Below are 72,089 nucleotides of genomic sequence, written 5' to 3'. Positions count from 1 at the left end.
CACACCAGTCAGAATGGCCATCATCAAAAAATCTAGAAACAATAAATGCTGGAGAGGGTGTGGAGAAAAGGGAACCCTCTTGCACTCTTGGTGGGAATGTAAATTGATACAGCCACTATGGAGAACAGTATGGAGGTTCCTTAAAAAACTACAAATAGAACTACCATATGACCCAGCAATCCCACTACTGGGCATATACCCTGAGAAAACCATAATTCAAAAAGAGTCATGTACCAAAATGTTCATTGCAGCTCTATTTACAATAGCCAGGACATGGAAGCAACCTAAGTGTCCATCAACAGATGAATGGATAAAGAAGGTGTGGCACATATATACAATGGAGTATTACTCAGCCATAAAAAGAAACAAAATTGAGTTATTTTTAGTGAGGTGGATGCACTTAGAGTCTGTCATACGGAGTGGAGTAAGTCAGAAAGAGAAAAACAAATACCGTATGCTAACACATATATATGGAATTTAAGGGAAAAAAAAAAGGTCATGAAGTACCTAGGGGTAAGACAGGAATAAAGACACAGACCTACTAGAGCGTGGACTTGAGGATATGGGGAGGGAGAAGGGTAAGCTGTGAAAAAGTGAGAGAGTTACATGGACATATACACACTACCAAACGTAAAATAGATAGCTAGTGGGAAGCAGCCACACAGCACAGGGAGATCAGCTAGGTGGTTTGTGACCAACTAGAGGGGTGGGATATGGAGGGTGGGAGGGAGGGAGATGCAAGAGGGAAGAGATATGGGAACATATGTATATTTATAACGGATTCACTTTGTTATAAAGCAGAAACTAACACGCCTTTGTAAAGCAATTATACTCCAATAAAGATGTTAAAAAAAAAAAAAAAGATGAACCCTGGTAATTTCCTCCCCCCAACAGCATATACAAGCAAAAAGAAGTCAGCTGCCCTTTATAGTTATCATTGTTGACAGATTTCCTCTGGTTGCATTTCCAGATGTGCATAACCATAAACCCAACTCCATTTGGCTAAAATGTTATTAGAGGGCACTTCTGACATGATACCTAACCTCAGCCAAAAGAACTGATTTGGGATACTTCCAGGGATTATCATGTTCTTTGAATATTGAGGAAGGAGAAGCTGGGTGACCCAAGACTCTGGAACTTCTTACTATCCTAGAGCTCATGATTTCAGAGCTTTTGGCTCAGAACCTCTGCCAGAGTGAGGTTGTGGTTCTCTGAAAGATGGGGTCATTGTTATTATTCTTCCAGTCTCCAAGGCAAAATACATTGTGTGACCAGCCATGTAGGTAATGCCAAAAACCACCTGGAAAAGACCCATAGTTGTCACAAGGCCACGTTGAAATGTGAATCACTGAAAGTGCTGACCACTACAAAACCATGACAATTTTGTTTTTTACCCTTTGCCAGATGATGGTTAAATAAAAGGACCAAAGAGAAGGCATTTAGAGATAGAATTCAAATTGTTGAAAGTGACATTTATTTTCTTCTGACTTACCATGGCCCACATGATGTTATTCTAACTGACTTATTTAGAAACATTTAAGAGTAATATAACAAGCAGTTGGTGGAGGATTGGCAATTTTCTTAAGCTGGTTCATGCGTCACTCTGCTTTTGTTTGTCCAGCTGCCAGTATAAATTATGATCTGTTGAAGTGGATCTTGCTTGGCACCCTCTAAAGTTGGCCTAAACATTTGGACAGTCACATGTATCTCTTTCTGAACAAGTGCATCATTCAATGGACTCATGTAGCTCAGATGATGCACAGATATTTTGTAAGCACAGAGGCAATCACTATGGTGGGAAAATGGAACAAGGGGAAAATCTGAAAGACATTTGAGTCCTGTTCTAGATGTTACTCAATGTACTAAGACAGTGTGACATCAAGACTTCACTGGTGTGTTCAGTCATCCAGGCTTTTCCCACACATTATAATGAATTGCATCACTGCCTGTTACTACCCCTGTGTCCTACACATCCCTGATTACTTTATCTCTATTAGTTCCATCTTCACCTTTCCCATCTCAACCTTCTTCAAGATTTGGCACATGCTTCTATGGCAGCTGGTTTGAACACCTCACTCTGAGGCTGAGAATGGCGCTTCTGAACAGCTGTGGGAGACTGCATCCCTCAGTTATTGTTGTTTCCTTTTAACCTTCTTTCCTCTCTCTTTCATTGCATTAAAATCATACTTTATATCTGCACACATTAAATTCAAATTCTAATTCTATTACTCTCTTTATGATTGTCTTCTCAACTCCATACCATTTGAAGAAAATTCAAAAATTGTAAGAAATGATTCCTTTTTCCTTTTATCAACAATTTGGGTATTCTCTTTCCTTTTCTCCCTTGCCTTCTCCACACACACATCCCTGCCCCTAACTCCCACAGTTTTTACCCTCTTCTCAGGGTCTTTGGGCAGAAGCAGAAATGCCCTAAACGTCCTATGTAATATATGTATATGTATGTGTATAAAATTGTCTGTTAAATGCTTTCCGTAGGTTTCTTTTCTTAATTCTCACAACAACCCTGTGAGGTACATTATTATTCCTCCTTTAAGGAGAAAAAAGTCTAGTCTTAGGAAAGATTAGGTAATTGGCTGACAATCCTAGAGGTGGGGAGTCGTGGAGCAAGATGTATGTTGGAGTGTGGCTGTGTATTTTCAGAGTACATGCTCTCAGCTGCCCTGCTATATTGTTTCATTTTTTTTCTCACAATATATGGAAAACTTGTAGTAAACGTGAGCCTTGTACTTGTATAAGCTTGAGTTTTTTAGAGCTAGAAAGAGATAAGAAGGAAGAAGCCTTACTGCATGTCTCACCGATCAATTCCCACCATTTTCTGGGAAAGTAAAATATAATTTTCTGTGTTATAGGACTTTTCAGCTTAGGGTACCACTTGTTACTTTTCAGATCTTCGAAAAGTTGGCTTGAAGATATGGCCCTGGGCCAAGAACACAAACTTGGAGGAGTTAAGAGATTACCCAGCTGACGTTAAACTGTAGTGAGAGTATGTACACATCAAAAAAACTGTTTAATAAACAATAGGAAATTACAGAAAAGTGGGTATTATGGGATGATTTTCCCACCACAATGTTGGGAAATTGTTCTTTTTGCTTTAGTCACTGTTAGAGATTGCACATAGTTGTTTGTGCAAGACAATTTCAAATATTAAAGGGCAGTCACTTTAAAAAAAAAGGTACCTTTTATTTAAATTTTTAAGGGTTTATATTAATCACAGTTCAAACCTTTTTATATAGTTCTTTCCCACTCATATTATGATCTGTACTTTTCATTAAGGTAAGATATGTTCTTCTTGACCTTTATTTGTCTAAACAGTTCAACAGCCAAAAAGTATTTGTTGAATCCATATTAAGTACAAATTATTTTTCTAGGTACTGTGGGGCTACAGATGATATAGTCCTTGTCCACAAGGAATTTATGATTGTGTGGTAGCTAGAAGACTAATGTACATTAGACACATAAGGAATAATAAAAGATATAATCTAATACAGAATAAAAATGGCATCAGTTATAGGTGAGGTAAGTGTTGGTTTGCACTTCTTCATCTTGTCTCCAAAAGGATTTGAGACAATTTGTTGAAGTATTCTAGAAAGCCTGTAGATAGGATTTGCAGAAGTAATGACGGAGTGAGTTTATGCCACTGGGGACACATTCTGAGCAAAGCTGGAATGAGCATAGGCATCATCTCATGTGGAGGCAACTGGCTTGACTAGCCTAATACTAATGGTAAATAGGAATAGACAGTATGATGGAGAAAGAAGGATTTACATTTCTGCAGTAAGAGACTTTTGCAATTTTAAATAGGGGAATAATAAGACAGGGGTGTTTATGAAATTAATAATAAAAAATAAGGATGTTTATAAAGTTCTGGTAAATAATGGGTTAGTTATATAAGCATTAGGGAAAACTGAAGTCTAGTAGTTAGTTAAGCATTTATTTGAGCATCCATTTCATGAATGCCTAAGATGGAGTAATCAAAGTTCAAATGGAGAGGTGAATCCATCTGTTCAGTCCATGTTTGTTATTGTACTGGGTAGTGTGCAGCCCAGTGGGAGTTCAGAGATGCACCAGAGACAGTCTTCTCCTTACCTCACTACCTTGTGAGGGAAATCAATATGAAATTAACTAGCAACTCTAACTATACAAATACCTACGATCTTCTTCTAAGTCAGTGGTTCTCATGCTTCCCCAACCAGCAGGATCACTATGATCTCAGAATATGTTAGAAAAGCAAAGTTTTGAGTCTACTCCAGTCCTACTAAGTCAGAGACTCTGGCCCAGCAATCTGTGGTTTAACGTGACCTCTGGATAATTCTAATAATGCTAAAATTGGAGAGCCTCTGTTCTGAGAGAATTAGGAAGATACGGTGAATTACAAGCTGGAGTTAGGATGAGGTGGGGTTTGGGATGTGCTTGAGGCAGACCATCTATGCCTTTCAAGGGTTATATAGCAAAATCAACTTATGATATGAGCGTGCTGATTGGAAAAGAGGTAAAAAGTTGCCTTAGATATCATAAATGCATGTTACCATTGGCCTATGGACACATTCACCTTGCAGTTGTTGCCTATTTTGTTAGCAACTCTAGTTTGGGTATTCTTATCAGAGAAAGGCCAGGAGGTTACACCACAGTAGGGAGTGGGGAGATTAAGTGATAAGTAGTCTTGAAATTTCTTCAAAATATATTATAATCAGTCACTATTTGTGCATGGAAATCCAGCCCTACACAATGACATCTTCAGATTAGTCAAGACCTTTATTTTCTATCATATTAGATTGTATAGCTTATATTTACCTATTTTTGTATATTTTTCTGTTTACCATCACTACCTTAAATAGGTAGTATACTTTCAAGGATTTCACTCGCATCTAGAATTTGAAGATTATATTTATTTCTAGTATTATAAGAATATTTTTGAAGGTGTAATGCTCTTTTTTATGATCATAGTCTACTAAGTCTCATGGGACTCAGTCTTTGTTTAGTTCCGCATGCACACACTCTTATCTAACCACCCACCTATAGCTAACAACATATAATAGGGCCTCACACCAGAGACTGTATATCTTGGTTTTGCTTTTTACCCCTAGATTTGTTTCCACTTCTTCTTTTCATTTATGTAGACTTCTCAAATCTATACCTGCTTCCTTGTCTGAACTAAGAAGATATGCTAAGTTACTTATTCACATATTAACTAATTCTCTAGTGTTGATTGGTTTCTGGACAGAACCTGACCTGCAGTATATTCTATGTCCTACTCCCATCTGTCCCAGTGTCATAAAGCCTGACAATTAACCAATTCCCAGTACTATGTCTCCAACTCCACAGCTTGATAGTTCCAATTGAATATCATTTCAAACTCAACACTTGCATAGTAAGCTTTTCATTTTACTCCCCAGATGGGATTTTCTTCCCAAATTCTTAGGCAAAGATATTTTTCCCAAGCTTTTAGGCTTAGAACTTTTGAGACATTTAAATTTTATTATTGATCTACTTATTAAACCCTATTCCTTGACTACATCTAATTCCTCTGTCCCACAAATGTGCTATCTTTTGTTTTTGTTTCTGTACCTAATTTCTATTTTTTTTTTATGTGGAAGTCTCTGTCTTTACCTACATCAGTTTATTCTTAGCCACCTTTATATTCAGCCTAATATTCATCTTTGATAAGAAATCCACAATTAATACTTGCAGATTTTCCTCCATTTAAAAATTTCCAGGGCTTCCCTGGTGGTGCAGTGGTTGAGAGTCCGCCTGCCGATGCAGGGGACACGGGTTCGTGCTCCGGTCCGGGAGGATCCCACATGCCACGGAGCAGCTGGCCACGGAGCAGCTGGCACCGTGAGCCATGGCCGCTGAGCCTGCGCGTCCGGAGCCTGTGCTCCGCAACGGGAGAGGCCACAACAGTGAGAGGCCCGCGTACCGCAAAAAAAAAAAAAAAAAAAAAAAAAAAAAAATTTCCAGATGGCTTTCTTCTACTACTTAGTATATGAATATATTTATTTATAAATTATCTTCTATAAATTTAGATAATTCAATACACATGTCTTATTTCTACAACTAACATATAAGACCCTTAAGAGCATAGGGTAATTGATTTTCTATGAGTATTTCTGTTGTTATCTTTAGTGTTCAATAGAGGATTGAAATTTGAGAAAGTTTCTAATAATTGTTTAATAATTGATAACTTTTTTTATATAAACCTCATTTTGTTCCAAAATGATGGTATACTATAGCGACTAAGAGATCACGCTTTGTCCTCAGAAAATATAGGTTTGTATCCCAGCCTCAGCATTTTCTAGCTTTGTGCTTGAGTAAATTGCCCAATCTAATTATACCTATTTTCTTTGCAGTAAAATAGAGATGTGTGGAAACTTTCTCACAGGTCATGATTTGTAGTGAGAATTAAATCTTATCTTAGAAAAGTTCCTATCATAGGAAGTCTCAATATATCAAAACTATTATTTTTATCATTATATGCTGTCATTCAAGAATATTGAGTGACATTTTAAAATGATTCAGAACAATATTAAAGGGAAAATCATAATTTAAAATCACGGCCAGCAAAAACTCAAATAGATCAGGAACATAAAATCAGATGAATATGTAGATATGTAAACCTACAGTCTATGTTGGACGCTAAAATTGACTATCTGGGTTCTGTTAACCAAAGCAGAAAAGGAAACACAACCAATTATAAGGTTTGAAATGGTCATAAAGGAAAAGCATACAAATTCTGCTAGAGAAATGAAGCTTTTCCTATTAGCTATAGGAAATAAGCTTTTCATGCTGAGACTTCTGTTGGAAACACTGAATGATGTGGCTGGCAACACCCTTAACAATATCCCTGGAATTACTGAGCTAGCACCATTTCCCTTTCCATTAGCACTTCTACATCTGAGGCACAGTACCGATGCACAAGTCAGTGAAAGCACTGTTGTAGCACTAAAAGAAATGTGCTCCAAAAGTGTGGCTCTCTGTTGACATTTAGCTTAATACAGAGATAACACCTAAGCAATCTAGATAGGTCCTCCAAACAATCCTACTTAAACATCTATAGTGTATTAGAAAGTTACACAGCACAATTCAGGATTGCTCCCAAAACATTTTAGCTCCTTTCTTTTCCTTAATCTTCCCCCAAGCCCTCACTCTGCTAGCTGGATTTGGAGGTAAACATATCCTTAAATTTGCCAAAAGAGGGAATCGCAACTCAATGTCTTCAGTAAATACTTGGTAATTCAGGATTTCTCCTTCATCCTCTTACTCAAGATGACACTAGAGAGTAGAGTAAATCTTGGATAATTTCATGAGGATAGAGATTTTAAATTCTGTGTCTGTCTTTATCTCCCCTGGAGGCTAATTTTCTTTAGTGTCAAAACTCTGTACTGTCTGGTAGTTGGGCATTATGTTAACATCTACTTTCGAAACTGTAGTGCTGAAACTTGAGTCTCTCACTTAGGACACTGAGAATCCAGTGGCCCTCCCTTGTAGACTTGCCCTCACTTCAGCTGTCAATGGCACTGCAGGGTTTCTGAATTTCAATCAGGTTGTTCTTCCCCACTCTTGCTTTGCGCTCTCCGGCTCCATCTGCAGCCTCAGTTAACAAAGTTACTTCACTCTTCATTACAGCCCTCTGTCCCCCAATCCTCTCCACCACTGGAGCATGCTGAAGATTGCTTTCTGTGATACCTGTGATCAGGAAGAGATTTGACATATACTACATCTGCTCTTTTCTCTGCTCAAATATGCCATGCTGCCAATGCCACCACACCATTCAGAGGTGGGAATGGCATGTTGGTATTGGGCACCCTGCAATGGTTCTCCTCCTAAAAGCCCCAATTAGATGTAAGTTCAAGCCTTCCTGTTTTTGGCTCTCTGCTTTGTATACATGAAGTATCTATCCTTTGTCATCCATGCTTCATTATCCAGGACTGTCACCGAGAATGTTGAGTTACAGTTATTGCATCTATCTTCCTGTTTCTTTTCTTTTCTCTGGAACAAGAAAGGCTTTCTTTTTCTTCCTCTTCTGTCTAGAAGGGACTTGTGCTATGTGATAGCATCCTTATCCTTGAGGTGTCAGTAACCCAATCCTTTCCTTGGGGCCACAGTGGCAGTCAGCCTTTGTGGGAACATGATTAATGGGAAGCATAATAATTATTTCAGTTTATTATTTTCAGAATATTAACCCACTAAGCAAAATTTTACTCAGCAGAATTTTTCATAACTGTTGATTACCAGATGGTCTGAGGTTGCTGTATAATGTCTGGAATGGTACACATTCAAGAGATTTTAATGTTCTTTCCATTCCCCTTCACAAGGGCCACATGATTGCACACCTTTAATCATGGTCATTGTGAATGACAAATGATGGACTTTGTGATATATAATCTACCCAATGACTCAAGGCATCCTAATACCACCATCTCCCATGTTCTTTTCTAAATTTTTACTGGGCAGCTAACGAGACTTTCCCACAAAGTTTATCCAAACCTTCTTCACTGTGAAAGGACCAAGCAGAATTGATGACTCTGGCCAGAATGCAGATGGCTTTTGGAGAGTGCAAGTTTTTTCTGGCTGTGTGCTAAGGTCCTGGATTAGAAAAGGGCCATACTGATATAGCATTTGTTTATTTATCAAATTTAACAAACATCTTTTGAATGCCAACTATAGGCAAAGTCTGAAATAATGCCATGAATAAGTGCATTAAAATCTGTCTACTTGGCCACAGCACAGACCTTTTGGCCTCTATTTTGATACACTCTTGGCACATGGAAAGAAATATCCTACCATTGGGTCACTGTGCTGTTCTTCTTTTCTAGAATCAACTTTATCCTAAAGATTAGGGAGAAAAAAATATGTATATATAGCATAGAAGTTTAGGGTTTTTCATCTCCATAAGGTAACATACAATTTCTGGATGATCCTAATATCCAAGTCCCTTTTCCCTTCATTAAGAAACCAATACTCATACTCTAATTCCAACCAACTCCCTCTAACATGTTTGGCTCTTTGTGTGTTTTACCAGATATAACCAACATTTCATACCAGAATTTACCACTATAACTTTCTCTCTTATCTGCTAATCATGAATGTGATTTTTATACCTTCTGAAGCCAGATAATTATAAATTCAGTTACACAATCTTTCAGATGCATTAAAGTGTCTTAGTGGAAAACAATACAGCTCTCCAACTGGCTATTTTTCTTACATCAACACAAACTCATTAGCTGTTTGAAGAGTCCCTTCATGTTTGTCCTCCTTCAGGGCTGGCAAAGTCTAAATTGATGAAGTGTAGCTAAGCTATGAGATTCTTCTTGATTCACCAGACACTTTGGTCTTAAGAGTCTTGAGATTTCTGAAGGATATCTAGAGGAAGTAGAGAAAAGTATGTACTCATTTTAAGGATTAATTAGAAAAGAGACGGTGTGCCTTCCTTTAATACTGATGCTAAAGAAACCGTGACTACAGTGTTCATACACTTCGTTTTAAAGCAACAACGTTTTAAAGTCCCTTAGATGAGAGTTATGGCTACCTCCTCTTTATCCAGGACCATGAAACATCCACAACAGCAACTGCTACATATATGTTCCTTCAGGGCCTCATTTTCTCCATTGAAACACAAAAGGATGAAAGCGTAGCCTCAAACTCAGACAAGGAAGGTAGACAAAGACCTATAGGACAGTTATTCTAGGAGTGAAGCTATTGAATTATTAAGATAAAATGGTCCAGTTAGTTAGAAGCTCCTGTAACATAATCAAATCCAATGAGAGAGAGACCAGGCAAACTCAGCTGTGGTTTCACTTTGATCTTCATCTCCAGTTTTGTCATCTGTTTATTTGCTCAGTAGACATACGTTATTCTGCACTTTTTACCAAATTAATTTGTATTAGTTGATTAATTTTTACTTTAACTAGGTTATAAATGTATATACTTTAAAAGTCTAATAATTCTATAAAGTTAAAATGAAAAAATACATTAGTCTCATGTCCCTCACTTCTACTACGTTTCTGCTCCCCAGAAACAGCCACTTTCACCTTTTTTCTTTTTTAATTTAATCTTTATTTTATATTGAGGTATAGTTGATTTACAATGTTGTGTTAGTTTCAGGTGTATGGCAAAATGGTTCAGTTATACCTATACATATATCCATTCTTTTTCAGATTCTTTTCCCACATAGGTTATTACAGAATACTGAGTAGAGTTCCCTGTGCTATACAGTAGATCCTTATTGGTTATCTATTTTATATATAGTAGTGTATATATGTTAAAACCAACCCCCTAATTTATCCCTCCTCCCCAACTTTCCCCTTTGGTTACCATGAGTTTGTTTTTGAAGGCTGTGAGTCAGTTTCTGTTTTGTAAATAAGTTCATTTGTATCATCTTTTTAGATTCTACATATAAGTGATATCATATGATATTTGCCTTTCTCTGACTTACTTCACTTAGTATGATAATCTCTAGGTCCATCCATGTTGCTAAAAATGGCATTATTTCATTATTTTCTATGGCTGAGTAATATTCCATTGTATATATGAACCACATCTTCTTTACTCATTCCTCTGTCAATGGACATTCAGATTGCTTCCCACTTTCACCTCTTTTAAATAGTTTTCCTTGATAGTTTACTCCATATTTTCAACTAATATACATATGTCTTGATTTTTTAAAAATTAGCTATTTTCCAAAAATTTCCTGTGGTAGCTAGTCTTCAAGACGACCCTCAGTAATTCTCACCTACTGTTTCATGGTATTGTACAGTCTCCTCCCTCCTTGAATAGGTCTGAGTGGCTCATGTAACCAGCAGGATGTAGTGGAAATGCTGGTGTGTGAGTTCCATAGGTAGGTCGTAAAACACACTGGATCTTCTACCTTGCTCACTCTTGGATCACTGACTATGGAGGAAGCCAGCTTCAATGCTGTGAGGACACTCAAGCAGCTCTATGGAGAGGTCCATGTGGTAAGGTCCATATGTGTTTGCCTCATGCCAACAGCACCAACCTTCCAGGCAAGTGAATGAGCCATCTTGGAAGTTAATCCTCCAGCCCTATTAAAGTCTCCCAGCCACATTTGACTACATTTAGTCCCAAGATTTTGACTGGAATGTTATGAGAAACCTTGAGCCAGAACACCAACTAAGCTACTCTCAAATTCCTGACCCACAGAAACTGTGTGAGATAATAAATGTTTACTGTTGTTTTAATCTCTAAGCTTCAGAATAATTTGCTTTGCAGTAGTTGATGTCATACATTTACTATAACAGAAGGTGAGTGTTTCAAAGAAGCTCTCTTTCAAGTCCCCCACCTCCTTCCCTGTTAACATACAAATTCACACTTCTTTCTTCATCCTTCTGACAGAGTAATTTCATCTCTTTGGGTTACAGCATTATTCATTGTTTATATTATACATATATAATTATTCATGGCAGAATCACATAGTACTCTGTGATTATATTTCCTTTCTCCTACATTATTTCACGAGTATATGCTCAACATGTTAAAAAGTATTATGAAATATATCAATTTCATTCTTTTCCCCTTCAGAAATACTCTATATTGGTGTTCTTTGTGCTGCTATTTCAACCGAGACTGGCTGGCCCCTAGGGTACCACAAGTTTTGCTTGAGAATTCCCTCCACCATTATCACAGGAATTTCCATCATTGAGGGAATCTCTTATTCTCATGTTATGGACCTATTTCTTGAATTCCACATCTATCTTCTTCTTGACTTATTTTGTTTTGTTGCAGCAAATTCTCCAATAGCTTTTCAAAAAAAGTACATGAATGATAAGATTTTAAAAGCTTGTACGAATATAAAACAATTTTATTCTACTTTTACATTAAATATTTCATTAAACTGTCATTCTTTATTACTTTGTATTATTTGTTTATTTTAGAAACAAGCTGTGTCAGGGACTTAAAAGGCTGCTTTGGAACCACGCTTTTCAACGGTTTTCAATGAGCTTTCTCATGCTTTTCAATGAGAAAGCTCAAGTTTGGTCACACAAAAGTGTAAATTTTTATGCTTTTTTATTGAAGAATACCTAAAAGTGTTTTTGGCTTTGTTTTTATTTGAGGAAAAATAAACACACAGAAGTTGGAATAATCACACAAATATCATAATGTGATATTTAGTTCCTAATCACTTTTGTAAGAAAGAGAAAAGGAAGAGATAATGGTGAGTTAATGTACAGATACCCTGAATCTGGTTTCATAATACTAGGTAATATAATAAAAGAAATCATAATTATGTGAAGATGGTAGTTCATATGTATCTTACATAATTTCTCAAATATTTCCCCAAATGCTGTACTTTGGTATTACATATCATAAATATATATATATTATATAATGTATAAAATTTATATAAGTATATAATATATAACCTATACATATTATATATTTATATATAGTATTAATTAGACAGAGGGCTAAAATTTGAAAATATTTTGTATGTTTATTCTGCATATTTTCTGAATTCAATAAATTCACAATCCTCTACATTACAAATTGAAATACACATTAGACATTGAAACATTTTACCATGCTAGCACCTTTCATCAAACTATCCCCTATATATGTTATAGTTTGATTAGTAGTTATTAACGGCTAAATATGGGGGAAAATGTTTGCAAAGCTCATTTAAACATCTGTAGATGTTGGGCACTCTACAATGCTATGTGAGACTTGTAATTAAGAAAATAATTTATTAAACAGAGGTCAATTCACAGCTAATGCAGTGCTATCTGTTTGTTAAGCTCTTTTTATAATAACATACATAATTATCTGTACTAATTATATTATTAAAGGCAAAAAGCCTGCCATCCTACCCAATGAATAAACACACATGGGCTTAACTTACTGAAGCCAACAGAAAAAAAGAGTGGTTAAGTGTAGTGGGGGCATAAAGTGTGGCCAGGGTACAGAAACAGAAACCATTGATTGAAGCAAATAAACCTTAAAAGGTAAATTGATTTATATTCTCAAGACCCTGGTCAGGCAGGTCAAGGCACTTGAACTTGATTCTATGGCAATGGATTTAGTAGTGGTCAGAGACTTTTTAAGATCATTGTATAAACCCTATTTGTTATTTAATACATATTAATTTATCACAAGGTGGTTAAGATATGTGACTGTTATTTTTTGTTTTATTTTTAAATTTTAATTTAATTTTTTATACAGCAGGTTCTTATTAGTCATCAATTTTATACACATCAGTGTATACATATCAACCCCAATCGCCCAATTCAGCACACCAACCCCACTACTCCCCCCATGGCTTTCCCCCCATACGTTTGTTCTCTACATCTGTGTCTCAATTTCTGCCCAGCAAACCACTTCATCTGTACCATTTTTCTAGGTTCCACATATATGCGTTAATATACGATATTTCTTTTTCTCTTTCTGACTTACTTCACTCTGGAAGACAGTCTCTAGATCCATCCACATCTCAACAAATGACCCAATTTCGTTCCTTTCTATGGCTGAGTAATATTCCATTGTATATATGTACCACATCTTTTTTATCCATTTGTCTGTCGATGGGCATTTAGGTTGCTTCCATGACCTGGCTATTGTAAACACTGCTGCAATGAACATTGGGATTCATGTGTCGTTTTGAATAATGGTTTTCTCTTGGTATATGCCCAGTAGTGGGATTGCTGGATTATATCGTAAATCTATTTTTAGTTTTTTAAGGAATGTCCATACTGTTCTCCATAGTGGCTGTATCAATTTACATTCTCACCAACAGTGCAAGAGGGTTCCCTTTTCTCCACACCCTCTCCAGCATTTCTTGTTTGCAGATTTTCTGATGATGCCTATTCTAACTGGTGTGAGGTGATACCTCATTGTCATTTTGATTTGCATTTCTCTAATAATTAGTGATGTTGAGCAGCTTTTCATGTGCTTCTTGGCCATCTGTATGTCTTCTTTGGAGAAGTTTCTATTTAGGTCTTCTGCACAATTTTGGATTGGGTTGTTTGTTTTTTTAATATTGAGCTGCATGAGCTGTTTATATATATTGGAGATTAATCATTTCTCCATTGATACATTTGCAAATACTTTCTCCCATTTTTAGGGTTGTCTTTTCTTCTTGTTTATGGTTTCCTTTGCTGTGCAAAAGCTTTGATGTTTCATTAAGTCCCATTTGTTTATTTTTGTTTTTATTTCCATTACTCTAGGAGGTGGATAAAGAAAGATCTTGCTGTGATTTATGTCAAAGAGTGTTCTTCCTGTGTTTTCCTCTAAGAGTTTTATAGTGTCCAGTCTTACATTTAGGTCTCTAATCATTTTGAGATTGTTTTTGTGTATGGTGTTAGGGAGTGTTCTAATTTCATTCTTTTACATGTAGCTGTCCAGTTTTCCCAGCACCACTTATTGAAGAGACTGTCTTTTTTCCATTGTATACCCTTGGCTCCTTTGTCATAGATTAGTTGACCATAGGTGCGTGGGTTTATCTCTGGGCTTTCTATCTTGTTCCATTGATCTATGGTTCTGTTTTTGTGCCAGTACCATATTGTTTTGATTACTGTAGCTTTCTAGTATACTCTGAAGTCAGGGAGTCTGATTCCTCCAGCTCCATTTTTTTCCCTCAAGACTGCTTTGGCTATTTGGGGTCTTTTTTGTCTCCATACAAATTTTAAGATGATTTGTCCTAGTTCTGTAAAAAATGCCATTGGTAATTTGATAGGGATTGCACTGAATCTGTAGATTGCTTTGGGTAGTATAGTCATTTTCACAATGTTGATTCTTCCAATGCAAGAACATGCTATATCTTTCCATCTGTTTATAACATCTTTGATTTCTTACATCAGTGTCTTGCAGTTTTTTGCATACAGGTCTTTTGTCTCCTTAGGTAGGTTTATTCCTACGTATTGTATTCTTTTTTTGTTGCAATGGTAAACAGGAGTGTTTCCTTAATTTCTCTATCAGATTTTTCATCATTAGTGTATAGGAATGCAAGAGATTTCTGTGCATTAATTTTGTATCCTGCAACTTTACCAAATTCATTGATTATCTCTATTAGTTTTCTGGTGGCATCTTTAGGATTCTCTATGTAAAGTATCATGTCATCTGCAAACCGTGACAGTATTACTTCTTCTTTACTAATTTGTATTCCTTTTATTTCTTTTTCTTCTCTGATTGCCATGACTAGGACTTCCAAAACTATGTTGAATAATAGTGGTGAGCATGGATATCCTTGTCTTGTTCCTGATCTTAGAGGAAATGCTTTCAGTTTTTCACCATTGAGAATGATGTTTGCTGTGGGTTTTTCGTATATGGCCTTTATTATGTTGAGGCAGGATTCCTCTATGCCCACTTTCTGGAGAGTTTTTATAATAAATGGGTGTTGAATTTTGTCAAAAGCTTTTTCTGCATCGATTGAGATGATCATATGGTTTTTCTCCTTCAATTTGTTAATATGGTGTATCACACAGATTGATTTGGGTATATTGGACAATCCTTGCATCCCTGGGATAAGTCCCACTTGATCGTGGTGTATGATCCTTTTAATGTGTTGTTGGATTCTGTTTGCTAGTATTTTTGAGGATTTCTGCATCTATATTCATCAGTGATATTGGTCTGTAATCTGTTTTTGTAGAATCTTTGTCTGGTTTTGGTATCAGGGTGATGGTGGCCTCATAGAACGAGTTTGGGAGTTTTCCTTCCTCTGCAGATTTCTGGAAGAATTTGAGAAGATTGGCTCTCCTCTAAATGTTTGATAGAATTCACCTGTGAAGCCACCTGGTCCTGGAATTTTGTTTGTTGGAAGATTTTTAATCACACTTTCAATTTCATTACTTGTGATTGGTCTGTTCATATTTTCTATTTCTTCCTGGTACAGTCTTCAAAGGTTATCCCTTTCTAAAAATTTGTCTGTTTCTTCCAGGTTGTCCATTTCATTGGCATAGAGTTGCTTGTAGTAGTCTCATAGGATGCTTTGTATTTCTGGGGTTTCTGTTGTAACTTCTCCTTCTTCATTTCTAATTTTATTGATTTGAGTCCTCTCCCCATTTTTCTTGATGAATCTGGCTAATGGTTTATCAATTTTGTTTATCTTCTCAAAGAACCAGCTTTTATTTTTATTGATCTTTGCTCGTGTTTTCTTTGTTTCTATTTCATTTATTTCTGCTCTGATCTTGATGATTTCTTTCCTTCTGCTAACTTTGGGGGTTTTTTGTTCTTCTTTCTCTAGTTCCTTTAGGTGTAAGGTTAGATGGTTTATTTGAGATTTTTCTCGTTTCTTGAGGTAGGCTTGTATAGCTATAAACTTCCCTCTTAGAACTGCTTTTGCTGCATCCCATAGGTTTTGGATCATCGTGTTTTCATTGTCATTTGTCTCTAGGTATTTTTTGATTTCCTCTTTGATGTCTTCAGTGATCTCTTGGGTATTTAGTAACGTATATTTTAGCCTTCATGTGTTTTCGTTTTTTACATTTTTTTCCCTGTAATTCATTTCTAATCTCATAGTGTTGTGGTCAAAAAAGATGCTTGGTATGATTTCAATTTTCTTAAATTTACTGAGGCTTGACTTGTGACCCAAAATGTGATCTATCCTGGAGAATGTTCCGTGCGCATTTGAGAAGAAAGTGTAATCTGCTGTTTTTGGATGGAATGTAGTAAAAATACCAATTAAATCTATCTGGTCTATTGTGTCATTCAAAGCTTCTGTTTCCCTATTTATTTTCATTTTGGATGATCTGTCCGTTGGTGTAAGTGAGGTGTTAATGTCCCCCACTATTGTTGTGTTACTATCAATTTCCTCTTTTACAGCTACTAGCAGTTGCCTTATGTATTGAGGTGCTCTATGTTGGGTGCATATATATTTATAATTGTTTTATCTTCTTCTTGGATTATCCCTTGATCATTATGTAGTGTTCTTCTTTGTCTCTTGTAACATTCTTTATTTTAAAGTCTATTTTATCTGATATGAGTCTTGCTACTCCAGGTTTCTTTTGATTTCCATTTGCATGGAATATCTTTTTCCATCCCCTCACTTTCAGTCTGCATGTGTCCCTAGGTCTGAAGTGGGTCTCTTGTAGACAGCATATATATAGGTCTCGTTTTTGTATCCATTCAGCAAGCCTGTGTCTTTTGGTTGGAGCATTTAATCCATTCACGTTTAAGGTAATTATCAATATGTATGTTCCTATGACCATTTCCTTAATTGTTTTGGGTTTGTTTCTGTACGTCCTTTTCTTCTCTTGTGTATACCACTTAGAGAAGTTCCTTTAGCATTTGTTGTAGAGCTGGTTTGGCGGTGCTGAATTCTCTTAGCTTTTGCTTGTCTGTAAAGCTTTTGATTTCTCCATCGAATCTGAAGGAGATCTTTGCCGGGTAGAGTAATCTTGGTTGTAGATTCTTCCTTTTCATCACTTTAAGTATATCATGCCACTCCCTTCTGGCTTGTAGAGTTTCTGCTGAGAAATCAGCTGTTAACCTTGTGGGAGTTCCCTTGTATGTTATTTGTTGTTTTTCCCTTGTTGCTTTCAATAATTTTTCTATGTCTTTAATTTTTGCCTATTTGATTACTATGTGTCTCAGCATGTTTCTCCTTTGGTTTATCCTGTATGGGACTCTCTGAGCTTCCTGGACTTCGGTGGCTATTTTCTTTCCCATGATAGGGAAGTTTTCGACTATAATCTCTTCAAATATTTTCTCAGGTCCTTTCTCTCTTCTCTTTCTGGGACCCCTATAACGTGAATGTTGTTGCATTTAATGTTGTCCCAGAGGTCTCTTAGGCTGTCTTCATTTCTTTTCATTCTTTTTTCTTTATTCTGTTCCACAGCAGTGAATTCCACCACTCTGTCTTCCAGGTCACTTATCTGTTCTTCTGCCTCGGTTCTTCTGCTATTGATTTCTTCTAGTGTAGTTTTCATTTCAGTTATTGTATTGTTCATCTCTGTTTGTTTGTTCTTGAATTCTTCTAGGTCTTTGTTAAACATTTCTTGCATCTTCTCGATGTTTGCCTCCATTCTTTTTCTGAGGTCCTGGATCATCTTCACTATCATTATTCTGAATTCTTTTTTCTGGAGGATTGCCTATCTCCACTTCATTTAGTTGTTTTTCTGGGGTTTTATCTTGTTCCTTCATCTGGTACATAGCCCTCTGCCTTTTCATCTTGTCTATCTTTCTGTGTATGTGGTTTCTGCTGAGCTCTTTGTTGGGGCCAATGGCAGACTCTGGGAGGGCTCACGCCAAGGAGTACTTCCCAGAACTTCTGCTGCCTGTGTCCTTGTCCTTACGGTGAGACACAGCCACCCCCGGCTTCTGCAGTAGACTCTCCAACACTAGCAGGTAGGTCTGGTTCAGTCTCCCATGGGGTCACTGTTCCTTCCTCTGGGTCCCAATGCGCACACTACTTTGTGTGTGCCCTCCAAGAGTGGAGTCTCTTTTTCCCCCAATCCTGTAGAAGTTCTGCAATCAAATCCCACTAGGCTTCAAAGTCTGATTCTCTAGCTATTCCTCCTCCCGTTTCCGGACCCACAGGTTGGGAAGCCTGACGTGGGCTCAGAAACTTCACTCCAGTGGGTGGACTTCTGTGGTATAAGTGTTCTCCAGTTTGTGAGTCACCCACCCAGCAGTTATGGGATTTGATTTTAGTGTGATTGTGCCCATCCTACCATCTCATTGTGGCTTCTCCTTTGTCTTTGGAGGTTGGGCATCTTTTTTGGTGAGTTCCAGTGTCTTCCTGTCAATGATTGTCCAGCAGATAGTTGTGATTCTGGTGTTCTCACAAGAGGGAGTGAGAGCACACTCTTCTACTCCACCATCTTGGTTCAGGTGGCTGAGTGTGTGTGACAGTGTTTTCTGTTGTGCCATATAAATAGAAATTATAACTTTCTTCTGTCATTTCCAGGACAGAAACCCAAATTATCCATTGCTTATTGTTTCTCACCTTACTTCATACATCCACAGCTTGGCCAAACCTGTGGATTTTTATGCCTGAAATGTCTTGCCAATTTCTCCCCTCTTTTAAACATTTTTATGACTGCTTAAAGTTAATTCCACAATCTTTTCCTAGTATTACTCTAGTGCCTCTCCTGTCATTCATTATCAACATTGCCTTTTGTTATTCCTAAAAAGTGAACTGAATCATTTCACTCATTTTCGTGTAACTCTTTCTTTGTTCTCCATTGATTAGAAATGTTTTAGACTAAAACCATATGTGTATCTGTATCCACACACAAACACTCACAGTACCTTTGCTTAAGCAGTTGTGCCATTCTGGGATACATAATATATCTGATTTCAATTTTAAAATCGCAACCATTTTCTCACAGGTTTCAAGGTATACAATAGTTGCTGCCAATTGTTTATATATTTCTTCTCAGTAATATAACTGCATTTCCTTTCTGTCCATGTTGGCAAGCATTCCCCTAAATGTTTCTATACACATCAATGTTCTTTTTCAAGAAGAGATCTCATAAAGAACCACCTCATTGTTAGTTGTTCATTAGTAGTTCTTTTACTGACAACTTGGATGTATGCCTCTTAATTTTGTAAGTATTTTAAAATTAAAATGACTTCCAAAGCATTTAAAATACTTCTTCTGGCAATAATGTCTGCTTGGAAGCAGAATTCTTAACTCTCCTCCCACAGGTCTTTTCTTTTATGATTCCATACCCTTGGGGGTTTTCCTAATAGTCTGAAATTCCACACTATAATTCATGTTTGTTGAAAGACATCTGAAATCATTGACATGCCTCAGGGTCTCAGGATTAAGTAACTATCATCTCTGTCCTCATGTAATTGGGCATGCTTAGGTCCATCTCAGAAATTCCTTCTTTCTCTTTTTCCTCCTCCATCCCTCCACTTTCTTGTAGAGGAAATCCATTTATGGTTCAGACAAGTTTCTCGAGGGACACATTTTCATCCCTGTGGAAGTACCTCAAGTCAAACTTCAATAGATGAACAATATCTCTTTGTATACATGACAAAGAGGTAACCGTGAAAGCAATGGTTGATTTTTATGAGATTCTAAGCAAGAACTCAGCCACCCTGGAGAAAGAAAGATTCATGTCTGCTGCTTAGGCATTAAAAGTCCTTTAGTCTCCTGTATGCTAGACAGCTATAAGAGATATGTTGAAAAGTATAGGCTAATCAGTGCTGGCACTATTTCTCAAAAGGTCTTGGATCTTTGAGTTGGATGGCCCACAGAGAATATGTCATCTAATCTTCTATTCGATTCAGGAATCTCTGACACAGCATCCTTGAGATTCATTCAATGTGCCATGAGTCCTTTCTGAAGGGGTGAGACCCTAGCTGGACAGCTCCAGTTGTTAAACATAGGCAGCTGTGAGCAGCCACGTGCATTCCCTGAAGCTGCTCTGATGTTTCATAATACTCATGCTCACCTTCTGTGCTCCTATTAGATGTTCTTGCCTTTTCAATTTAACAGTGTTCATTAATTCCTATTTATAGCTTTCAGTATTGCACCTTGAGCCCTTCTCAAATTACTCGAAATTAGTTAGGAACTTAAGGCTCATGAAAATATAGCAAAACCTGAACTTTGGCACATGTTATCAACATCAAAGAATGCATCTCCACACTGAACTTTGAAATTCAGTGGCACTTTCAGTTTCAAACACTGTCCTGCTCTCATAAGGAATTTGATGAAGAATAGAATACACACCTTTTCCCTCCCATTTTTAGATGCACCAGTGAAGAGCTAAACTATGTGCGTCAGGCCACACATACTGCTAGAGACACGACTGGGAATATAGCCCAGGAAACTTGGCTCCTAGCCTGGTGTGCTTCTTACCACATGATCATCCTTTCTGACAAATATAAATCCACATAGTACTCCTCCTTGCTGAAACATGCAGGAGGCAACACACAATGACCAACTAGACTAGTCAGTGTACGTTATGCAAGTTTAACTGAATAATGTGTAGTTTCTAAGATTCCTGTTGCCACAGACTGGGAATATCCCACATTTTGTTAAAGTTCTCATGACACAGGGTATTTGTGAGGGTCCTTTTGTTACAAATTGCCCTAATAGTCACATTCTTGGCTCTTGTCTTGCCAGACACAGGTTTTGCTCCAATGGCATCTTTCTAGGAAGGCACTTCTGACGGTTGACAGCTGCAGCTGCTGCTGTGACATTCTTCATGGCCTCGGAGCTGTACCCTCCAATATGCTTCCTGAGAGGCTGGGCTACTCTTTGCTTAAAATTTCAACTCTATGCTTCTAAACCTGAAACAGATGTTATCTTGGCTGCTGTCATTTGTCATAAGCTTCTCTATTTGCATTCTATACAAGGCAGGTAAAAGGCAGGTAATTTGCTGCCTCTCTGTAGAGAAAGGAAAAAAAGGAGAGAGAGTGAAACAAGAGAAAGAGATAGAGAGAGACTAAATATGAAAATTAGAGGAATAAAGCCACATGGAGACAGAAAGTGCAACCACTTGAGCATCTATTATCCCAATATCATATGCTATAGTTTGACTACTACTGATTTGCTTGGCATCTCTTTTGAATCATATTTGTGGCCACCCAGATTAACTATGTGAGCTGATCTTTTGAGTTAATATCAGCTTGCTCTTTTCAGCTCCCATGTCATTTACTGTCTTAAAAAAAAAATGTACTGCTTGTTACTCAACCTTCTGTGTTTTCAAAAACTCACAGTCCCTTTTTTTTTTCTCCTTTTTTTGTATGGGAACCAGGAACTAGAAGGCATTAAATGAGGAAAATTAACCAGTCACAGAAAAGGTGGAAGCTCAGAGCAAAAAGGGTTTGTCTTTTATGGTTTGTACTTTGTAAGCTGTGGGTGTGACTCAATTTCCTCACCACCCACATAAAAAGGTTGCCACCCAATCACTGTTTTTTCTATCCAAAACCCCTCCCCTTTGATTTTGGCTAAGAGAGACCCTAAGAAAGACTGCCCTTTCTGGACGTTGCAGACTGTGACATATAAAAGCTGTTAGCTGCTCCTGTAGCCAGCAGCACTCAAACCTTGCAGAGTTTTGCTCTGAGAGTTTGTAATAAGACACACTCCTCTTACAAGAGTTCATGCTACAACCTAGCAAAGAACTTTAAATTTTTGGAAGAATACTATATTCATTTTGGCATTGTGCAGAGGTAAGCTATTTAGCTCAACAAGTTTATTTTGCATGCATTGCTTTTAAAGTAGCTCACATTTTTATTTTTTTAGAAATGAGATTGGATTATTATAACTTTTTTTTTCTATCTGTTCTATTACTTGGTGTCCATATATGTCTGGGGGACATTATCAGCACATTCTCTGTTATTACCTGTGATGCATTTTTCCTTTTCACTCTCAAGATGAATTTCAATTCCTAAAGATTTCCCTCTGAAAATAAATATGCAGTAATGCATTCTGTGGCTCAGGCGTTTGGGGTAAATGGCTCACATTCATTTTAGGGTTAGTAGCCATGCTGTTTATTTTTCTCTAGCTATAGGAAGTTCCTCTTAGGGGACTGCTTCATAACACCAAGTAAAATGTATAGAGACCACTACAGGTTGTCTTCTAGGCTTGAGTTCAGCATTTGCTTGGATTTTTTGAAGAAAGTCAAGTCAAGCGATGATTTTGTAAATTCATACCCTCTGGCCCTATTTTTTTTTTCCTTTCATAGACCCTAACTCTACCTTTCTGCTTTAAGGCAAACTCTGTGGCCTCTCCCTCTCCACCTCTCAAAATGATAGCAATCTCTGCCATCAGCAGTGCACTCCTGCTCTCCCTTCTCTGTGAAGCAAGTGCCGTCATCTTACTCAATTCCACTGACTCATCCCCGCCAACCAATAATTTCACTGATATTGAAGCAGCTCTAAAAGCACAACTAGATTCTGCGGACATCCCCAAAGCCAGGCGGAAGCGCTACATTTCGCAGAATGACATGATCGCCATTCTTGATTATCATAACCAAGTTCGGGGCAAAGTGTTCCCACCAGCAGCAAACATGGAATATATGGTAAGAGAACCTTGTTTTCTTTGAATTCTGAGTGAGGACGCTTTACTTAAATTGTACATTAGGAGAATCTAAAGAATTCATATGTTAAGGGATATGGGGTTTTTTACACCTTTTAACTTAAGGAATGTTCTTAAGTGCCTGGTAAACTTAAGTACTGTTCCATCATATAATTAAAAGGGAGGAAAGGGATCTAATATTTTTGTGTGAGTTCCATAACCATTAATGAATCAGGTCTTATATAAGAAAGAGGTAAAGAGTGGGGTGTGATGACTGATCACATTTGGAAGGTCCACTTAAAAAAAAAATTCACATGGAACTTTTTCTGTGCTTTGTTTATCTAATAGTCATATTTATCAGCTAAAATATTTTTTGAAAATGATTTTTTTAAATTATAGGTTTCATGTGCATGAATTATTCTCTGGATAGGTATCTCTTCCCTTTCTTGGACAAAGCTCTTCCTGACACTAATCTATTTGTATTCTCAGAGAACATGCTGACTTTTTCCTTCTTGTGATTTAATGCTTTGTCGTTCAGATAACAGTGAAGTCAGCACATTTGCACACTGTTCCAACTTGCCATGAACACATTCTTTGCTCTCTCTTAAAAATAAAAAATAGGCTCTCTGTGTTTAAATCATTTTACTTGGAAAGTTTTTTTAAAAAGTTGGTATTAAAAGGATAGATGTCTTTTTAAAGTTTCTTTGTTTTTGGTTTTGAATTTATACAAGGTTATGGTTTAACTTCCAGCACCTTCCAAGAGCACAGCTTGGAGCCTGTTTAAGGCAATGAAGACCACCAGTATGGTATTTCTAAGTTGGGGTGGGTATGGCAGTACCATTAACAACACTCTGTAAGTGCTGACCTAAAATTTGGGGGTTTCTGTCAGATTCTAAATGTATCTATTTTATTTAAATAAGCTTTTAAAGTTTGACTAATTGTAGAAATTAGTGTCACAGAAAAATACAGACTTGCCAAATGTAAGAGAGTCATGGTTCATAGAAGTACAATTTAGACTCTATGAAAATGCATTTTTCTAGGATTTTTAAATGAAAGTGGAAAAGAAGATGTCATCAGTCCTGGTGTATGAGGGGCAATATAGTCTCATGATTAAGAATATGTAGTCTGGAATCTAAATGTTTGGGTTCAAACCCCAGTCCTGGAATATAAGCTGAGTGAATTCATTAACCTAATTGTGTTTTATTTTCATCATCTCTAATATGAGGATAAAGGTAGTATCTGCCATATGGGGTTGTTATGAGGAATGAATGTATGGAGTTGAGAACTAGAACAATTAGACCAGAGCCTACAGAAAAATAATGTTCAATAAACATTAGTTTTTATGGGTTTCTGTGAGCTTACTGTGAAAGTGCCCAGTGAAAACCTGTTCAAGATCTAAAAATAGGAACAATTACTCACATTGAACAGGTGTTTCTAGAAGGTGATGCCCAGGTATAGAAAGGAGAGGAACAAACATGTTTTCAAACATCATGCATTATGAGAGAAATATGCATAAGATTCTATGTGAGCTCAAAAAGGTATGCTATCCAGACTGCAGGTTTAGGGAATACTTTCTGGCGGCAATCACATAGCTATGCAGACTAAGGTAAGGATCAAGACAAATGAACCGGCTTTGGAGAGGACTTCATGTGGGGTGAAATCCTAACTCTGCTGTGTACTTTGTGGCCTTGTGCAAGTTACTTAATATGCATAAGACTCTACTTCCTTCTCTGTGAAATGGGAACAATAATTTATATGATAACCAATCAATATATAATGCAATTTATTATTTCAATAATATTGAGGGAAGAGGGATCATCATGAATAATATGTGGGGTACAACACAGTAGAAATATATTTTAAAAAGCCACATTTTTCTAGTTATACTTTTCCCCACTGATCAAGAATTAATTCATTCCACATGCATTTATTAAATTGTTTCTATGTGCCAAGGACTTGGCTAATTGTTTCCACAGATGATCTCATTTGATAGCTCAGTCTCCCTGTGAGGTTAAGATTTCGATCCTCATTTTACCAATGAAATCACTTAGACACAAAGAAGTTAATGACTAGGTGAAGGTGGTTTGGATAATGAATGGTATCATTGGAATTAGAGTTAAGGTCTGTGTAATTTCAAAGCCTATGCTTGTATTGGGGAGCATCTTTTCATTCTCTAGACCGAGCAAATACTACATTGGGGGAAACTGCTGGAGATGTCAGGATATCACTGTTTCCTTCTTTGCAATGCCAGCTGAAATCATATAGTTTTCATATTCTATTTGTCATTCCTTTCTTATTATTTGCTTTTCAAATATGGGAGCTACTACATAATAATTTATTTTGTAAGAACCAGATACAGTGCTTGTTATATAGTAAATGCTTTATAAATCCTTCTTCACTTAGTAAAGTTAACGAGAAACAGTAGTCAGAATATTAAGCTCTATAAAGTAACACTGTCTCAAATTATCATGTAAATACTGCATACACTTCATCACACATGTATCTATTCACTTAATATTTATGGAGCATTTACTATATGTTAGGTACTATTCTAAGCACCTAGGATAAATTCATGAATAAAATAGACAGTCCTTGGCCTCCTGGGTGGGCAATCAGGCAATAAACAAGATAAATAAATTACATAGTATGTTAGAAGGTGATAAGGTTATGAAGAAAAATAAAGCAGGTTGAGGCTGGGACATTTAATAGTGTGGTCAGAGAAGGGCTCCCTGAGATGTCCTGGAGGAAGGTGAGGCAGTAAGCCACACTGACAGATGAGGGAAGACCATTCCAGACAGAGGGAAGAGAGTGGGCAAACTCCCTGAGGTGGGGGGAGAGGAACAGATTACTTCAGTTAGAAAAATGTGCTCAATTTAGTGAAATCCTGTCTCTGTGAGTAAATTGACTAACTGAAATAATTCATTGGATCCCTCATGCAGACTCAGAGAAACTTTGAGAGAAATAAAATCTAACAGGTCAGAGCAGGAATGTCAGTGACTTTAACCTCCAGGCCAGGTGAAAAATACAGATCTCAGTTGAACAATGTTACTTTTATTTTAATTTGTTTAACATTGCTTTGGACTGTGAACAATTCGAAAGTGAGTTCAATTCCTAACTTCAAATATGGACCTCAAAAGCTTAGGACACTTACCTCAGTATGGCTACCAGCCCTGTGTTCAAACTGTCCCCATCAGTGGGTGATATCACTATGGGAGCCTCATAGAAAATGGTCTTCAGCTCAGGGCTCTTTCTATTTTTTTTTTTTAATTAATTTTTATTGGAGTACGGTTGCTTTACAATGTTGTGTTAGCCTCCACTGCACAACAAAATGAAGCAGCCATGCACATACAGATATCCCCTCCCTTTTGGACTTCCTTCCCATTTAGGTCACCACAGTGCATTAGGTAGAGTTCCCTGTGCTATATGGTATGTTCCCATCAGTTGTCTATTTTATACATAGTATCAATAATATATATGTATCAATCCCAGTCTCCCAATTCCTCCCACCCCACCCCTTTCCCCCTTGGTATCAGGGCTGTTTCTAATTGCATCAGCCTGATTTGCAATCCCCTTCATTCACAACTTTACTCTCTGAGCCTCTTCCCATGCCATTTCCTCACCTTCTAATGTCTCCTCCTTAACTTATTCCAATATTTATAATCCTACCCTTCAAGTTTTATGTAAGAATGTTGTGTCCTTCACTGATGTTTCTTACATTCACAGTCATATTTGATTTCTCCTTCTTTTGAACCACTGTAGCCTATTATGTTTATCACACTGCTCTTATTAAAATCAGACTCAATTTACAGTTATTTGTATATTTCTTGCAATCTTCCTAATTTTAAGCTTTCAGAGTGCTCAGTCTATGTTTATTCACCTTTGTATAACTATTTTCTTGGGAAATTTCTTGTGTATAGACAGTAATCAACCATTATTTGGTGAATTTGAAATCCCTATGAATTGTTACATGTTTATAACTTGAATCAATTTTGATATTATTTATATTTAAAGTTCGCTTATCATTTATAATAACATTTTATCCTGTGCACCTAAAATATGAAAGAAGTTTTTCAAAGTTCTAAAAAGCAAAAAGCCCCTTAAAATTAAATGATTTTATCCTCTTTAAGTACTTGGTTATGCTAGTGTATGCTTGAGTAAATTAAGTGGACACAATTTGAACACTAGAGTGTTGACATTCATATTTTAGTGTATAATATCTTCTTTGGGTATACCGGCCATGATTTTCCAAACACTGTATCCTTTCAAAAAATAATAATATAGATAGAGCTTAAGATATGCAAGTCAAACTCTTGGCTTCTGTTCTACGATTAGTTTTTTGACAAATTTCCATAGCTCCTTGAACACCAGCTGTTTTTCATTCTTCCTAAGGGCAACTTAAACCGTGACTCTAAACCACAGACCACACTAGTTTCTTAGAATAAGAATCTTTCCCTAAAAGAATGAAATTACAAGACTCATACATGGAGTAAAATTTGTAAGATATTTCTTGAATTTAAGGCAATTGAATAAATTAATTTAAAAAATTTGAAGTCCTTCTGTAAGAGGATGAGATCCAAAGATAACAGAAATCTTTGTATTTAAACTGTAAACAAAACAGGAAAAACAAGCAGGAAAAAAAAAACCTTAGGCACATAATTCAGTATAAGACGCTGCTGTGTAAGACTGATGTAATAAAAGAGTACAGACCAAAATACCATGGAGAAATAAAAGAAAGAAGAGGTAATCTCTAGTTGGCAAAATCATGGAAGGCTGCTTAGAGGAAGGGTATATGAGATAGATGCTCAGGAAAGGGTAGGATTGGATGTTATAGTAGGTAAAGCAATGAATGAACAAAATCGCCAGGAGAGAAAAAGCATAACACATTCGCCATGTTTTCAAGGATTTTGAGAAAAGATTGAGGATCACTTAATACAAGAGCCATTAGGGAGGCCACGGAGGTTTTAGAGCAGGGTCATAGGTGCATATGAGAAAGATGGCACTATCAATTGATGGAGTTTAGATTGGCTGTGAAGGTGACCCAAGAGGTGGCAACCACTGAATCAGCAGGGCCTTTTTTTTTTTTTTTTTTTTTGCCATACGCGGGCCTCTCCCTGTTGTGGCCTCTCCTGTTGCGGAGCACAGGTTCAGCGGCCACGGCTCACGGGCCCAGCCGCTCCGCGGCATGTGGGATCTTCCCGGACCGGGGCATGAACCCGCGTCCCCTGCATCGGCAGGTGGACTCTCAACCACTGTGCCACCAGGGAAGCCCAACAGGGCCATTCTTTTAGTCAAAGGTGAGGAGGAACTGGACACCTATACCTACCACAGTGACAGGTATGAACAGTTAATGGAAGTATTTCATGAGAACACATGGTAGCCATCTTCATAAATGGTAGAGAATGATGGAAAGACAGGTAGGGGACAGCGTGAAGATAATGATAGATATGAACTGAACAGCTTAAAAGTGAAAAAAAAATGTGTAATGTAATTTCAAGAAGCCAAAATAGCTGTATTGATAATATGCCCTATTTCATTTGTTTGGTGCCTGCAAATATTATTTGCAGAGCTAAGGGAATCAGTCTCCTATACTCTTCTGGAAAAGAGAAAAATACTAGTTACCAAGTCACAGCAGGTAGTAAAGTTACAGAAAGCATGACTCAAATGAATGAATGGAGAATAGATTAATCCGTCCTCAGAAATAGCCAGTAAAGTATTTGCCTACAGTAATTTATGTCTTGAGAATAAGGAAAAATTTGGATTTTGTTTATTTGGGCTTTGTGTGTAAGAGAATGTAGATAATGTAAAAGACGGTTTTTTTTAAATTATTCATAGTTGACAAAACACTTGTGATGTCTATCCTTATCGTTGTTTTAAATGAAACCATATACTGGACCAGATGGCACCTTTCCTCTCATTTGGGAAGGATAACTCAATTTTCTTCTTATGAGAAATTTGATGTGTCTAACTTAAATTTTTTCAATGAATGCTTTTATGACCACTAGAAAGCCTCCTGAGAACATTGCCAGCCAGCAGGGAACTGAGAAAGATTGCTGACAGGAAGGCATTTCTCCAGCTCATTTGGAACTCCACATTCCTGTTCTCCTACATGTAGAACCTTTTAAGTGTCTTGGCTTCAAATGGAGATTGGGCACATTTTGTATGAATTTTCTTCCAAGGTGCATGTTGCGTAGTATTAGTTACTTAGTATTGCTTATATATGAATGTTTAGCTCTCCACTTATGGAGCCAGCTGAAAGTAAGGACATTTTGTTTATGATTGTTTTGAGTACAGGCTCTAAGATGTGCAAATGTAAAAACATTAACATGATATGATTCAGAACCTCACCATCAGTTGGTAGAAGGAAGAGCTTTGAATCATACATAGGCTACATATATATCGACCATATTTCCTAGTATTCAACACTGCTTTTTTGTTGGCAAATTATATTTGACCATATGCAATGGTACAGAAAATTTTATTATATTCCTGCTGACTATTTATAGAACCTAGCATCATATCTGTCCCACAGAGAACACTCAGTAACAATCTATGGAACAACTGAATGAAGTCTTTTAACCTTTGCTGGGCATTCCATGTAAAGAGCACATGGCTATGGTGCTCAGGTGGGCAGGGGTCACTCAGTATTCAATCACTCATTCCACAGTATTTATTCCTGTGCCTGGCATTGTGCTGAGGGGTTCAGTAGGGAGCAAAAAGACATTTCTTGATAGGAAGTACTGTGAATGGACGAGTAAGTGGGCAAAGCAGTGAGCTGTGTGCTAAAGTAGAATAAATACAGGTGCTTTGGGATCACATGGGGCATATCTGGCCCAGACTTGGACTGGGGGTAGAGACGCAAGGAAGGCTTCCAAAAGGAAATGATTTCAGATATTAAATATGAAAAATAAATAAAAGTTATACAGGCAGGAGTTGGAAAGAGGCAATATGTGGTAGGTGGGGAAGGGTGTTTTGGGAAGGTGCATGGTACCTTGAAGGCATAGATGAAATTCAGTGTGGCTTGGATGTAGAGGATAAAAGAAAAAGTGATGTTTGATGAGGCTGGGAAGGCAAGCAGAAACTTGTTTGAGTTTTATTCTAAGATTAAGGGAAGTGGTTGAAGGTTTTAAGTTGTGTAATTAATTTGCCTTCAGAAGGGTCATTCTGGCTACAGGTTGAGAAAGGGATTGGAGACAGGCAGAAGCAATGGCACAGTCAAGAGACTGTTATAATAGCCTGGGCGAGAGATAATTGAAGCCTCGATGACATTTAAGGACATAGGGATGTGACAAAATGAATTTGGGGATCAAATCAGTATGTGTAAGTGATTTATATGAAGAAGTGGCATAAGGATTTATATGATGGAGAAGCCAAGGAGGATGCCTCCATCTTTGACTAGGACAATTGGGCTTCCCTGAGTTGGAGAACACAAAATAAAGTGCAGGTTTCTGGTAGTCATTAAGTAGCTGAAGGTTTATCATCCAGGGTACACATCTACAGAGGTTGAAAAAAGTAGCTAGTGTGTGGGAGGGAACATTCTTCCAATACAAAGAATTTTGGTTGGGAATATGCTTTGGTAATCAGAATGGACCACTTTACATAATGGGGGTAGGGTAGTGTCATGGAGACAGCATGGATGCATGATTTTATGTCTGGGAATCTACTCAAGAATTTTTGCAAGAAAGTTTCATGTATCTTTTAAGAATATATATATATTTTTTTTTTAGAATCAGTGCTGAGACTTAAGTCAACCTGACTCCAAATCTATTTCAGGGGCCTAGATAGCACCAGGTCCATCTAGTCTTCTGACATACTCAGGATAAGGTTTTTCTGGAAACTAATCAAAGGACTTCAGAAAAATCGAAGTTGACTAGTCTGGCTGGTGTCCTGAATTTAGTATATCTGAAAACCATTTAATAGTCAGTCAATGGCCATTAAATGGTTATGAACTTGAGATGTTTAATTGTCTATGAGAATTTCTGAAGAATGGCTTGGAAAGAAGGCAGGGAAGATAAAGACTAACAGCTTAAAATGGTCAAGAGAAATGTTTGGCATAAAATACATCATGGACTGAGGTTTGGAGGGGTATGATTTGAATGTTCCCAGTCTATGTTACCCATAGAGTCTAAAATCAGGTACCAAGCATTTTTTTGACACAAATATGGAAGAATGCCGCCAAAGTTGTGTGTTTAGACTAAACTTCATGACTCTTAAAATTTCACATCACATACTCCAAACTGAAACAGTCCAGGAATGTTGCTTAAGGGCACAATATTTTTTTACCCTACAAAGTGCATCAAATTCACATTTCATAATTTCATTAAATATGAACATTCTACCAAATCTGTCTCTGCATTCCAGTGAGATCATGTTTTCAGCAAGCAGTAGGTAGGCGGAAAGGCATTTGAATTCTTCTAAGTGGGCAACAGCAAGGTACGGGGTTTGCATGTGTCTCACAAGATAGTTTAACAATCAAGAAGTCAGTTTTTAGCTGATTGTAACACTGAGTTGGTGAAAAAAATTAACCACACATGAAAATGTCTTCCTGGCATATAACTACAGTATTAAATGATAGCTGGTGGGTATTAATTTCCCGGGAAAGGAGGACTGTTGCTAGAATCCATCAACAAATGGTCTTTAAATTTAAAGATAAAACATATGTTAAAGAGGGATTTAAGGAGGGGAATGAATAGGTTTTAAAACTTCTGAAATGTTCTCTAATTTTTATCTTCCACTGTCTGATGTTATGTTGCCAAGAAGCAAGGTCCTTGTTATCTATACACAGTTCTGTTTCTGATTAGTTTGTTGCTTCAGGGTTTATGTTTTCACTTTCTCTGATTGCCTGCTAAGTTGAGATTAAAGCTTGATGTGTCTCAAACTTCAGGCTGCCAGATAAGGTGATCAAAAGTGCACCTCTCATTACCTCTCACTTTAGGCATCTTTCTAGTTCACAGACACCACCACTCTTCCAGTGCCTGATCTTCCAATAATAATAGCGTTTACCATTCTGTACACCCTGCCGTGCTAGAGCTGTGCTAAATTCTCTTCAATCACTATCTTGCCTAACCTTCACAACAGTCTCGTGAGATGGGGACAGTTTTCCTCATTTAGAGACAGGAAATTTGAAGTTTGGAGAGCGTAAGTTGCTTCCCCCAGGTCCCAGAGTAAGTAAATCAAAATGATGAGAAAGCAGTTCTGTATGACAACAGAGCCCATGCTTTGAAAGACTACCATACACACTCCCCTCCATGAGTTCATCTCCTGCTCTTGAGCCCGCTCCACATGCATTTTTATCTGAGGACATCGCTGAATATTAGAAAGTGTTTCTTCATATGGAATCAAATCTTGCTTCCTGTACTCTTTCTAACCTTGGCAACCACATAGGAAAACTCTGTATTATGATAGTGTTTCAAGCCTTTGAAGCCTGTGAGCATCTATGCCTTAAACCTTTGTCCCCCAGTCTCCCAGCTCTTTCTAAGCCTCCAGCCCTTTTGTGTGAAATACCTGTACACACCACCTCTTGCAACCAGAGTATGGCCAGCATAAGGAAGGTGGCACGAAGATATTTGCTTTCTGAAAATCTTGGAAAAGGTAAGAAGTTGTGCCATTAAGGGAATGGAAAATCAAGTCCCTCCCCACCCCCCATGCTACCTCTTACATTACACATACACACAGGAATAAATTCACTATTTATTTGGTAGTGCGTTAATTGCCTGTCTCTTTCCTAAACTGTAAAGCAGAGTCCATGTCAGTCTTGCTGACTGTTGAATTCCCAGTACCCAATACTGTGCAGCCCTCCCAATAAGTAGCCAATTACTAGCTGCCTAGATTAACGAATTATCTAGGATTCTATTGGTTGATCTGGAAATTTGCATTTCTTGCATTTTCCACTGTTGATAACAAAACAGCAGATAAGTTTGGTGTAAGGAGATTTGGGGTCAAGACAGTTCCAGGGTCACTCTTTCTTGCCACCATCCTTGTGTATTAAGATCACACATCTACATAAGCGTAATGGTGACAATGATACCTCCCATCAGAGTTCATAAACTGTAGGCCCATTAACCATTCCAATTAGTAGTCATGTTTAATTTGCTCTGCAAGTGTTGAACTGCAGAGAATTTTACATTTAAAAGGCTATTTGGCAACATGTAGAAGTGGATACATTTCACATATACATCAGGATTTCTAGATTATCCTGAAAAGTTTTAAGGTTTAGAGACATTGTGCCCACTTCCTACTTGTCAGCAATTGTTTAAAAAGGAAGAGCCTCTTTGGGTGGGGAAAAATTCACTCATTTCCAAGTCTCTCTCTCTCTCTCTCTCTCTCTCTCTCTCTCTCTCTCTCTCTCTCTTTTTCATATAACTGTCCGGATGTCAAGCAGCAGTTGCATTTTGTCATCTTACACCCAATACTCATTTTCATTACTAGACCAACCCCCAACCCAATCAGTTGAGTTTGATTATATTTAAATAGCACTTTGGTATCTTCAAAGCACTTGACTGAGGTATAGATTGAGCCATGCATAGATTAAAGCACTGAAATTTTTTTTTCCTTTATTTCCTAATCACCAATCCTGTTTAAATAATCTTACCTCAAATTCTGAATATTTTTCTTTTATCCATGCCTTCCTTAATTTATATATTAAGGCTTTATATGTAGGAAACACTCCCTCAGGAAGGAGTCTTTTTCAATAATCCAGATAACAAATGATGGTGGCTTCACTCAAGGTGGTGGTAATAATAGTGATGATCAGTGGGTATATTCTGGATACACAGGATTTTAATGGCAGGATCGACAAGATTTGCTGATAGAGCATATAAAGATTATTAAGCAAAGAAAGAGTAAAGATGGCTATGGACTCTCTGGCTTGAGCAACTACAAAAGCAATTGGTAAACTTTTTCTGTAAAGGACCAGATGGTAAATACGTTTAGCTCTGCAGACCTTGTGGTCCGTGCTGCCACTGTAACACAGAAACAGCTATAGATAACATATAAGTAGGCAATGGGATAGATCTGGTGACCCCTGAACCAGAAGAAAAAGGGTAATGTCATCCACTGATGGGAGGAAGACTGTAGGAGTAGCTGGTTAGAGGGTAGGGAGTGGCAGTAGGGTTGTGAATACTGGAACTCAATTTTGGACTTGTTAAGTAGAGGTTTAAAGTGGATAGGCGGATAAATCAGTCTGGAATTCAGTGGAGAGGTCTACAGATATAATTTGGAAGAGTACCACCAGCTTATAAATAGTATTTCAATGTGTGAGACTGGATGTGGTTACCTAGGCAGTGAATTGATGAAACAGAAGAGAGAGAGAGGGAGAGAGAGAGACAGACAGACAGAGAGACAGACAGAGACATGGCTTCAGCCCTGGGAACCCTCCAGCATGCACAGGTTAGGGAGATGAGGAAGAATCAGCAAACATATGGAGGAAAACAAGGCAGCAGCCAGAGAAAAACAAGGCAAGGGTGGGGTCATGAAACCAGGGGGTGGAAGTGGGTCCAGGAGGAGCAAGTGGTCAGGCATTCTAAAAGCTGCTAATAGAACAAAAAACATGGTGACCAGGAAATGACCATTTATGATATGGATGTGAGCAATTTGGGTAGAGTGGAGGTAGCGGGGGGAACCTGCCTGGGGTGGGCTCAAGAGTAGAAGAAGAAAAACTGAAAATTCTCTGTTAAGACAACACTCAAATTTCATTGTAAAAGGAAGAAGAGGAATGGTGCATTGGAAGACGAAGATGAAAAGGGGTCAAGAGAAGTCCTTTTGTGTTTGTTTTTAAGAATTTTATGCTGCTGGCAATGATCCAGTTCAGAATACCTCTAAAAAAAAGTATACTTTTACACCTTTTTTTTATAGAAATTTACCTTTCCCACCTACATAAAAGGTAGCACTCATCTTACCTGAGGAAAGTCTTCACTATTTTCATTTAAACATTTAAAAAATGCTTAGGACCCCACGTTGATACTTTGTGGTATAATGTGGTCCCATATTTATGGTCATTTTTGAGGCTTGAGGGAATTTTTTTTAAATCAAGTTCCTTAGCTAGTTCTTTTTAAAAGTATAATTGGTTTAATATCATTTAATTAATCCAATTAGTGCCCCCAATTTCCCATGGGAAATCCTTTTCTCTTCCTGTGCCGCACCCCCCCCCCAGTCTTACCAAGGCCCATTCTTCCCTCCTGTCTGGTTTAACACTGGGTCATATATTCAGCTCTCAGTTTCCTTTATTGGCACTTCACAAGCATTTCCACCGAAAGGGAATAAACCCCAATTTCAAAACAAAACCACAACCATGCCCATGAAGTGTTTTTTAAAAGCTTCTGGCAGCCCTCAGGGAAAATAATTTTGTCATCACTTAATATCTTTTTAATGGCTCTTTCTCACTTCCATAAGTCAGCACTGCTTTCCCAATCTAACCCAGAAAAAGAACAAAGAGCCCCAGCTGAGTTATTTTTAAAAGCCAAAAACTTGTCTATCTAAACTGCCTTTACTTTTTATCTAAATATATGAGAAATGACCACATGTCAGTCCAAGAAAATAAGTGTCTATACGACATGCCATACTGTTTCCAATGTCATTGCTATCAGAGTATCCATGACAATAACCAATTTAGAAATGTCTTCAAAAACTCAGTGTGATAATTTTATTTTTTAGTATTTTATGTCTTTGAAGATGGTTTCCACGTGCAGAACAGATTTTTTAAGAGGTCATTTTCAAATTTAATATTTCTTGTTCTCCTCTAATTTAGCTTCATTTACATATATTTTTGTTCTATTCAGAAATCTAGCAAGTTTTGGCAATCACATTTGTTTAATGTTTGTTACTACTTACAAATCTAATTAATTTAAATTTTAAGCTGCATTTATAGATTTAACATATTTGACCTTTAGTACTTCAACTGGCTTATTGAAAATAATTTCCATATATTTAAATGTCTTAAAAGTCTAAGTAACACAGTGACTCTTAAGTTCTAAATTTTGCAATACTGTTTAAAAATTGTAACAAGATTTTCTTAAAATTTTTAACTTAAAACCACAAATATAAATAATTATTGATATATTTTATGTTGAAATTACAAGGCTAACGTATTGCTTTAATAACCTGTTGCCAGATTCTCTGAACCACTATAAATATTAATAACATCAAATATGTACAGGTTCGTTACCTAGAAATATTTATCCTTTTTAACACCTTATATTTAATTCTTTCAAACACATCTACCTTTAATTCTTATGTTTGGAATTAAAAGATGTTACCCACTTGAAAAAAAACAGTATGTCATATCAAACAATGTTGGGGATATATTCTCAAGTAATTTTCAGGGTTGCCTTTCAGTTGGTCTACATTTCTTATTGTCCGGAGATAGTGACTGGGGTTTAAGAAGGCAGTTTTGGATGTCCCGGTGCCCACTGTGTTGTGGGTAACAAAACTTAAGGAAATGGCTGATAAAACAACCTCATCTTTGGGCTGGATCATATCACTCTCTAATTCTTCAATTTACGGAAGTCAGTGATTTTCTCCCATGCTGAGACATTCTTTGACTCAATTTTGTATTCCTTTGGCTTAACCTCTGAAGATCTCTGGACTTGAGGTCTTTTCATTCTTTTCATATGCCTCCTATCTCTTGGAGCCACACTCTTCTAGCTATTGAAATGACATCAGTTTGAATTCTGGATGCTTCTCATGGCTTAATCAGACTATGTGGTTTCCACAGACAAGGTGCTAAATTTGTTGATAAGCAGAGTAGTTCATGGTAAACATTTTAGTCCAGAGCTAAATCAATCAGTTTACAAGCTGACCAACTAAATGGCTCGTAACAGCAAAGAATGGAAGAAAATCCTGTGGCGCAATAGGGCACGTATATAGGCTTCTGTGCGCTCTGACACCGTTTTAAGCCATCTTCACTTTGTGAGTTATCTAATCATATCTAACTCCTACTAGCTCCTGTAAATGTTTTTTTGTCACCATGCATCATTTTCTTAATTTTTGCCTAATTTTTAGAAGGCATGATATTTTAAGTGTTCACAACTCAGTTACCTGTGAAAGTATTTTATCCATTTAGAGGGACAAGAACTAGAAATACAGAATTTGAGGCTAGCTGCATAAAAGCTGAATAAATATAAGGTGTTTAGCTTTTCTAACAAATGATCATAATATGTTGCATATTTGCTAGTCATTCCATAGAACGTTAAGTAAGTACACACCTGTGACCTTTTTTCTTTTGCTGTATTTGTAGGGTATGATACTAAACTTATTTCAAATAAATATCACAGGTGTTCAGCAAAATTCAGCAGATAGATTATCCACTAAGCATCCAGAAATGTATATATTAGTCAAATGTTTAGGTGATTACAACTTCATTCCCTAAATTTGTATAAGTTGTTAGAATTCTTTCACATGGTTAAACTGGCAACATTCATCACAATTTAGAGCTTCTGGATAAGAAAGAAGCTATCCTTATTTGCTGTTTTCAACCCTGAAAGACCTCTCATCATATTAATAGATTTAAATACCACTGTGGATTAAAGGGATACATCACTCACCCATATTCTCCTGGGAGTTGTAACCAGTGGAGAAAGACGGAGACAGCAAATACAGTAGATACGCAATTCGTAAATTTCAGAGCAGGATCTTCCCCTCTTTACAGGATGGGTGTGAGTCCTGCCTGGGGACAAACAGGCAAGAAAGAGCACAGGACTTTCTGACTTCTTCTGCAGTAGGCATCAGAGAGACAGTTGGTATGTGTCCCATGGGAAGGCAAAATGATCCCACTCTCTGTGTGGGACCTGGCCAGTGCTGCCAGGGTCTCCAGCATCTTCCTTCAGGGACAGGCAGAAATCCCTCCCATCAGTTTCCTAAAAGCAAACATGGAGAAATGAAAAAAAGTGGTCATCTCTCCTCCCTCACAACTATCATCTCAAAAATTTTAATTATGATATCTGTACATAGAAACACCTAAAAACGTAGGCATCGGTAATGCTAAATACAGGGTCTTCCTATCAAAATCCTTTATAATAATTTAAAAATGGTGCTCATGTAAGATATTTTTCAGGCATGAACTCTTTGGTTTATCTCTTTGACATACACAATACGTTTTAAGTATATGAGTAAGCATATAGAATTATATATGCTAAGTTACCTTAAATTTGTTAACTGCCTTAAATATTTTAAATTATTTTGTGAAGAATCTAGGTTTCCTCTTTCTGTGGTATGGAAAAGGCTAGAACTGAACATGTCATAGGTCAATATAACAGATCTTCCTGATTCTGATGCTGGAGTTACTCAGGGATACTAAATCATGAAATGCTGAAGAGGAAAGGGACCCTAGAGATGAGTTAACTGGGAGACAGAATAATTGACATGTCCTCAGTCACAGATGATCTTAGCAGTAGGCTTAGGGTTAGAATACAAGATATTTTATTTTCTTTTTCAGTATTATTTGTGCCATGCAGTGCTGATATTTCAGAACAAGACTATAAGAAAGACTGTTTTTAGAAAGATTATATAAAAACACAGAAAAGCCGTGTTTTTAGCAGTTACTGTTCTGAGTGCACACCACTTCAATATGTTAATAATATTTAGATGTATTTTTTTCCCAAAGTGACTACAATTAGCTCAGAGACATAATTTGTTGATGCTATTCCGTCTAAAATTCATTTGTGATCTAATGGTAATATTTTGCATTTTGGTGAACTGAAATCCATATTTCATTAAAAATATCAGAAGAATAAATACCAGATGAATCCATTATTAGCCAAACAAAATGCTTTTAAAAGTTAATTTCAGTTCTAGAATACTATGATTTTCATTGCAAATTTAGTTTGGTTCACTGATATTTCTGCACAGAATTTTTACAAACAAAAGGAGAGGTTTGAAGTAATAATTCATAAAACATATCAAATGATTATTTTACAGAGCTATGTGTGAAGGAATAATACAAAGTATTTTTTATAACTGTAAAAAAGCATGATATCAATTCAAAGGAGAAGACAAGTATATAAAGAGACACTAACTTTTAAAATATTATAGAATGAGTATTTTCCATTTATATACTGTATTTAACACTGATTATTTACTTATTAAAAGGGTATTATGTAATGTTTTGCCACATTTAATTAATCCACAAAATGGGCACATTATATTCTGGATAATTAAGGAAAGTGTATTATATTATAGCTTTTTGAATGATCTTTCTTTTTACACAGACAGTGGAGATATGGCCACTGTCACCACAGAATTACTCCAGATCCTTTCTTGATAATTCTGATTTCATGTAATTTTGTGAGTGAATTTATTTTAATGTAATTCTAGATAGATTTATGTAAGATGACTTTGTTTTTCTAATTTAAGACAACTTCTAAGTGGCTAACAAATCTTTTTTCAGGGTGGGTGCCATGGTCTTCTAGGGTAAAAATGTCTCTGAAGGGTTCATCAATTTTTTTTCCTATTTTATTTCAAAGTCACTAAATTAATTTCCTTTCACTTAAATACACTGTTACATTAAGTAAATCTATGTTTCTAGCTCATAACAATTAAAAGTTCTAATATTATTATTACTATCAAATATTCAAATGATATAAAATATCATTTATATATTATAATTTAATATAGTTTGACACTTAAAAGTTGGAATAAATGCAAATCAAAACCACAGTGAGACATCATCTCACACCTGTTAGAATGACTATTGTCAAAAAGTCAAGAAATAACAAGTGTTGGTGAGGATCTGGGGAAAAGGGAACCTTGGGCACTGTTGGTGGGAATGTAAATTGGTGCAGCCACTATGGAAAACAGTATAGAGTGTCCTCAAAAAATTAAAACAGAACTACCATATGATATAGCAATTCCACTTCTGGGTATTAGTCTGGAAACTAAAATACTAACTCAAAAAGATAACTTCACCCCAATGTTCATAACAGCACTATTTACAATAGCCAAGATATGGAAGCAGCCTAATTGTCCGTCAACAAATAAGTAGATAAATGGAATATTATTCAGCCATAATAAACAAGGAAATCTTGCCATTTGTGACAACATGCATGGAACTTAAGGGCATTATGGTAAGTGAAATAAGTCAGAAAGAGACAAATAACTTATGATCTCATATGTACGTGGAATCTAAAAACAACAACAAAAACAATACTGAACTCAGAGATCTAGAGAGCAGATAGGTGGCTGCCAGAGGTTGGGGGGTGGGGTGTGTGAAATATGTGAAGGTGGTTAAAAGGTACAGACTTTCAGTTATAAAATAAATCCTGAGGATGTAATATACAGCATGGTGACTGTAGTTAATAATACTGTATTGTACATTTGGGTGCTGCTAAGAGAATACATCTTAAAAGTTCTCTTCACAAGAAAAGAAATTTGTAACTGTGTGTGGTGACGGATGTTAACTAGACTTATTGTGGTGATCATTTCACAATATATATGTACATAAAAATCATTAAGTTGTACACCTGAAACTAATAATGTTATATATCAATTATATCTCAATTAAAAAGTTGGACTATGAGACATTGTTAATTTTGGTACATTGATTTGAATAAATTTGATCTCATTAATTTTTAAGATATATCAATAGCATGGCTCCTTTTTGCTGTGAATAAACTCCAGGGAAATCAATTGACTTTGGTGGATTCAAACTTCAGTGGTCAGTATGAGGTATCTCCAAGTTACATCTGGATACGATATTTTTGTTAACCTATCCTTTACCAAAATTTATGTCTGGACTTTGGGTCTAGATGGCCCTGTAAAAACAATAAAGATTTTTGAGGAATAACAATATTGCACTGTAGAACTTTGAATAACAATGGTCTAAATTTGCTTTCTTCTAGTCAGGAAGCAGAATTGAAAGAAGTTTAGGAAATAGTAGTGCCATTTCTTTTCTCTTTTTGTTTGTTACTAGCAAACCCAGTAAAGCTGAAGGTTTTTTTCACTTTCACAGGTCTGGGATGAAAATCTTGCAAAATCTGCAGAGGCTTGGGCAGCTACTTGCATTTGGGACCATGGGCCTTCTTACTTATTGAGATTTTTGGGTCAAAATCTATCTGTACGAACTGGAAGGTAGGAAGTAGTTTCACTGATACTGTTTATCCATGCAACTTTATTGCTTATGGACTCCAAGGGTTAGTGACACCAATTTCAAGTAATATCTGCAAGAGGGCTCACTATGTGTCAGGCACTGATGCTTGGCCTATGACTGTTTTAGATGTCTTCAAGGATTATTTAATTTTTTAAAAGGGCCTAGAAAAACCAGTTTTCCCTTTCACCCTTGGAACACCCTCCCTTAGCCTGTATTCTACCCTTATCTCACAGAATCTTTGAAAGGATCAGGCTGTATCCTGTATCCTATCTCTTCTACTTCAGAAAAATCCCTTCATGGTGGCGGAAGCCATTATTGTGTATGCAACCTTCCCATGTTTGCATATACCTGTATCTGTGTGTGTTGTACAAATTCAATATATTTACACATATATGTATATATAAATAGGCACACGTATGTATATGCAAGTATATGCAACAATGGATAAAGCTGTTCCCAGTAATAGGATAATTTTTCTACCACTGTGGAATGTCATCATCCAATATTCCAAAGACTCATTCTCTTCCACATAGGGGAGGAAAATCAGGTGGTAAAACAAGATAAAGATGATAATTCCTGAAAGATTTGCATTTCTCTTTTTGAAACAACCAGACACATACTTAGACAAATACAGGATCACTTGCTCCAGTCCTGGGCATTTTCATGTTTGGCTCTACTTGGAGGAATAGAGGATTCTACTAGGTGATGATGGTAATTGTGAGGGGTGGGTATGTTCTTGATTTATCATGAATAATCTGCAAAAGGACCAATTAACTTATAATTTAAGGTGAGTCCACTATATATTGCCACTACTGTACTCTAAGTTCTCATTGTGTTTCTTGATATCTAGATATCGCTCTATTCTCCAGTTGGTCAAGCCATGGTATGATGAAGTGAAAGATTATGCTTTTCCGTATCCCCAGGATTGCAATCCCAGATGTCCTATGAGATGTTTTGGCCCCATGTGCACACATTATACACAGGTTATTTTAATTGTTTTGTTCATTTTTGATTCATACTTTTAAAAAATGCTCTTACTATTTTGGTGAACATGAATTTTCTTCGCTCCAACTTCAATAACAGTATATCGATTTACTTTCTCAGATGGTTTGGGCCACTTCCAATCGAATAGGATGTGCAATTCATACTTGTCAAAACATGAATGTTTGGGGAGCTGTATGGCGCCGTGCAGTTTATTTGGTATGCAACTATGCCCCAAAGTAAGTATCCAGTTGGATTCTACTTCTTGGAATCTTTAATGATGTTAAATATCTTCAGTCTGATAGATACTTTTAACAGGTAAATAATATGAGTAAGACTTAACTAACAAGCACTAATCCTCAAATCTTCCATCTTCTTGTATATCTGAAAAGTTATAAGCTGAAAGGTTTCTTTTCACAAGGATTCTAGATTAAAATTGCAGGCAAGACTATTTGTGATTTGGAGAGTCACTAAATTCTCCTTACCATCTTTCTTTAGGCATGGTAATTATAAAATAAACATACGCTTTTAGGTTTTTGATAGCTATATAAAAGGCATCAGGAAAGGATCTTCTAGGGAATTTATCAACACCACAGTATTCTCATCAATCAGTACTAGAATGTTGGCTTAGCTTTTTCACTAGGAAAGCAAAACAAGCCCTTCTTCTTTCTTTTAAGAGTAAAATTACAATCACAGTTTACTTTTTCCATAGATGGTTAAGGAGGCATTCAGAATCAGAAGGGAAAATTTAAATGCTATGACTTCTTTTTAATGAAAGCTTTGCCATGATTTCAATTTCAGTACAAAAAATATTCAGTAATTTCTTCTTACGGCATACATAAAAAGGTATTGTGAAAATTGATCAAAGATTATAAAATAGGCTCACATTTATGAACATTCTTTATAGTATGAGGATAAATAAGCATTTGTTAACATCTGATAAAATGCCTTTTTGATAACAATGACTCTTCGGATAAAATGTTCCAGTATTTATACATGAGTCTGTTCTCATTTGGAATAAATACTAAAATGTACAAAGGATTTATGACACTCCTGGTGTCTTCCAAAGTAAGTCCCAAACAAAGATTTTCTCCAGCTTTGCCAGTATGGGGAGGGAATGAGAAAATGTTTCACAAATAACTGCATTACTCATTTATATGGTAGTATGCCAGTGGCAGTGTTTTTGCAAAGTTAGAAAAATAGCAATTTTCCCGATGGTCCCCTCTCCACAGTTATTAGAATAGTAAGATTTGGAAAGTAAAATGTGGCTGCATTATGATAAGCATTAAAACTGCATTTGTTTGATATTTTCAGTTTTATACTGTATATTTTCCTATTAAGACTTTAACCCTTCTTTCTGACATAAATAGGCCAAGTAGTACTCAAATAGTGAAAGAGGTTTTTTTATAACATTCATTTAACTATTCTGTTTTTGGCCAATGACTGGAATTTTGTAATACTATTGATGAGATGTCTGATTGTTTTATAAGTCTGAGAGTTTAAGATATTGTGTTAGTATGCTATATTTGCTGTGATAGAGAACCATTCTTTTGAAACCTAGGCAATGAAGAAAGTTTTAAAATCCTGACTGATAGTTGACTATGTTTCTTCCAATCCCAATATGAATTTATCTCAAGTATAACTGTTTTTCAGGGGCAAAATAAAACAGAGAAGGAAAGGGGTTTGGGGGGGGAGACAGAGACAGAGACAGAGATAGAGAGAGAGAGAGAGAAAAATGAGAGAATGAGAATGAATTGAATTAGATGAAATAGAATAAAAATTAGAAGGAAAAATAATATAAGTTTATCAACTGACTGATCTAATACTGAATACAATTATCTTCCATTCGTATAAAAGTTTGTAATATAATATATAATAATTTTTATATAATTAAATTGTATTTCTAAGTTAACATTACCAAAAATATGTGCTGTGTAATTTCTAAAAGCTATGTAGAATAAGTTGAAAAATATGAAATTAAAATACCACAGGCTGGGTTCATATATTTTTATAGGTTTGGGTAAAGATATAGAGGGAAATAAGATTATGAATATAGAATGGGAGAGATTAGGATAAAGGAGTGAGCTGCACTCTTGAGGGATGGACCTCCTTGAATGTTCATAAGCAAACATTTACATTACCAAAATTATGCTTGAGGAAGCTTCTCTGGAAGGCAGAGTGTAGAATAAGCTAGATAGAGGTGGGCAGCCTTGTAATCTCATCTCATTTTGTAATATGAATAATCAGCATATTTTTCATTTTACAGACAACTTTTCCTTTACAGATATTTTATAGATAAAAACGTGACTTTTCAACTGACTGAATAAGGATATGTTCATGTCTGGTAGATGCACTGTATGAGTCACCTGCTTGGTCTTATTTAGGTTTCAAAGATGAGACCCACTTGTTTCATATTTTAGCCTTTACACTGTTGTCTTATCTTCAACCTTGACTTTTTACTATCTACAACCAAATTTTCTCCTGACCATTCAATTTCCTTCACATCACTGGCTGTATAGTACTGTAGTTACTAATCACCATGCTACTGAGAATACATTCATTGCCTCCTTCCTCACAGCTAAAAGAGCTTAATAACATAAGGCATTGTGGCTGTTTTTAACTATCCTAAATGATGAATTTGGTGTACCACTATAATCATGGCCATAATTACAGATGAAGAAAAATATTGATAACACATAATAATTCAGTTAAATAGGTTCAGCATTATCAAAAAACTAATAGTATTACTAAAAATTATAACTATGAGTTTACATATGGGAAAATGTTTTGGAATCACCTTTAATGGCTGCTTCTGTGAGCCATTATTCTCTTACTGAGTTTTCCGTTATCTCATCTTATGAATACTGAGAATCTAAACTATTTTTTCAACTTGAGGAAGAAATCCTTTGAACACTTAAAACCTATTTTTTATGCTTGTAACAACTTCTTGCTCATTTCACCGTTTCTAAGCATCCCAGAATTACGTGTATATATCTTTATATATATAATGGACATGGATATATCTATATCTGTATATACTTTACTATCTTTATAATAATATTAGCATGAGTTTTTTAAGAAGTAAGTTTAAGTGGACACAGCCCATGTGCTCTAGAAGGCTGCTGCAGGAACGAGGCAGCTGTGGTGAGTGGATAGAGCATCAAGCCTGGTGTCGGATGACTAATAATGTCACCATGCATTGTAGTGCCTCACTTCTTATCTGTAAATTAACATAATATTAATTTACTCAGAAAGAAAACATTTTAAAAGTAAGATATACAGAACAAGTTACTGTAGAAATAAGAAATGGTTATAACTTTTAGTGCTTTTCTAAAACGACAGACTTCTAAAAATATCATCACATGTCAACACGTGATCTTGTGCTTAAGGACAATCAGATTTTAAAGAATGGGCAAGTAGCACTAATGCTCTCTTTTTCTTTTTTTTTCAAGGGGCAACTGGATTGGAGAAGCACCATATAAAGTAGGGGTACCATGTTCAGCTTGCCCTCCCAGTTACGGGGGGTCTTGTACTGACAATCTTTGTTTTGCAGGAGTAACGTCAAACTACCTATACTGGTTTAAATAAGCTTGTCTTTTCCTCCAGGAAATATAATGGTTTCTGGGAATCATAGGCATATATATATATTGAGTTTTGCACATATTATACATATTTTATCATAATCTTGTTTTCCTCTTATTATTCATTGTATAAATTAGTGTTTGTCTATTATGTTTGTTTAATCCTTGGAGGTAAACAAAGCATCCATTTCTGTTTTCTGACCTCTAAGCCTAAATTAAAATATTGTGTATGTAGTATTGACATAGTTGATGCATCCAATTCCAAAACTTGTTTTCCAAAGGAATTATGTTCTTAAGGAATAGAATATATATTTGGCCTATAATGTATGTGTGTGTATATACGCACACATAGCTGATATAACACATAGATGATAATAATATGATTTTGTAGTTAACTTGAGGGAAATTTTTAAAAATCCTATTCTAAAATGTATGTGAGGTGGTGGGCCATCTTCAGCACCCACTTCTATAGTGCCCCAAAAGTGATAATTTGCAAAATAACACTCAGTAATATCTGGATATAATAATTTAATTAAGCAACCACAGATTTCATTCTGGAGATATTTTATCTTACTTGGGTTCACCAAAAGATACTCTTGACTTATGTAAGTTTCAAATCATGCCTTTTGCTTAATCTCTTTTATTGAATCTTGTGTTGAGTGGTTACGATGGGCAAGGCACTCTGATAGTTATGTTCTGATCATGCAAAGATAATATGATTCCTGACTTCAAGAAGCTCACAAAAATATTCAGGAAATAATGCCACCTAATTATATTGCTGTAAAATTATTATTTTTTAACAGATTTATTTTCCATGTAATTTTGAGGAAGTGAGTGCAACAATGTTCACATGTAGGTGGAATAGGTGATAGGCCACACTGTGTAATATGTAAGGCTTCTGATTAGCATGAAAATGTAGCTATAGCGTCTGGAACTAAATGAGGCAGGGAAAAATTAACAACTGCCTAGGGATTACTGGGTGAGAGTAAATAGTTGTGATTTTGGAAGGCAGAAAGCAAGACCTAAGTAAACTGAGAAGGTCCAAGAGAAATGAGCTTCAGGTATGAAAAGTCACAGGTAAGAAAAGTCGCAGAAATAGGGTTACTGCACACACACACACACACACACACACACACACACACACACACACAGGTGGAGAGCTTCTGAAGGGCATATATTGAAGGTCTAGTGTAACTTGAAGCCTTTCAGCAGGAGGTGAGGGATGTCAGAAAGAAACACTGTAGGTGTCAAGGATACCTCCAGCTCTCCATTGCTTTGCCCATCCTTACTTGGTGAGAATCAATCTAATCACCATGGTCCTTGAGCATCATGTGCAAGTTCCCATGTGCACACCACAGACAGTTATGATTTTGTTAAAGGGGCCTCTTCAGATGATTTTCTAAGGACTAATTACTAAATTTTATTCCCATATCTAAGTAGAAGAATAATTTTCAGTTCTCCATTAAGTTTGGTGGAAATCAAATCAAAGTCACTATGAAAATTTCACTCATGTGACTTTGAAAATGCTTATTTCCAAATCAGGGAATCACTTTCAGAGAGGAGAATTCAACACATGGGTCAAGACACTTAACACATTACATTTCAAGTGTGCATGCATTTGTGTGTGTGTGTGTGTGTGTATATTTCAGGTTATGCAATGCTTCAACAGGATCACAGAATAAGTAAACACGGTTAGTTCCAGAGTACAAATAACAGAAGAAAACTACTTGTTTAAAACTCCCTACACGTTTGCAATTTCTTAGGGTAGATGCGCTGAAAGGTGAGGTAGTTAATTAAATCCAATGGTGGAAACATCCACCATCTGAAGTTCAGGTTTACATGATGACAAACAATTGGCCTGATTCCTTTTACGAACTGAATCTGACCAAATGTTTTCATATCATACTACTTTGCTTTTGTGGGGACATATATTTTATTAAAACTAAAAATTTTGGAGACTAAAATGAAAAATAGAAATAACAGTAAGAATCAGGCCCCAATTCAACTTTTAGCTAACATATATATCGGCAGTTGAAGAGAAAGCTCATTAGCGCGATATTCATTTGATTTATCTAGAAAATATTTCCTTCCTTGAGTTTGCTAAACTAGTTCTACAGAAGTAGGAAAAGTACTATTAAACCAGAAAAGGTTACTATCAGTTCCAGTTCTGTTGCTGGTTTACTTGTGTAGCTTCGTTTCTCAAGTCTCAAAAAGTATAATGTTATTTTGTCACATGAAAGTAAGATTACCATAGTAACAGAAATGTATGAATATTAAAATTAGCATTCATGTTGTGAGACTTTTATTTGAGATAAAATTATCTGAGCTCCCCTTTGGCAGAAATTCTGTCTTATCTTTGTATTTATACCAGCTTCTTATATAGTGGCTGTAATGTAATAAATGTTTACATGAATGGGTTTTTAGAATTAACTAAAAAGTCCAGAATTGCAAGGATTTAGAGGAACCCCACCTTTCCACGTTTCATTAAGACAAAAATGTCTTAAATACAAAGCTTTGAGTGCATCAACAATCCAGATAAATCATCAAACATATCAGATTATGACTGTGGTTCACACACTCATAACTTGTACACAACAGTCCTTTCCAAATCACAACTAGAACTGTAAGTTTATTTATAACTTAACAACTCAGCTGAAAATATAACGGGTATATTTGTTATTCTATCTGTACTTTTTAAAGTTAGTAATATGAAGTGGCCATGTGAAATGTTTTATTTTCCAGGCTAAAGCAAATGAAAGTTTGCTAGTATCAACACAGAGTGTCATATTTTTTCACACAGCATGCAACAATGGTGCTAGGATAGCTATTTATCACTGTAATTCCCAGAGCACAAAGGGTGTGGGTATAAGCTATTTCATAAGAGCAGCTTTAAATAGTCATTACTGAGGTTTTCATTTTAATAGGTTTCATTCAAAAGAAATAGTAATTGGCATGCATATTCTACAGCATTGGTTTTATCTTTGGTATAGATTTTTCATGTCATCCTTTATTCAGTAGAAAAGTAAAAAATTTCTGTCTCGATATAGATTTTTTTGGCTTCCGTGTCATCAAAAGACTGGAAAAATTACAATTTTCGCTGTTAAACTGATGGCTTTCTTTACAGAATTGTATTTGAGTTGTGTAGGCACACCCTTAATGTTGCTGGTTATGATGGATAAGCATGCTTTTAAGATGTGGCAGAAACAGTTTTTATTGTTATCATGCTTTTGTCTGTTCAGTAGTCTAAGCAGCATCACTTCTGTGGTCCATTAGGGCTTCCCTACCAAATTCAATTGGCAGTGCTGTGGTGTTCATTTGAAACCTTCATGGAAATATTCATTTGAAAGTTCCATGCAGCTTTAGCGAAGAGTTGACCAAACACTAGGGAAAGTTCAACTGATACAATTTACTCAGAATATTTGAACTGAAACAATATATCTTTTTCTCATTAATACATGCTTGTGTTAGATCAACTTATAACATCTACATAAGCAAATCTAAAACACACTTAGGCCAGTTATGTGTTTTGTGTTCATATCCTGCTTAACATAAGTTAAACAGATAATTTGAATGTGTCCAGGAAGGAAAAGTCATGGTTAACCTGGGGTCTGTGTTCTCCCCCGTGTATAACAGCATTCCCTATGTTCTGCAGTAGCATAGGACACAAATCTTGACATGGATGTAGGGAAGCCTTTTCCTGAAGAAGTGTTTAGGTAGAGTGAAATTAGATTTCTATCAATGTCTAATATTATCTTTGTTTTATATATATTTTTTGTATTGTTGTATGTGTGAGGGAAGACATATTTAAACGTATGCAGAATGATTTTTAAAAATTATATCATGGTCTGACTTTGACTTATGAGAGGTCAATCAAAAACTTAGAAAGTTACACAGTTCACTGATTAATGGTGCTGAAAATGCATAACAACCACCGTATGCTTGCTACAATTTTGAAGTTTCTTTGGAATTAAAGTTTTTATTAAGTGTGAACTATCAATATCTATTCTGGTGCTAAATATGTGGTGCTAAATGAATTGTTACTGTTAGGAGCTTAGGGACTCTTTATTCAGAGTTAAAAGTGTTATCCATTCAATTCCTGATTTAGAAACATTAATAAAGTCCTATTAAATTAGTCTTAACCAAAATAAGCCAGTACACTCAATTTTTTAATCTAATAGCCCAACATTATTTAGATGTTACAGAATGTAAATATATTTCTTAGAAGTTTTCAATTTTTTTTAAAGGCATTTTTTAGCACGGCGATGTAAAATTCAAGTAAAGGTTAGATTACACCTACACCAACCATGCTGCAGGCACCGGCGCCCTCTGGTGGTTAAAAGAACAAATTCTTGATGGCTACTTGGCCTGCAACAAAACCATTTCTTCCGTTCAATAAAAATTTAAACTGAACAGTTTTAAATTCTTGGATACTCACTAAATCCGAGAGCATTAAAAAGTGCTTGACTCTATTGACATAATTTTCTAGGAAGATAATAGAGATAATATATCTTGACATCCATTTTCCTAAATAATATTTTTTTAAATGATATTCCAGATCTGAGGTGCTTATTAAAGTGTTCTTTTTGTGAAGTAGGTATTAATAAAATACATTTTTAATTTGTTTACATCATAAATACAATAAGAGTTAAAATTATCAAACAGAATTATGGTGCATCTCACTTTCAGAAGTGATCATTTATTTTTATATATTAAAACAATTCCATATATCAAAGGATTATCTCTCCACTTTTATGTGTTGATCTATAATTTGATAATGTTCTTTGGTCATACTATTGAGCTAATGATAACATTTTATTATTCCATTCAAAGTCTTTATAGACTTTAAAATGTACAGAAAAACTTAGAATTATATACCCTGTAACCATGAAGGCAACATTTTTAGATAAACTTTCACTTGAGTTGTGCAACTGACTAAGTGTGATAATCTGTTTTGACAAAGATATTTCTTAAACTGCGTTAGCATAACCAAATGAAATATGTTTTGAAGCAGTTTTCCAAATTAGTATTTTCAAACATTTTAAAGCAATAGAACTCTTTGTATGATCTCAATCCTGCACAAAGCTCTAACATATAATGTACATATAATGGACCTACTTATTTCCCAAACCCTCTTCTGTGCCTTGGAAGTTTCTTCTGAGAGCCCTAGGATTCCATTGAACCATTAGAAAAACATTGATCTAAATCATCCAGTTCTCCCCATTTTCTCTAAAGTAATCAGCTAATTAAAGACACAAAAAATTGAGACTCAATGTTTTGCAATGGTTATCTTGAATACCCACTTCACTTTGCACATGTTAGAAGCCAAACTGATGGAGCTTCAAATACTGACTTTAACTGGTGCTTGGTTATAGATTACAGCATCTTGTGTTTTGTTATTTGACAAACAGAATTTTGGTACCATAATATTTTGAGAATTAGAGATAATTCTGATGCACGTATGAAAATAAAGTGTTTAAAAATAGCTAAATGTTTCAAATATGTACATAATCCTAAAATATATTGTATCATTTTAGATTTTTTAAGATTAATTTGATATTTTTTATTCATTACCTAATACTGTGGCAGTAAAAGGTGCCTTTGATATTGCGACATAATGTCATGAATGTGTGCATTTATAAAACCTGTGTAAACATCTACCTTTATAAAGCATAACAAGTGTAGCTTTTTGAGCTCTGCTGTATTTTTTCTTTCAATAAAATATTATAATTAATTGTTTTGTTTTTAGGGTTTTAATTAATAACAATTAATCTAATTGTTTTCTTGCTTTCAGTAGTTTTACAATAGAATTAGAAGTAGATGCCATGATAGTTTTGACAAGGAATGGACTACTTTTCTAAAGCAGAAATGATTATATCTTTGAGCATCACTGAAATACATCAGATCTTCTGTTTTTCTTTTTTTCCATTTCTTTTTTTCCTTCCCTGCCTCTTTCCTTCCTTCTTCCATTTTTTTTTCTATTTAATTCAAAAAATATTTTGAGGTACCAATATAAAACACGGTTCCATGGAAAAAGAGGAAAAGAACATTATATCAAGAAGTTCTGGCTGAGGAAAACTGCAGCAGTTGAACATAAAAATGTTCATGCTTCCCCATATTAAGGGCAAGAAGAGAAACCATAGGCATTCCTGGGGGAGAAGCACTACCTCTGGTCACTAGTTGGCCCAAGGCTGTTGGTTACAGGGTGGCTCTGCCTAGCAGAGTGTTACTCCCAGGCTAGTTTGCTGAGAAGGACCCAAATCTAGGACTTAATTTAAAATTTAAATTTCGCCTTATTTCACATAAGATAAGAAAGCCTCACTAACTTAAGCCTTTTCAGAATGTCTCCCACCCCCTAGAACTCTGTGGCTCCCTTGCAGCTTCTCTTTCTCTTGCTAGTCTTCCCTTTTCACTTTGTTTCCTCCTCTTTTATGCCTCCAGTTTCTCATCCACATGTTTGGAAAGTTCTTTCCATCTCTACAGGAGGTGGGGCTTCATTCATTGATGTGTGTGTGTGTGTGTGTGTGTGTGTGTGTGTGTGCGTGTGTGTTGCAGTTTATAGCCCCTCAGACTAGGCCGGATGGATACAAAAGAAGTCTTGTCCCTGAGTCTTGCACACCTCTGACAGTGAAGAAATGCGGGGCTGGTGGGTGCCTGATGCCATTCAGTCTTCCCCAACAGTGAGAGCGATAACTGACCACCTCATGAGAAGCAGGCTCACCCTGATAAGGCAAACATCAGCTTTCCCAGAAACAGCTGAGTATGCTCTTGGGAGCAAAGCCTATTCCCACTGCCAGTGACTCTGACCCAGTTCCTTCTGAGACAGTAACCTTGGCATTGCAGTACCAAGGGCGCCAACTTCTTCCTGACCTGTGCTTGCACTGTTAAGCCAACACTGCAGGAGTGACTGGCTTTGTCTTAGCAAACTGGAGAGGTGGCACCAACCTTAGTTGAATCTCTCTGGCCCCAAATGTCTCCCTTGATGAAAGAGTGAGATCTTGACATGTTTCCTTTATTGATAGCCTATTGATTGAAGTTAATGTGACCACTTATCCAGGGGCACTTTTGTTTTACCAAACGTGAGTGTAGACAGGGATTTGTTCTGTGAGTTTTCACATAATAAATTGAGCAATGTCCTTAATTATCTCTTCAGAAATGATTTTTTCCTAACATAAAAGTGAATTCTAAAATAATTAAATGGTACATGAAAATTCTACAAGCCTTACAGTCCGCCATTTTCTCCAAAAATTGTGTATGCATTTACCCTTTGACCCAGCAATTCTTATTCTGCAAATCCATTCCAGAGATACACTGGCAATATAATGAAATGACATGTGTACAACATTAATCATTATCGCATTATTCTAGTAAAAGGCCAGGCACAACTCAAAGGTCCATCATAAGGGGATTGGCATAAGAGAATACTATGCAAAGAACGTGGAATGAGAAAAATCTCTAAATTGATAGAGTGGTCTGCCAGGATGTGAGTACAAGTGAAAAGCAGGATATGTAAGAGTGTAACTAGCATGTTAACCTTGTAAGAAAGACAAGAGGGAGTGATACATATATACACACAGGAAATAATAGATATTTGTTTTTAATTGGTGAAAATAAAGCTGGAACAGTAAATTTAAAACAAATAAAGATGATTACTTCCAGGAATATGAAAGAAACAGTATGGAGGGGACAAAAATTTTTCAAATGATTTTGAAAGACAGTGTTTTGAGGGTACAACCTCAGTGGAGTACATTGCAAATACAGAGCTACAAAGAAATACAAAACTTTATCAGTAGTCTGTCAGTAATAGTATTAGTGGGAGAAGGAAGAGCAAGAATAATGCAAGTATATAACTAGGTTACTCTTTTTAATTGTTTAATTAATTAATTATTGTTGTACAGTCACTTCCCTTTTTATTGCCTTATTTTGTTAGAGAGCCATAAACTCTAAATAATCTTGTAATTTATTACAAAATAAATTGGCCATCTGCAAATGTTGAGATTAATAATCTACTCAATAATTAACCCATAAAATTAAACAGATTTAGATTTGGATGAGGTTTTAGAAATTTATCTATGACATTTTCTCAGATTTATTGCAGCCAATATAGTTACTTTAGTGACATGTTTTACATTTGTGAAAATTCCTATATATTATTTATATGAATATTGTTGGCAGTTAAAAATCCAAGAGCCAAATTTATGACCTGTTCCTTCCCAAGTGAATAATAATAGTTAATAAAAAATAACAAGGACGGCTCTTTCTGAAGCCATGGATGGCTCCGGGGTGGACACCACTGCCTCCTTCCATGGCTCAGATGCCAGCCTCTGATCCACCTTGCAATTCCCTCTTCTCTCAGAACCTCAGAATAGCCCAGGGAGCCATGTGGATGACAGGGTCTTGGTGCTCTGGCCAGGTGTCAGGCCTGAGCCTCTGAGGTGGGAGAGCTGAGTTCAAGACAGTGGTCCACCAGAGGCCTCCTGGCCCCATATAATACCAAATGGAGAAAGCTCTCCCACAGATCTCCATCTCAACGCTAAGACCCAGCTCCACTCAATGATCAACAAGCTACAGTGCTGGACACCCCATGACAAAAAACTAGCAAGACAGGAACACACCCCCACCCATTGGCAGAGAGGCTACCTAAAATCATAATAAGTTCACAGACACCCAAAAACACACTACTGGACGTGGTCCTGCCCATGAGCCTCATCCACCAGAACACAGGCACCAGTCCCCTCCACCAGGAAGCCTACACAACCCACTGAACCAACCTTACCCACTGATAAGGTTTACCAAAAACAATGGGAATTACCAAACTGCAGCCTGTGAAAAGGAGACCCCAAACACAGTAAGTTAAGCAAAATGAGAAGACAGAGAAACACACAGCAGATGAAGGAGCAAAGTAAAAACCCACTAAACGAAACAAATGAAGAGGAAATAGGCTATCTACCTAAAAAAGAATTCAGACTAATGACAGTAAAAATCATTCAAAATCTTGGGAACAGAATGAAGAAAATACAAGAAACATTTAACAAGGACCTACAAAAACTAAAGAGCAAACAAACAATGAAGAACAACACAATAAATGAAATTAAAATTCTCTAAAAGGAATCAATAGCAGAATACTGAGGCAGAAGAACATATAAGTGACTTGGAAGATAAAATAGTGGAAATAACTACTGCAGAGCAGAATAAAGAAAAAAGAATTGAGGATAATCTCAGAGACCTCTGGGACAACATTTAACACACAAACATTTGAATCATAAGGGTCCCAGAAGAAGAAGAGAAAAAGAAAGGAACTGAGAAAATATTTGAAGAGATTATAGTTGAAAACTTCCCTAATATGTGAAAGGAAATAGTCAGTCAAGCCCAGGAAGCACAGAGAGTCCCATAAGGATAAAATCCAAGGAGAAACAAGACAAGACACATATTAATCAAACTATCAAAAATTAAATACAAAGAAAAATATTAAAAGCAGTAAGGGAAAAACAACAAATAACATACAAGGGAATCCCCATAAGGTTAACAGCTGATCTTTCAGCAGAAACTCAGCAAGCCAGAAGGGAGTGGCAGGACATATTTAAAGTGATGAAAGGCAAAAACCTACAACCAAGATTACTGTACCCAGCAAGGATCTCATTCAGATTTGACAGAGAAATTAAAACCTTTACAGACAAGAAAAAGTTCAGAGAATTCAGCACCACCAAATCAGCAAATGATAAAGGAACAAATGATAAAGGAACAACAAATGATAAACGAACTTCTCTAGGCAGGAAACACAAGAGAAGGAAAACACCTACAAAAACCAATCCCAAACAATTAAGAAAATGTTAATAGGAACATACATATTGATAATTACCTTAAAAGTAAATGTAAATGGATTAAATACTCCAACCAAAATACATAGACTGGTTGAATGGATACAAAAACATGACCTGTATATATGCTGTCTACAGGAGACCCACTTCAGACCTAAGGACACATAAAGACTAAAAGTGAGGGGATAGAAAAGAAAAGAAAAGAAAAGAAAAGCTGTAGTAGCAATTCTCATATCAGAAAAAATAGACTTTAAAATACAGGCTATTACAGAGAAATAGGACACTACATAATGATCAAGGGATAGATCCAAGAAGAAAATATAACAATTGTAAATATTTATACACCCAACATAGGAGGACCTCAATATATAAGGCGAATGCTAACAGCCATAAAAGGGGAAATTGACAGTAACAAGATCAGAGTCAGGGACTTTAACACCCCACTTTCACCAATGGACAGATCACCCAAAATGAAAATAAATAAGGAAATACAAGCTTTAAATGACACATTAAACAAGATGGACTTAATTGATATTTATAGGACATTCCATCCAAAAACAACAGAATACACTTTCTTCTCAAGTGTTCATGGAACATTCTCCAGAACAGATCATATCTTGGGTCACAAATCAAGGCTTGGGAAATTTAAGAAAATTGAACTTGTATCAAGAATCATTTCCGACCACAACAGTACAACACTAGATATCAGTTACAGGAAAAAAAAACTGTAAAAAATAAAAACATATGGAAGCTAAACAATACAGTACTAAATAAACAAGACGTCACTGAAGAAATCAAAGAGGAAATAAAAAAATACCTAGAAACAAATGACAATGAAAACATGAGGACCCAAACCCTATGGGATGCAGCAAAAGCAGTTCTAAGAGTAAGTTTATAGCAATACAATCCTACATCAAGAAACAAGAAACATCTCAAATAAACAACCTAACCTTACACCTAAAGCAATTAGAGAAAGAAGAACAAGAAACAAACAAACAAAAAAACCCCAAAGTTAGCAGAAGGAAAGAAATCATAAAGATCAGATTAGAAATAAATGAAAAAGAATTGAAGGAAACAATAGCAAAGATCAATAAAACTAAAAGCTGGGTCTTTGAGAAGGTAAATAAAATTGATCAACCATTAGCCAGACTCATCAAAAAAAAGAGGGAAAAGACTCAAATCAATAGAATTAGAAGTGGAAAAGGAGAAGTAACAACTGACACTGCAGAAATACAAAGGATATGAGAGATTACTACAAGCAACTATACGCCAACCTGGAAAAATGGACACATTCCTAGAAAAGCACAACCTTCCAAGACTGAACCAGGAAGAAATACAAAATATGAACAGACCAATCACAAGCACTGAAATTGAGACTGTGATTTAAAATCTTCCAAAAAACAAGCCCAGGACCAGATGGCTTCACAGGAGAATTCTATCAAACATTTAGAGAAGAGCTAACACCTATCCTTCTCAAACTCTTCCAAAATATAGCAGAGGGAGGAACACTCCCAAACTCGTTCTACGAACCCACCATCACCCTGATACCAAAACCAGACAAAGATGTCATAGAGAAAGAAAACTACAGGCCAATATCACTGATGAACATAGATGCAAAAATCCTCAACAAAACACTAGCAAACAGAATCCAACAGCACATTAAAAGGGTCATACACCATGATCAAGTGGGGTTTATTCCATGAATGCAAGTATTCTTCAATATATGCAGATCAATCAATGTGATACACCATATTAACAAATTGAAGGAGAAAAACCATATGATCATCTCAGTAGCTGCAGAAAAAGTTTTCAACAAAATTCAACACCAATTTATGATTTTAAAAAACCCTTCAGAAAGTAGGAATAGAGGGAACTTACCTCCACATAATAAAGGCCATATATGACAAACCCAGATCCAACATCATTCTCAATGGTGAAAAACTGAAACCATTTCCACTAAGATCAGGAAGAAGACAAGGTTGCCCACTCTCACTACTATTATTCAACATAGTCTTGGAAGTTTTAGCCACAGCAATCAGAGAAGAAAAAGGAATCCAAATTGGAAAAGAAGTAAAACTGTCACTGTTTGCAGATGACATGATACTATACATAGAGAATCCTAAAGATGCTAACAGAAAACTACTAGAGCTAATCAATGAATTTGGTAAAGTAGCAGAATACAAAATTAGTGCGCAGAAATCTCTTGCATTCCTATACACTAATGATGAAAAATCTGAAAGAGAAATTAAGGAAACACTCCCATTTACCACTGCAACAAAAAGAATAAAATACGTAGGAATAAACCTACCTAAGGAGACAAAAGACCTGTGTGCAGAAAAATATAAGACACTGATGAAACAAATTAAAGTTGATACAAACAGATGGAGAGATATACCATGTTCTTGGATTGGAAGAACCAACATTGTGAAAATGACTCGACTACCCAAAGCAATCTACAGATTTAATGCAATCCCTATCAAACTACTCATGGCATTTTTCACAGAACTAGAACAAAAAATTTCACAATTTGTATGGAAACACAAAAGACCCTGAATAGTCAAAGCAATCTTGAGAAAGAAAAACAGAGCTAGAGGAAACAGGCTCCCTAACTTCAGACTATACTACAAAGCTACAGTAGTCAAGACAGTACGGTACTGGCACAAAAACAGAAAGATAGATCAATGGAACAGGATAGAAAGCCCAGAGATACACCCACGCACATATGTTCACCTTATTTTTGATAAAGGAGGCAAGAATATACAATGGAGAAAAGACAGCCTCTTCAATAAGTGGTGCTGGGAAAACAGGACAGCTACATGTAAAAGAATGAAATTAGAACACTCCCTAATACCATACACAAAAATAAACTCAAAATGGATTATGGACCTAAATGTAAGGCCAGACACTATCAAGCTCTTAGAGGAAAACATAGGCAGAACACTCCATGACATAAATCACAGCAAGACCCTTTTTGACCCACCTCCTAGAAAAATGGAAATAAAAACAAAAATTAACAAATGGTACCTAATGAAACTTTAAAGCTTTTGCACAGCAAAGGAACCACAGACAAGACGAAAAGACAACCCTCAGAATGGGAGAAAATATTTGCTAATGAAACAAGTGACAAAGGATTAATCTCCAAATTAACATGCAGCTCATGCAGCTCAATATCAGAAAAACAAGCAACCCAATCCAAAAATGGGCAGACCTAAACAGACATTTCTCCAAAGAAGATACACAGATTGCCAACAAATACATGAAAGGATGTTCAACATCACAAATCATTAGAGAAATGCAAATCAAAACTACAATGAGGTATAACCTCACACCAGTCAGAATGGCCATCATCAAAAAATCTACACACAATAAATGCTGGAGAGGGCATGGAGTAAAGGGAACCCTCTTGCACTGTTGGCTAGAATGTTAATTGATTCAGCCACTATGGAGAGCAGTATGGAGGTTCCTTACAAAACTAAAAATAGAACTACCATACAACCCAGCAATCCCACTACTGGGCATATACCCTGAGAAAACCATAATTCAGAAATAGTCATGTACCACAATGGTCATGGTGGCTCTATTTACAATAGCCAGGACATGGAAGCAACCCAAGTGTCCATCATCGGATGAATGCATAAAGAAGATATGGCACATATATACAATGGAATATTACTCAGCCATAAAAAGAAACAAAATTGAGTTATTTGTAGAGAGCTGGATGGACACAGAGTCTGTCATACAGAGTGAAGTCAGAAAGAGAAAAACAAATACTTCTTGCTAATGCATATATATGGAATCTAAAAAAAAAAATGTTTCTGAAGAACCTAGGGGTAGCACAGGAATAAAGATGAAGACGTAGAGAATGTACTTGAGGATATGGGGAGTGGGAAGGGTAAGGTGGGATGAAGAGAGTGTCATAGACATATATACATTACCAAATGTAAAATAGATAGCTAGTGGGAAGCAGCCGCAGAGCACAGGGAGATCAGCTCGGTGCTTTGTGACCAGCTAGAGGGGTGGGATAGGGAGGGTGCGAGGGAGATGCAAGAGGGAGGAGATATGGGGACATATGTATATGTATATGTTATAAAGCAGAAACTAACACACCATTGTAAAGCAATTACACTCCAATAAAGATGTTAAAAAAAAAAGAATTTGAGAAACTGGCATAGAATTGTAAATATTAAAAGATGATTCAATGCTGTACTTTATATTTACTGAAAAGTATTTTCAAAGCTGAATTAACTACAGGTAATTTGTATGTAGTAAACATTTAGAAACAGATTACAATGTAAGGGTTGATCCTCTTAAGTAACTTTAATGAGTTTTGGCCAAATATAACTTTATTATATAAATAATTAGTTTATATTCAACTCTACTATTTAAATACTATTCAGGGCATTTTAAATCACCTATTCTATTTTCTAGGTTTTTAAAATTTTTAAACAAGCAAAATACACGAAAAATGATCTAACAAAAACTTAATGCCATAATAAAATCATTTATTAACATTTTTATATGCTTCACATACATACACATTTGTAAATATTGAAAAAAAGTGTCCATATTATTTGCATTCTGCTCATTTCAGTAGTGAAAAAGATAGCTACAATGTAGTATGAAATGTGCTCTAATGCTATGTCCCAAGAAAGAGCACCTAAGGGAGACCTGGGGGTTGTGAGTGGGTGTGGGCACTTAAGAGGTTTTCTGAAGGAGATAACTGAACTAATTCCCCTCTCCCCATAACCCTTTTAATCTATAGTCATAACCCAAATTATACATGCCTCTGAGTTATTGAGATTTTTCCCAAAGTGATTTGCCAAACAGATTTTAAAAGCTCTACACTCCCAATCATGACATATAAAAAGAAAATCACACTTAAGCCCATCATAGTCAAATTGCTAAAAGTCAAAGACAGTGAAAGATCTTAAAGGTAACTAGAAATAGAGGTCCCTTGTCATTAAGCGAGCAATAAGACTGATGGATGACTTTTCAATGGAAACTCTATTAGATGGAATGCAAGGGAATAATGTCCTTAAAGTATTAAAAGGAGAAAACCTTCAGGACAGAATTCAACACCCATAGAAACCATCCTTCAAAAATGAAGAAGAAATAAACATACTTGCGGATTATAAGAAAATAAATTTAAGAGAATTGTTGCCCAAATATCTGTATTGTGAGAGGTACTGTCAGGAGTTTTTCAGCTATACTGAAGGGGATCCTAGCTGGAAAAATGAAGTTACAGGAGGCAATGAAGAATACCAGAAAGGTGAATATGAGAGTAAGTATAAATAAATATTAACTGCTTAAAATGACAATAATCATGATGCTGTGTGGATTTTAAAATGTATATACAATAGTATATGTGATAACAATGATACAAAGGAGGATAAATGGAATTAAACTGTTAGAAGATTCTTGCATTGATTAAGAAATGGTAGCAGTATTAATTTAAGTGTTAATTTAAGAAATCATATTGTAATTTCTAGAGCAGATAAATAATGTAAAAATAAAAACCTAATAGATCAGGAAAATTGAAAGGAATTGATTAATTGAAAGAAGTCAAGAAAGGAGGAACTTAGAAACAAAGAAGAGATGAGACAAAGGGAAGATAAATGGCTGGATGTTAGTTTAAAATCCAACTAAATCAACTATACATTAAAGACTCATATTTATCTTGATCCACAGGAAGATATAAGAAGTATCAATATTATGCACAAAATAACATAGCTTCAATATCAAGAAATGACAACTAAAAGAAAAAATAGGCCATTCAACAATTTAGAGGGTGGGTGGGTTTAACACATGTCTTAGTAAGTTATAGAATTATCAGACAAAAATATCAGGAAGGACATAGAAGATCTGATCAACCAATATAAATTATTTGATACATATAGAGACATATCAAAGAGTTCATCCAACAACAGAATAATGTTCTATATGTGTGTTAATGGACCATTTATCAAATTGGACCATATGCTGAGCCAGAAAGCAGCAAATTTCAAAAGACTGAAATCACACAGTGTACGTTCTTTGATCATAATGAAATTAAACTAGAAAAAAAAAGATAAATATAAATAAAACAATCCCAACTGTTTGAAAATTAAGTAATTTATCCATTGGTCAAAGATGAAATCACAAGGATTTTATAAATATCTTTAACTGAATGATAATGAAAAAGTTACCAAAACATTTGGGTAATACAACTAAAGCACTGTTCAATATAGAGTTATAGCTTTAAATGCATACAGTAGAAAGGAAAAAAGTTAAAAATTAATGATTTAAACTTCTATCACAAGAATCTCACAAAGAAATAATGAAATAAATTCAAAGATTATAGAAGAAAAAAGAATAATAAGAGAAAAAATAGATGAAAGAAATCAGGTAATGATAGAGAACGCAGACAAATCAAAAAGGTTCTTATGTGAAAAGATTAATAGAAGTGATACCCCCTTAACAAGATATATCAAGAATGAAAAACTGGAACCCACTATGATCTTGCAAATATTAAAATATAATAAATATATTATAAATAGCTTTATGCCAATGCATTTGAAAATTCTGATAAAATAAGCAAAACAGTTGAGAAAACTTAACAAAACTTCCACAGGAAAAAATGAAAAAGTTTAATAAAACATATCTACTAAATGAATTGAATAGGTAATTAAAAACATTCCTTCACTACTGTGTAGCACAGGGAACTATATTCAATATCCTTTTATAAACCATAATGGAAAAGAATATCTATCTATGTATCTATCTGAATCACTTTGCTGTACACCAGAAACTAACACAACATTGTAAATCAACTATACTTCAATTAAAAAAAAAAAACTTAGAAAAAAAAAATCCTTCAAAGAACACTTCAGGACCAGATGATTTCCCAAGTGAATTATCCAAGAATTTGAGAAAATGTAATAGTAAAATTCCATAGACTCTTCCAAAAAGTAGTAAAATGAAGGATACTTTCCAATTTGTTTTATGTGGGCAGTATAACATTGATATATCAACCTGTCAAAGACATTACAAGAAAAAAATAATTACAGGCCAATACCTCTCAAAAAATACATGTTAGAAAAAAAGGTTAAAGAAAAACGTTTAGGTGATACAAACAAAATTTATTTAACATTTCATGAAGTGGACCATCTGCTTTCAGAGAACTACCAAATGGGGCAGAAGGCAAGAAGTTTTTATAGGATAAAGAATAAAGAACAAGGAAGAGACAAATAGAAAATGCCTGACTGCTGGGGCCACATAGTTAACCTTGTTTTGGGTAAGAAGCCCCAGATTGGCTTGGTGTTTGGGGATTGGCTGACTGAATATACTGTGTTTCTGGTCAAGGGGAGCATTTACAGGAAAACACTAAATGCAAATGTTATCTAAGTTTCTTTTCAGCTTGCTGATTTGTTGCCCCCATCAGTACTTGCTCCATCTTGGGCCTAGAAAGTTATTTCAACCCAAGACACTAAAATACTAAATAAAATATTCAAATAGAAACCAGTAAAAAAAAATATATATATATATATATGATAGCATATTATGTTTATTATGATGAATATTTATTCTACTAGTTTAAAGTTTATTTACCATTCAGAAATCAATGTAATTATCATCATTATTAGAATAAAGAAAAAATTCATATATCATCTGAATAAAATCAGAAAGATCATTTGATAAAAATTAGCACACTAACAAAAAAAAAAAGTAATTTCTCATTGCTTTGGAAAAGAAGGGAACTTCCTTAACCTGATAAAAGCTATTGACAACTGTCTTACTGCTGCCATCCTACTTAATCTGGTTAAACACCAAGCACAATGTTCTACTGAGGTAAGAATAAAACAATGATGTACACTATCATCACTTCTATTCAGTATTTCTACTTCAGCCTTAGTCACTGTAATATGAAAAGGGGAAAAAATATATAAAATATAGAAAAGACAAATTTAAAACTGTCATTATTAGTGCAAGGCATGATTGCATACATAGAAAATCCAAAAGAATTTACAAATAATTAGAACTAATAAGTAAATGAACAAGGTCACTGCTCATTATAGATATCATATATAAATGCCAGTTTGAATTTCTTCTTACTAGCAACTAAAACTAAATGAACATTTAAAAATTCACTTATAATTGTACCAAAGTACTACATAGTTATATATTTAATGAATTATATGTACAACCTTTACCTTAAAAAACCCCAAAAAAACAAATGCTGAGAGAAGTTTGATTCAATTGTTGATTGAAATGTACATATCTTTTTCATGCATTGGAAAACTCAATATTTTGAAGACGCCAATACCCTCCAAATTGATCTACAAATTCAATACAATCCCTATTAAAGTTCCAGTGTGTTTTTGTGTGTATGTGAAAATCAGTCAGGTGAACTGAAAATTTATATGAAAAAGCAGAAAACCTAGACTACCCAAGAAAATCTTGAATTTCAGGAGCAAAGAAATGGAGGAAGTACATTACCAGATCTCAGAACTAATTTTACAACTACTGTAAAGTCAGGGTAGTATTGGCACAAAGATAGACAAATCAAAATGAGTAGACCCCTACATATACGGTTCCTGATTTATGACACAGGCACCACTGCAGTTCATTAGGAAAGGTTGATATTTTCTATAAATGGTTCCTTATCAATCTGATATCCATTTGAAAAAAATACTAAGCACTACCTCACACAATACACAAAAATTAATTTGAGATAGACTCATAGATATACAAGTGAAAAGTATAAAAATCAAGTTTCTAGAAGGAAACCTAAGAGAAGAACTTCATAACTTTGGGGTAGACAAACATTCTCAAACAAGACACAATAAACTTTAAACCTAAAAGGATAGATTAATAAACTGAACTTCATTAAAATTAAGACCTTCTGCTTATCAAAAAATGGCATCAAGAGAATGAAAAGGTAAAACATGAAGACAGTCTCTTCAATAAGTTGTGCTAGGAAAACTGGACAGTTACACGTAAAAGAATGAAATTAGAACATTTCCTCACACCATATTAAAAAAACCTCAAAATTGATTAAAGACCTAAATCTAAGAACTGAAACCATAAAGAATCACTATTGAATCACTATTGAATCACTATTCTCCCTCCTAGAAGAGAACATAGGCAGAACACTCTTTGACATAAATCACAGCAATATTTTTTCAGATCTGTCTCCTAAGGCAAAAGAAATAAAAGTAAAACTAAACAAGCGGGACCTAGTTAAACTCAAAAGCTTTTGCACAGAAATGGAAACCACTGACAGAATGAAAAGAGAACTTACCAAATGGGAGAAAATATTTGTAAATGATATGACTGATAAGGGGTTAATATCTAAAATATACAAACAGCTCATACAACTCCATATCAAAAAACAAACAACCCAATTAAAAAATGGGCAAAACACCTGAATAGACATTTTTTCCAAAGAATACATACAGATTGCTAAAAGGCACATGAAAAGGTGTTCAACCTGGCTAATGATTAGAGAAATGCAAGTCAAAACCACAAGATATCACTTCACAGCTCTCAGAATGACTATCATCAAAGTCTACAAATAACAAATATTGGCAAGGATGTGGAGAAAAGGGAACACTTGCAGACTATTGGTGAGAATGTAACTTGGTGCAGCCACTATGGAAAACAGTGTGGAGGTTCCTCAGAAAGCTAAAAATAGAACTACCGTATGATCCAGCAATTTCACTCCTGGGTATATATCTGAAAAAAACAAAAACACTAATTTGAAAAGATACATGCACCCCAACGTTCATAGTAGCATTATTTGCAATAGCCAAGATATGGAAACAACCCAAGGGTCCATCAATAAATGAATGGATAAAGAAATTATTATATGTGTGTATATATATATATATACACACACACACACACACACACACACGCACACACACACACATGCACACAATGGAATACTACTTGCCCATAAAGAAGAATGAAATTTTGCCATTTGCAACAACATGGAAGGCCCTGGAGGGTATTATGCTTAGTGAAGTAAGTCAGATAGAGGAAGACAAATACTGTATGTTATCATTTATATGTGGAATCTGAAAAATAAAACAAACATATATATAACAAAACAGAAACAGACTCATTGATATAGAGAACAACTAGTGGTTACCAGTGGGGAGAGGTAAGTGGGGAGGGGCAAGAGAGTGGTAGGTGAGTAAGGGATACAAACTACTAGATATAAAATATATAACCTACAGGATATATTGTATAGCACAGGGAAATAGAGCTATTATATTGCAAAAAGTTTAACTGGAGTATAATCTATAAAATATTGAATCACTATGCTTTACACCTGAAACTAATATACTGCTATAAATCAACTTCAATTATTAAAAAAAAAGCAAAGCATGAACTGGCAGAAACACTTTATAATGCACTTCTGGAAGTTTTTATATCCAGAATTATTGAATAAATCAATTAGAAAAAGACAGACATAATTCTAAAAAATGACAACACATTTGAGTTTTTATTTTCAAAGATCTAACTGGCTTTTATTCAAAATTGCTTGGTCATTATTTATACCATCTTATTCCCTTTATATATTTATAGGCTCCTTTTATTCCTGAAGAAATTAAATATAGTTATTTTATACTCTGTATCTGCTAATTCAAATATCTGAATTTCTTGCTGGTTTGTTTTTGTTGTGATTTTGACAATGCCCCGTTCCCCTTCCCGCCACCTCACACAACCAGGAAGGTTATCTGTAGATTATCTGAGGCCTGGGTTGAAGCCCCATCGCTCTAAGATGAGCTTCCTTTGCTGCAGTTAGTCCCAAAGGGACGCTACCAATCTGGAACTACTTTAAATTAAGTTCCTTGATTCAGATTTTTAAGACCGCAAAAAGGGTGGATTTAGACTGGAAACATCTGTCGTGTAAGGGCTAGGTTGTGGTTACAAATTCTCAAGGACGATTTTATTTTCTTACCACCTAGTGCCAAGATCAAGTCAGGCAAGTTTTCCAGCTGTCCCCTCCTGTGTAGTGGGTTTATTTCTCACCCTCTCTTACACTGACTGAAGGGGTCCAGCTTTATGTGAAGTCCCCTATGAGGCTACCCACCTGCTTCCTCTTTTATTATAACGTTCCTCAGATTCCATCCTTCTGTGTCAGCTAAGAAATGAATTAAAGCAAATAAATATTCTATGCAGAATTTTAATAATTTCAAGTGTGAGGGGTTTTCAAAGTATTTCTTTTACCACACTACTAAAAACAGAGTTGTATTTTACATAATCTGAATAGGGTTTGAACCATAAGCAAGGGTATCTTCAGCTAGTTAAGTGGCAGAGCCAGGATTTGAACACAGACAAATTAACTCCAGACTGTGTTCTTAACCACTACTCAATTTTGTATGTAGATTTCTTGACATGGTTACTAGAGAATTAATGGAAATTTGATAAATATTGAATAATGGCATTGTTCCTAATTAAAGACCAAATAACTGGTTATAAATAATAACAATAACTATTGTTATCATAAGTAATAACACTCAAGTGATTATAGAAGTGAAAGTAGTTGAGTAAAGAAAATCAAGGGACCATGTCTTAGATGGAGTCTCCATATGTTGCTATGTTCACCCAAAATTGCAACAGGAGAAATGATCTTGGATTTGGATCCACCATCTGACAGTAAATCATCAAACACGCATTAATATCTTTTTGATCCTTCCCTGAAGTTAGGCACTTTGTTGTGTATAATTTAACTTCTTATAAACTCATATTATTTGTAGAATAAAATATTTTTTACATTTTGACTTTCCTCCTCCTAAATCAAAATAAATCTTTCATTTTTGCAATTTGAATTTTGTAAAACATTTATGAAACTACCATAATTTGATTACATTCTCCATTGAAATTTTGGTATGTAATTCTGCTGTTTAAACTTTTCCCTTTCAGAGATCTCATCAAGTTTCTTGTCAAGCAGAGATTTTTCCCCATAAGTTTAAAAGAGTACTATATGTTCCAGTAATTTGAGCTTTCATGGATAGATGGTTGAGAAAAAAATTCCAATATATAATATTTTAATATGATAATGAAAGTGCATTCACATTCATGTATAGTTTAAAAACCTTTAGCATGTAATTAAAACTTGGTTTTAGTTGTTTTGAATACATTTTTGATTCTAAAATTTTTAAAGAGTAGAAATAGTCGCCCAAACCACAACTCTAGATGCTGAAACTAACCAGACTCCAATATGAATATAGAAATGGAAATAATATGTAATTTAAGTACAATGACATAAAATTTAGGTGGCTTTAGATTTTTTTGGCTAAATGCTATATTGTTATTCCAAAAGACTAACCGGATGTCTGGCATTGGGCAAAGAGTAGACTGAGAGTTGGGGAACATTAACTAGAAGTCACAAAATGTGCAAGGTAACATTTTTGTAATAAAAAAATCTAATGTTAACTCTCTTCCACCAAAGAGGTTAACATTTTCTCTAGAATACTTTTTTGTTATTGTTTCATCATAAAATATAATTTTTCTACTGGTTATCTCAGGCTCACAGTTACCTAAAGAAAGAGATGAATTTGAGGCTTGCCTTAGAGACACTACATTTTATATGGATGAATAATTCAAATAAATGCTTTGGTAAAGCAAATAGTTTGAGAAACAATGAAAGGAAAGAATGCAAGTTACCTTATTGCTATCATTTCAAGTTATAAAACATTAATTCACTAAAAAAAAAAAGTGGATATAATTTTCACTACACTTTCACTTACGGTTTTCACTGACAAAAAAAGAAAGTCCAAGAGGTTTCCATAGAGGATCGAGAGGGCTTCAGATAAAAATTTAAATTCCTGCTTAAAACATATAAGCATATCTTGGTTAAAACATATAACCAAGAGATTGTACCCACTGGACGACAGAGGAGACTATTAAACTAGAAAAACAGGAAGCACCTTGCTCAATATGAGCAATAGGTTAGAAAGTCTGTCTTTCTAGTTCTAATACATAGTAACTCTTTTTTTCCCACCTGGATTTGCCAAATGGGGAAAAACATGGCATTTTTGGACATGGATTATGAATGGACACATATCTACACTGATATTTCCCCTACAACGTAAGCCAGCCTGTTCACTAGGAAGATCACATCAGTACCCGGAAGAGATGTTCTTGAGCAGAGCTTAGTCGCTGAAAGTAGCCATGCCTATGTAGAGTTCTCTCCCTTGTTTTATAATGGGATCGTTCTTCCACTGGAAGCCAAAGGAGCCCAGTATTATTAGCTGACGGGCTTTCATTTGAAACAGTTATCTTTGAAGTAATTTCCCCAACGAATTCTTTTGCTGCGATCAGTTAACCTGAGGTTAAGAGAAGAAATAACTCCAATAAACAACTGCCGATCGAGCACAATTATACACTGCGATGGCAGCAATTCTAGACCATAAAAGAATTTCCAATGTTTGAAATCAAAATATGAGTATGAAGATTATTTTCCATTCAGTCATTATTATCTTCTTTGGATTAAAAGTTTCAGTTTCACCAGATTCCTCAGATCTGTTTCTTTTTAGTATTTTGTTTAAAAGTTGCCCTTTTTTCTCCCACTAGTTTTGCTTCCCAGAACAAATATGCATTTCCACTAACTACGGCCTGCAGTTTGGCTGGTTCCTGAGCAAAGGTCTTAGTGCCTGCTTGTACTCAATAACTTTTCAAAAGGTAGAAAACCAGCTTCTGACTTAGAGGGAAAAAAGTTTACACTCTCTTTGACCTATGTATAATGCATGTCTGCATTCAGGATATTAGTCCATCAATTATTTGAGAACTTAAAAAGCAAGGGCCTCTCCCTCAGCCTCCCATGGCAGCTATGTCTGTGGGCTCACCTGATTTTAATATATTAGGCCCCCTTTCCTCACTTTCTGCACCACATCATTGTGTAGTGTCCTTCTTTGTCTCTTGTAATAGTCTTTATTTTAAAGTCTATTTTGTCTGATAGGAGAACTGCTACTCCAGCTTTCTTTTGATTTCCATTTGCATGGAATATCTTTTTCCATCCCCTCACTTTCAGTCTGTATGTGTCCCTAGGTCTGAAGTGGGTCTCTTGTAGACAGGATAGGTATGGGTCTTGTTCTTGTATCCATTCAGCCAGTCTATGTCTTTTGGTTGGAGCATTTAATCCATTGATATTTAAGGTTATTATCGATATGTATGTTCCTATTTCCATTTATTTAAGTGTTTTGGGTTTGTTATTGTAAGTCTTTTCCTTTTCTTGTGTTTCCTGCCTAGAGAAGTTCCTTTAGCATTTGTTGTTCAGCTCGTTTGGTGGTGCCGAATTCTCTTAGCTTTTGCTTGTCTGTAAAGGTTTTAAGTTCTCCGTCGAATCTGAATGAGATCCTTGCTGGGTACAGTAATCTTGGCTGTAGGTTTTTGCCTTTCATCACTTTAAATATGTCCTGCCACTCCCTTCTGGCTTGCAGAGTTTCTGCTGAAAGATCAGCTATTAACCTTAGGGGGATTCCCTTGTGTGTTATTTGTTACTTTGCCCTTCCTGATTTTAATATTTTTTCCTTGTATTTAATTTTTGATAGTTTGATTAATATTTGTCTTGGCATGTTTCTCCTTGGATTTATCCTGTATGGGATTCTCTGCACTTCCTGTAATTGACTATTTCCTTACCTATATTAGGGAAGTCTTCAATGATAATATCTTCAAATATTTTCTCAGTCCCTTTTATTTCTCTTCTTCTTCTGGGACCCGTATAATTCGAATGTTGGTGCATTTAATGTGTCCCAGAAGCCTCTCAGATTGTCCTCAATTGTTTTCATTCCTTTTTCTTTATTCTGCTCTGTGGTAGTTATTTCCACTATTTTGTCTTCCAGGTCACTAATCCATTCTTCTGCCTCAGTTATTCTGCTATTGCTTCCTCCTAGAGAATTTTGAATTTCTTTTACTGTGTTGGTCATCACTGTTTGTTTGCTCTTTAGTTCTTCTAGGTCCTTGTTAAATGTTTCTTGCATTTTGTCTAGTCTATTTCCAAGATTTTGGCTCACCTTTACTCTCATTACTCTGAATTCTTTTTCAGGTAGACTGCCTATTTCCTCTTCATTTGTTTGATCTGTTGGGTTCTTACCTTGCTCCTTCATCTGCTATGTATTTCTCTGTCTTCTCATTTTGCTTAACTTATTGTGTTTGGGGTCTCCATTTAGCAGGCTGCTGGTTCATAGTTCCCGTTGTTTTTGGTGTCTGCCCCCAGTGGCTAAGGTTGGTTCAGTGGGTTGTGTAGGCTTCCTGGTGGAGGGGACTGGTGCCTGTGTTCTGGTGGATGAGGTTGGATCTTGTCTTTCTGGTGGGCAGGACCATGTCCGGTGGTGTGTTTTGGGGTATCTGTGATCTTATTATGATTTTAGGCAGCCTCTCTGCTAATGGGTGGGACTGTGTTCCTGTCTTGCTAGTTGTTTGTCATGGGGTATCCAGCAGTGTAGCTTGCTGGTCGTTGAGTGGAGCTGGGTCTTAGTGTTGAGATGGAGATATGTGGGAGAACTTTCCCCATTTGATATTATGTGGGGCCAGGAGGTGTCTGTTGGACCAATGTCCTGAACTCGGCTCTCCCACCTCAGAGGCTCAGGTCTGACACCTGGCCAGAGCACCAAGACTCTGTCAGCCACACAGCTCAGAAGAAAAGGGAAAGAAAGAGAAAGAAAGGAAGAAAGAAAGAAAGAAAGAAAGAAAGAAAGAAAGAAAGAAAGAAAGAAAGAAAGAAAGAAAGAAAGAAAGAAAGAAAGAAAGGAAGGAAGGAAGGAAGGAAGGAAGGAAGGAAGGAAGGAAGGAAGGAAGGAAGGAAGGAAAGAAAGAAAGAAAGAAAGAGAGAGAGAAAGGAAGGAAGGAAAGAAGGGAGAATGAAAGAGAAAGAGAGAAAGAAAGAATAAAATTATTAAAATAGAAAAAAATTATTAAAAATAAAATAATATAAAAGTAACTTAAAAAAGAATGAAAGAAAGAAGAGAGCAACCAAACCAGAAAACAAATCCACCAATGATAACAAGCACTAAAAGGTATACTTTTTTTTTCCTTTGTGTTAGTTTAGCTTCACTTGCTCACAGGGTACAGTGTTGAGAGATTCATTTTCATAGGCTTTAAGAATTGTGTTGGAAACCAGAATGAGTGAAAGGGCCAAGGATCATTTTTGCAAAATCTCTGTATTTGAGGTTCTGGAGGAAGGAGCAGGAGGGAGTCAGCATCCAGAATATATGTAGAATTAGGGACCTATGGTGTGTCAAGTGGGTCATTTGGAGTTTGTTTGCAATGTTCATGTACACTGGGTGAAAAATGTCAGGAGAGTTAAGGTCAGTGTTCAAACTCTCAGAGCACCAAAATTAAGACCCATGAACATTTAATTCCACTAGGAAGTTTATATATGTGTGTGTGTGTGTGTGTGTGTGTGTGTGTGTGTGTGTGTGTGTATTCCCCATACGCAGACCATCCTAAAAAACATTAGGGTGCATTTTCTTACTGTGCTCTTTCCAGCTATGTGTTATTACTGTCCCATGTAAATTCCCTGACTTTATTCTCAGCTTGCATCTCCTGACTTTCAGAATGTCCTTGCCTCCTTCCTTAATCTATTTAATAACTGTCTGACTTCACGAGATCTAGTTTTCAAGTCCCACGTCTTCCAGGGCCTTCCTGGACCCCTGCGGCTTGCAGAGAGCTCTCAGCCTTCACTATCCTCTTCTCCAGCACCA

The 72,089-nt window shown here is 35.8% G+C and overlaps 1 protein-coding gene across 1 annotated transcript; it reads left to right on the top strand.

Annotated features, from left to right (window-relative positions):
- Positions 1-22,673: 22,673 nt before the first annotated feature.
- Positions 22,674-45,587, top strand: PI15 (peptidase inhibitor 15; the record flags this gene model as incomplete). The annotated part of the gene is made up of 5 exons (XM_082675154.1): positions 22,674-22,946; positions 40,881-40,999; positions 41,869-42,001; positions 42,123-42,238; positions 45,452-45,587. 5 exons carry the CDS (start codon positions 22,674-22,676, stop codon positions 45,585-45,587), a joined length of 777 nt encoding a protein of 258 aa, XP_082531280.1.
- Positions 45,588-72,089: the final 26,502 nt, after the last annotated feature.

Source organism: Grampus griseus (assembly GCF_964374135.1).
Source record: "Grampus griseus genome assembly, chromosome: 17".
Lineage (NCBI taxonomy): Eukaryota > Metazoa > Chordata > Mammalia > Artiodactyla > Delphinidae > Grampus > Grampus griseus.
This window is presented reverse-complemented; position numbering and strand designations above follow the sequence as displayed.